The 60,948-nt window shown below is 43.9% G+C and overlaps 1 protein-coding gene across 1 annotated transcript; it reads right to left on the bottom strand.

Moving 5' to 3' along the window:
- Positions 1-200: 200 nt before the first annotated feature.
- On the bottom strand, positions 201-23,511 carry tm4sf18 (transmembrane 4 L six family member 18). The gene is made up of 6 exons (XM_072254501.1): positions 23,312-23,511; positions 12,378-12,467; positions 11,454-11,596; positions 8,508-8,688; positions 4,719-4,771; positions 201-2,379 (listed from the first exon to the last, which is right to left on the bottom strand). The coding sequence occupies exons 1-5, from the start codon at positions 23,486-23,488 to the stop codon at positions 4,721-4,723; spliced, it is 642 nt and encodes a 213-aa protein (XP_072110602.1). The 5' UTR covers positions 23,489-23,511; the 3' UTR covers positions 201-2,379; positions 4,719-4,720.
- Positions 23,512-60,948: the final 37,437 nt, after the last annotated feature.

Genomic DNA, 60,948 nt, shown 5'->3' with positions numbered 1-60,948 from the left:
TCAACCAAGTGATATGGGGACATGCTCCAGTGGTGGGAGAAGGAGCATAGTTAGAAAATCAGCCATGATCTCAATGAATGGTGGAGCAGACTTGAAGGGTTGAGTGGCCGTCTCTTGCTCCTACTTTGTCATGCTCATTCAGTCATCATAAAATACAAATAACAATTGAAATTGGAACAAAAAAACAGCAAGTGCACATGTAATATTATGTCAGTTTATTGTACCAGCATCTACCATCATTGTGCCAATGGCCAGCACATCTGGCAAACTGGTGGGATCACTCAAGAGTCCACATAAACAATTTGAAAGCCACATGCATCATTCTTACTCCCTTATTATTAAACAAAAGGCCATTCAGCTCACCAGGTTCATATTAGCTCCTAGCACAGCAATCCCCATCTCTCCTCTCCCGGTAGCCTGCAGCTTAGAGTCTTAGGGAGATTCATAGATGTACACAACATGGGATCAAGCACTTTGGTCCAACTTTTCCATGCCGACCAAGTTGCCTACCTGTGCTTAGCCCTTCTACCCAGAGATTCACAGTATTATACAACATCTGCTTCTTCTCCCTCACATGCCCATCAACTGCCTGTTTATTCTTATGTCATTGGCCGACTCCAGAGTTAATCTGAAGTAACCCATTAACCTAGCAGTGTATCCCTGGGCTAAGGAGCGCCCAGAGGAAACCATCATGGTCACTGGGAGAAAGTGCAAAGTTTGCATAGCGAGAATCCAAGAATGACCCTCGGCTGCTGGAGCTGTGAAGATGCAAACTGCTCTGCCACACTGTACAGTTCACGAAATATACGTTAACATTCATTGGCAGCACAGAATCTGGGATGAATCCACAAGAATCTCTCAATGCTCATTGATTTTGTGTGGAATATGAGAGGCCAGATATCTTTTCCCTTTATTGATTATTAGTGGTACAGGAGATTCCACAGATGCTGGGAATATTGAGCACCCCACACAAGATGCTAGAGGAACTCGGCAGGACAGGCAGCGTCTACAGAGGGGAATAAATAGTGGACATTTCAGACTGAGACACTTCATCAGGTGTCACACTGTCAATGTTTCAGACCAAGACCCGGAATGTTTATTCCCCTTCATACATGCAGCATTTTGTGTGAGTTGCACAGAGTTTAAATGCTGGATAAAACTGATGCTTCCAGGCTGCTTTTTATTGCCTGATTTCTCCATTATTCAACAGCTAGGTTTGCAGAATTCAAACTCTGGTTTACGTCTCTACAGCATCAAGCACCATATAAATCGGGACAGCCCTCACTGATTGGTTTTTAAATCAGCCTCAACTCCCATCAGCCAAATGTAATGTCGGAAAGAAAAGTTCTTCTTTAGACGAAACTAGGTCCCAAAATATAGTAGTGAGTGTTTTGGGGAAAATAGATGACGGGGACTTTTTTGTGAAAAACAAGGTGCTGGATGAGCTCAACAGGTCAAGCAGCACCCATGGAAGTGAAAGGATAGTCAACGTTTTCCGGTGCAGGGTCTGAGCCTGAAACATTGACTGCCCCTTTGCCTCCATGCCGCCTAACCCATTGAGCTCTTCCAGCAGCGTTTTTTTTTGTCTGATGACCAACTCCATGAAAGCTGTTGAGTTTGCAGTCAATTTAACATCCTCAAACCGAGATTAACAGGGTTTAGTTAGGCAAGAATATTAAAGGTAGTGGAACTGAGGCAGATAGATATAGATCGACCTTGATCTAATAATGATTCAAAACTCCAGAGATTATGGCATCGACGTAAATGGCAGGTGGCCTTTCAAATTCTTCCAACCCAGCAATTCAGCTGATGACCAAGCAACAGCCTATGGAACATAAGCATCATCAAAGTATCCATGGCAACTATAAATAGCAATTAATAAAATGGAACGAAACAAACCACAACATATAGACATATAGAAAAATGCCACATAGTGATTATGAGGCAGGCATTTCCAACCCTCAGGTAATGGTTGGGGTCCATGGCGTAGGAAAGGTTGGGAACTCCTGCTATATATGTACAAATGACTGTTGTGAATTGAAAAATGTTCTACTCATTGACCTATCCAATTAAAAGCCCTGAAAAGGCTAGGCGTTCATTATTATAATTATTTTTAGCTTTGACACCAGTGTGCAGCACTATTTTGTGTACAGATAGAAAATCTTATACACAGCACTATCAAATGTTTAAGAATAAATTAAAGTATCTGAAGTTCCTTGGACTTTAACCAGAAACTTGGTGGAACCCTATTTGACATAAAGTGGGAGGAGAGTCTGAGGAAATTTGGGGACTTGATTTCGGACAAGAAGACAGCAGCAGCAAGAACTTCCAGTGTAGAGCGGCTCACACCCTCTTCCATTCCGACACCGAGTGGTTACACTGGAAGGAGAGAGCAGACCATCATTTTTCAGCAGATTCGAGTACTGTTCATGTAACTAGTCCTAACCAGATCGCTCCTCTATTGAGCAGTGACCTTTGCAATGGGCAGCATTGTGAAAACTTCCGACGTTGCCCAAATTCCCCACTGAAGGCAAATACAACTTAACAAGGAGAAGCTCTTGATCAGATTCTCAACAGATGACAGAGCAGGTCATTACAGCAGGCCGACAGTCCTATAACTTTATCTCCAACTCAAACCCTTTCCCAACCAAATTCCACCACCCTTCTAACTCCATGGGTCTTGCCAGATCTTTGTGTCTAACCACTCTCCACCCCAGGCTTATTCATCTTCCAGTTGTAAACCAAACTTCAGAATTTGGGGTCACTTCTCCTTTCAAATTGAGGTTTGGCCACAATCATGTGTCTAAGGTGTGATCTTTGCTTTCGGGATGGTACAACTTTAAGAAACAATATAAACATTATAACATTGTGTGCGTTACTCGTCAGGGCCTGTCCATGAGTCGGTTGTCAGGTGTGTTCATGATGTTTCTGGTCAAAGTGAGTTTATGCAATACTCCACATAGCAAAGGCACAAATACTCTACACAAAAATAATCCATTATTATTCTCCCAATGTTGTGATCTCCCAAATCTCTGACCATCAACTCTCTCCTAGTAGAACAAAGGACCAGGCCTTCAGCCCGTGATGTTGTCCCAAACCATTCAACTGATGACATCTAGTCCCTTCTGCCTGCACATATCCCTCCACTCTCTGCTTACGTCCATCTAAAAGCCTCTTGAATGCTTCTTGGGATACACGAGTGTTACTCTGGCTGGCAATCAGTGGTGAGAGGTGTGCTGCAGGGGTCAGTGTTGGGCCCACAAGTGTTCACAATATACATTAACGATCTAGAAGAGGGGATCGAGAGTAGTATATCTAAGTTTGTTGATAATAATAAATCAAGTGGAAAAGCAAATTGTGCAGGAGATACAGAGAGTCTGCAGAGAGATATAGATAGGTTAAATGAGTGGGCAAGGGTCTGGCAGATGGAGTACAATGTTGGTAAATGTGAGGTCATCCACTTTGGAAGGAAAAAGGGAAGAGCAGATTATTACTTAAATGGTAAAAAATTGCAGCGTGCTGCTGTGCAGAGGGATTTGGGAGAGCTTGTGCATGAATCACAAAAGGTTGGTTTGCAGGTGCAGCAGGCTATCAAGAAGGTAAATGGAATGTTGGCCTTCATTGTTAGAGGGATTGAACTTAAGAGCAAGGAGGTTATGTTGCAACTGTACAGGGTGTTGTGAGACCGCATCTGCAGTGCTGTGTGCAGTTCTGGTCTCCTTACTTGAAAAAGGATATACTGCCTTTGGAGGTGGTGTAGAGGAGGTTCACCAGGTTGATTCCGGAGATGAGGGGGTTAGACTATGAGGAGAGATTGAGTCACCTGGGACTGTACTCACTGGAATTCAGAAGAATGAGAGGAGATCTTATAGAAACATATAAAATTATGAAAGGGATAGATAAGATAGAGGCAGAAAAGCTGTTTCCACTGGTAGGTGAGACTAGAACTAGGGGACACGGTCTCAAGATTTGGGGTAGTAGATTTAGGACAGAGATGAGGAAGAACTGCTTTTCCCAGAGTGTGGTGAGTGTGTGGAATTCTCTGCCCAATGAAGCAGTGGAGGCTACCTCAGTAAATATATTTAAGACAAGGTAAGATAGATGTTTGCATAGTAGGGGAATTAGGGGTTATGGAGAAAAGGCAGGTAGGTGGAAATGAGTCCATGGCCAGATCAGCCATGATCTTATTTATGCCCTACTCCTGGTCCTCTTTCTTATGTTCTTGTGTTCTTTCATATCTGCCTCTTCCTCCAGTCCTGGCAGCACATTCCAGACACCCAACATCCACTGTGCAAACAAACACACCTTTGAACTTTCTCCTTCTCACCTTAAATTCATGTCATCTAGTATGACCATAAGGAAAAATATCAGCTGTCTACTTATGCCTCTCATAATTTTATCTATTTCTATCAGGTTTCCCCTCACTCTTCACCATTACAGGGAGAATAAACGCTGTTTGTCCAGCCTCTTCTTGCATATGAACTATAATCCAGATAGCTTCCTGGTAAACTTCTTCTGCATCCAGTGTATCGAGTGCACTGAGACACTACTCAGAGCAATCAACCCACCCAGTTCTCATGTTCCATTCATGGCTGTTCCACCTTCCCGTCAGTTTCAACTCATGCCCACTCCCCTCACCCTCATCCCCCTCCTCCCCGCGTAGTTTTCTTGCTCAGCCCCTCCCAGAAAGCCCTCTCCTGCCCGATCTTGGCACTCACCTCTAACCTGTAAACTCGTACATATCGACTTCGGCGTTGTTGCATCTCCCGCCCTTTCAAGTAAAAAGTCAGAATTAGAAGTTGGGATCAAAGGACTGGAACACAACAGTAAGATCCACCCAGGGGCACGCAGACAGGAGATTTGGCCAAAGAGGGCAAAGGAGCCTGAGACAAGCAGGATGGTAAACAAATTAGAATGCTCAAAGGATAAGATAGCATTAAATAGGAGTAAGGTCAATCTACCTTTCCATGGATGAGGTATCAGAGGATTGAAAGGAAATAAGGGGATATGCCCAAAGTTTTCTTTCAGAGAACTCACTGTATTGCAGTTTGACTTGTCCACCACTAGGTGGTGCATTTGCAGCCACAGTCTAACAACTCTCAGTATCAAACTCTGATTGCAATGCTGAATCCCAAGTAAGAGAGAATCTGCAGATGCTGGAAATCCAATCAACACACACAAAATGCTGGAGGAACTCAGCAAGCCAGGCAGCATCTATGGAGAAGAGTAAACAGTTGATTTATACTACTTAAATGCTGGCCAGCTGAGTTCCTCCAGCATTTTGGTGCGTTTTCTGGTCGGAATACATTCAGTGCTCAGCACAGATCCTCGCTATTGACCTTCATCTTTTTACCTGGTAACACAGCCAATGGGCAAAGGAACTATAAGTTCCAGATGACTACACTGAAGGAGTTCATTCCACCATTCCCAATCGGTCTCACACCCCAAGGGAGAATAGGGTTAGCAGTGGGAATGTGCCGTAACTCCTGTTCTCAGACTAAGATACCCAAGGAACCAGCTGCCTACAGGAACCATAAAGATGGTGGCTGCTTCAACCTCTTCAAGGAAGAGATGAAAATACGTTATTAGTTTCCTTCCACACTAAGTATGTCGCCCCACACTTTACATAAGGTCACTTTCAGCCCTTCTCTACCACTTGCAGGGTATTCTATAGGGGTCACAGCATAATGAGATGAAGGGGGATGGGAACGAAGATGTAGGGTGAAGATGGAGGGTTTTCAACCGTGGGGTGGAGGAGGTGTATTGTACTTACCTGAGGACCGCAGGTCTGATTGATAGAACAAAGGAATAGGTAAATAGGGGGAAAAACAGAGGGCAATGATTAACTTGTAATCGGTCACCTTGCAAGAGCCTTAGCTAACTGCTTTGGACAAGTTTGGACAAGTCAGAAAGAAGCTTTACCCAGTAGCCTGTGACGTACTAGTCATTGTTCTCTAAAGATAGGCAAAGCCCCAAATAAGGAACTATCTGATCTTGCAGAAGCAGCTCAAGGTTTAGTGAAATATGGGAAGAATAGTGTAGGGGCTAGAACGTTCGAGAAAAGAGGAAGGGTCCGAATGAGGAACTGATGGGCTAACTTCGGCTTAAAATAATTATAACTAACTGACCAATGATTATCTTACATCTAATTGTATCTTAGTGTGTGATTGAAATGATTCTAATATTGTCTAAACTAAACTAAATCGTAAGATTTCCTGCTACCTGATCAATGTTATGAATTGTGGAGAATTGTGTAATTCGGGGGGCAGTTTCTGGACTGGCTCTTTTGGGAGATCAGTCTGTGACTTCCCCCATAGCATGCTATGAGTAGAGAATAAAGGTTTGAAAGGAATTTCGTGTGTCAGTGTATTCGTGGTACAATTGCTATTGCATCGGGTCCGATCGAGTACCACATGATGCCCACAGCCCTTTTGCGCCCAGTGATCCCCAGTGAAGACTTTGAGCACATCCTGGGCTCAATAGTGAAACTAAAACCCCAGCAAAGTCCTACCACAGCTTTGCCCAGCACTTGAGTCTATAACCAGCAATCTGTCACTCGCTTTTTGTTTCTTACCTCATAAGGATGTGGATGCTCATTTCAAAACTTGGTGCCGATACCAAGCAAAAAATAAAAGAACACAAGAAACCCAATTAAAATATCTCCTGTTTTGAGCTAACTACTGTTCAGGATTGCCCTCCAAGTGAAGGTGATTAATTCTTTGGACAATGTTGTGAGCAGGACAGGAAGTGAGGTAGTAGGGAATTAATTCATTGCAACTTCCCCGCACACAAAAATGCCAGAGAGTACAGAGGCGATTGATTGATGGAATCGGAATTGGAATTGGAGTTAGTTCATTATTACCAAGATAGAGCACAAAGCTCATCTTGCATACTATTCATATTTATTTATTTACTTATTGACTGGTTAACATATAGCACAGAATGGGTCCTTCTGGCCCATCAAGCTATGCGAGCCAGCAATCTCAAATTTTATCCTAGCCTAATCACAGGACAATTTACAATAACCAATTAACATACCAACCGGTACATCTTAGGACTGTGGTAGGATGAAACCCATGTACTGGTTGGGCACAGGAGTACATCCAGCCAGAGACTCATTCCACCGAGATGCAACACAGAGCGTCATAGGAAGTCATTCCTGCCTGTGGCCATCAAACTTTACAACTCCTCCCTTGGAGGGTCAGACACCCTGAGCCAATGGGCTGGTCCTGGACTTATTTCCTGGCATAATTTACATATTACTATTTAATTATTTATGGTTTTATATTGCTTTATTTATGCTCTATTCTTGGTTGGTGCAACTGTAATGAAAACCATTTCCTTCAGGATCAATAAAGTATGATTATGACTATGACTATGACTATGTGATCACGGGGAGAACGTACAAAAACCTTACAGGCAGCAGCGGGAATTGAACCTATGTCACTGGTACCATACAGCATTGAGCTAACCACTAGGCAACCACTGCCTCAGTACTGTTCATATAGATCAAAATCATGACGCAGTTCTTGGGGTAGTACAAGGTAAAATAATAACGTAATTCAGAATAAAGTACAGCAGATACGGAGAGAGTGCAGTGCAGGTGAACAATAAGGTGCAAGATCGTAACAAGGTAGATCGTTAGGTCAAGAGGGTGAGTAATCATTAATCATTGTTGAAGTCTGTATCATGATGCGACCAGTAGAGCGGCTGCCTCCCAGTGTCAAAGACCCAGGTTCAGTCCTGATCCCTGGTGCTGTCTGTGTGGGGTTTGCACATGACCAGGTGGGTTTTCTCCAGGTGCTCTGGTTTCCTCACACATTCCCAAGATGCCCACCAACTTCTCAAGGACAGCTAGGGATGAACAATTAAAGGCTGGCTCAGCCTGCAAAGCCCACATCCCTTGAATGAACGTGAAAGGAAAGGCTGGTAGGTTCATTAGTTACTGTAACTTGGTCTTAGTGTGTAAGTGACTGGTAGAATCTTGAGATGTGGGGAAAATAAACATAAAAGTGAATTGGACTTTTATTCCGCAGATCGTAAGAGAATGAGAGGAGATTTGATAGAGGTGTACAGAATTATGAGGGGTATATATAGGGTAATTGCAAGCAGGCTTTTTCCACTGAAGTTGGGTGAAACTAGAACTAAAGGTCATAGGTTAAATGTGAGTGGTGAAAAACTTAAGGGGACCATGAGGGGGAACCTTTCATTCAGAGGGTGGCAAGGCAGTGGAATGTGTTGCCAGAGTAAGTGGTGGATGTTGGTTTGATAGCGATATTTAAGAGGTTTGGATGGAGGGGTATGGAGAACGATGGGACTAGGCTGAATTATAGTTCGGCATGGACCAGATTTGCCAAAGAGTCTGTTTCAGTGCTGTAGTGCACTTTGACTTTGTGACTCACACTGATTGACTTCAGGAGAAATGCTCTATGAAAAAGAACCACACATTTGAGTGAAAATTCCACCTGGCAGAAATCAGAACAGGGGACTTAAATGTGTGTAATTACCTCTCGGCAATGGCAACAGCTTCCAAAAATCCCTCCAACCAAGCCATTTATTAACTGGACAAAACACAGGATGAATTCGACTCCACTGAGTACCAGAAGGATGGAAAATAAAGTCACGTTCCATGTTACAACATGTTTTGGATCAGTGCACTGACTCCAGGTGGTGTAGTTGGTGAGGTACCTGGGAATGGAAAGAAGGCAGAGGGTCAATTTCTCAAGTGTGGTTCCCATCTGCAAACACCCTCACTGAGTGAACTCTAAAGTCTACATCAAAATGGTCCCATGGAAATCAATAGCTGACACACCATCCTCTTTCCACAGGACAGAATCAGCTGACATGTTCTGCTGGTTAGGCTTCTTCCTGTATTCCTATATTTAACCCTTTCAACACATCCTACTCCTCCACTCTACCCCATTGTTCATTCTGACATTGGAGAGGGTTCAAAGGAAGTTCACAAAAGTGATTCCGGGATTGAAAGGCTTATCATATGAGGAGCGTTCGATGGCCATGAACCTGTACTCACTGGAATGCAGAAGAATAAGGAGGGATCTTATTGAAACCCAGCAGAAGTTGAATGGCCTAGATAGAGTGAATGTGGAGAGGATGTTTCCTATGGTGGGGGAATCTAAGCCCAGAGGACACATCTTCAGAATAGAGGGATGTCCATTTAGAATGAAGGTAAAGAGTGATTTCTTTAGCTAGAGAGTGTGAATCTGTGGAATTCATTGCCACAGGCAGCTGTGGAGGCCAGGTCATTGGGTATACTTAAAACAGAGATTAATAGATTCTTGATTAGTCAGGACATGAAGGAATATGAGGAGAAGGCAGGAGATCTGGGGCTGAGAGGGAAAATGGATCAGCCGTGATGAAATGGCGGTGCAGATTTAGTGGGCCAAGTGGCCTAATTCTGCTCCTATGCCTTGTGGTCTTCTATAATCCACATGCCTTTGATATGCGCACCCAGGGTTAGGGAGCCACTACCACAGGCACTAACATAACCATTGCAGTGGGAATCACAGAGTTATAGAGAGAGACAACAAAGAAATAGGTCTGCACATTTCTACAGTACCAGTGGCATGGGTCCAATTCCTACTGCTGCCAGTTCTACGTTCTCCCCGTGACTGCGTAGGTTCTCTCCAGGAGATCTGGTTTCCTCCCACAGTCCAAAGATCTACTGGTTGGTAGGGTAATTGGATGTTGTAAATTGTCCTGTGATTAGGCTGGAGTTAAATCGGGGGGTTGACGGATGGCGCGATTTGAAGGGACAGAAGGACTTAATCCGTGCTGTACAAAGACAGACAGGTAGATTTTACATGTACTAATTAATCCCATTTTTCATACTCTCCCATTCTCTCATTGCATCTACTTGAAGAGCAGCCTACCGCGGCAAATTAACCTACTAACTACATGCCTTCAGGGTAGGGGAGGAAACCGAAGCATTCAGAGGAAGCTCGCGCAGGTAGAAGCAGAGGTCATGATTGAACATGAGTCTCCGAGCTCTACAAGCTGCTCCACTGTGTCACTTTGGTTGCTCTCGAGTGCACCTACCTATCTCCCTCGAAGCCTATCAAAAGTACACCTCAGCGGTCGTTGCTTGAAAGTGTCATCACGAGTGGATAGGGTCATAAAGAGTGCTTTTGGCTCATTGGCCTTCATAAATCAGGGCACTCAGTACAGGAGCTAGGGTGTTATGCTGAAGATGTACAATACAGAGGTGAAATTTGGAGAATTGTGCACGCTTCTGTTCACCTACAAGAAAGGTATCAATAACCTTTAAAGAGTTAAGTGAAAATCCATAAGCACATTTCCAGTACTTAAGTAGATGAACTATAGGAAGAGGTTGAATTTATTCCCTGGAGCGTAGGAGAATGAGGGCTTATCTTATGGAGGAATATAAATTATGAATATATAGATAGGGTGACTGCACGAAGGCTTTTCCCCTCAGGTTGGGTGAGACTAATATTAGAGGTAATCGGTTTAGGGTGAAAGGCGAAATATGTAAAGGGAATCTTAGGCCAAGCTTCTTCGCCAAGAGGGTGGTGCGAGTATGGAATGAGCTGCCAGAAGAAATGGTAGATGTGGGTTGAATTGTACCATTTTAGAGAAGTTTAGATAGGTACCTGGATGGGAGGGGTTTGGAGTTATATAGTTTGGATGCAGGTAGATGGGACTAGGCAGCACATTGGACTGGCATGAACCAGGTGGGCCAAAGGGTCTACTTCTGTGCTGTAATGCTCTATGACTGTAATCCAAGCACCAAAGATTACAGGAAGAAGGGCATTGCGATGAATCTCCGAACCCTTTTTCCAAGCCCTGACACCATCCTACAGGAGTCAGGCAACTGAAGCATAAAGAGGCTGTTCACTCTCCAGTTGGTGAGGGGCGACTACAGCTCCTGAGGATGATTACATTGAGAGTGGGACAGCGTGACATTCTGCCATGAAAGCTTCATTAGACATAGGAGCAAAATTAGTCCATTCAGTCCATCGAGTCTGCTCTGCCATTCCATCATGGCTGATCTATTATCCCACTCAACCCCATTCTCCTGCCTTCTCCCCATACCCTTTGATGCCCCGATTGACCAAGAACCTGTCAACTTCCAATTTAAATATCTCCAATAACTTGGGTTCCACAGCCATCTGTGGCAATGAATTCCGCAGATTCATTCTGGTCCTAGACTTCCCCACTATAGGAAACATCCACTCTTTCTAAGCCTTTCAATATTTGACAGGAACACACCCAGACAATTTTGTTAATTAATTATTCCAACAGCTAGTCTTCATATCCAAAGCCTTATACATTACAATATGGATCATGAAGACTTTCCTTTACTGCCCCCACTTTTGATATCACCCCACTTTATCTTCATAACCACCCCCATCAATGTTCCTTCTCAAACACAGCACTCTGCAGTGGAAACAATGAAGTCATCTGGTTTTGCTGACCTTCCATAGGTGTCGTTGAAGGGGTATCTCCATCCCAAGTCAGTGAGACAGTATGGGCCTTGCGCCAAACCCAGAGCGGAAACAATGAAGCAGTATCCAGCACCGGCGATCCCAGTCAGAGCCACCAGAACGGAAGCCAACATCTGAGTCAAAGAGAAGGGCAATATCAGTGGCCCAATGTCTAAGCTCTCTCACCATGACCACAGATTATTATATATTAATAATATATAATATGGTGGAGAAGAGAGCTTTTGGTATGCTGGCCTTTATTAATCAGAGCATTGAGTATAGGAGTTGGGATGTAATGTTGAAATTGTATAAGGCATTGTTGAGGCTAAATTTGGAGTATTGTGTACAGTTCTGGTCACCAAATTATAAGAAAGATGTCAATAAAATTGAGAGAGTACAGAGGAGGATTACTAAAATGTTGCCTGGGTTTCATCTCCTAAGTTACAGAGAAAGGTTGAACAAGCAAGGTCTTTATTCTTTGGAGCGTAGAAGGTTGAGGGGGGACTTGATAGATGTGTTTAAAATTATGAGGGGGATTGATAGGGTTGACGTAGATAGGCTTTTTCCATTGAGAGTAGGGGAGATTCAAACAAGAGGACATGAGTTGAGAGTTAAAGGACAAAAGTTTAGGGGTAACATGAGGGGGAACTTCTTTACTCAGAGTGGTAGCTGTGTGGAATGAGCTTCCAGCAGAAGTGGCTGAGACAGGTTCGATGTTGTCATTTAAAGTTAAATTGGATAGATATATGGACAGGAAAGGAATGGAGGATTAAGGGCTGAGTGCAGGTCGGTGGGACTAGGAGAGAGTAAGAGTTTGGCATGGACTAGAAGGGCCGAGACAGCCTGTTTCCATGCTGTAATTGTTATATGGTTATATGGTTATATTAGTATTGCAGCATTTTGGTGGTTTCTTACTGCACAGCTCTTGCCACAGTCCTGGTTCCCACAGCAACCGCAGCAATCATCATGCTCAAGGCTAATAAATACCACGATCGGCAAAATCATCTGCAATTTAAAAAGAGATCATTAAGTGGCTGGACCTTTACAAAAAGGTAGTTACAACTGCCCAACACATTACCGGAACCAGCCTGCCTGCCATCAAGGACAGACAGTTTATAGAGAAAGCCACATAAAACCACTACAGTAGTGTAGTGGTCAACACAACGCTTTATAGTACCAGTGACCTGGGTTCAATTCCCGCAGCTGTCTGTCAGGAGTTTGTACGTTCTCCTCGTGACTGTGTGGGTTTCCTCCAGGTGCTCTGGTTTCCTCCTACCGCCCAGAGACGTACTGGCTGGTGGGTTAATTGGTCATCGTAAATTGTCACGTTATCAGGCTAGCATAGTTGGGGGGGTTGCTGGGCAGTATAGATCGAAGGGCAGGAAGGGCTTACTCTGCACTGTATCTTAATAAATAAATTTTGAAAAATAAGCATATCATAAAGAATCCCACCCACCCTGCTTATGGTCTGTTTGTCCCACCCCTATCAGGGAAGATCCACACCAGGACTACCCCACTGAAAGTCACTTCCCTCAAGCCATCATGTTGATCAACACCTCCACTCACACACCAACGCCAGGTTTCATCTGTCCTGCTGCTACCTAGAAGAGCTCCTCTTGCCAAGAGTCACTTTATCACTTTATCAGTTCCTGCCAGAGTCACTGTACGTTCAGAAACTCCTGTACCTAGCGCTGATTTATGTACATACAATCAGTCTATGTATATAAGCTAATCTCGTGTATAAATGGCCACACTTAACAGTAACTTGCACATTGTGTTTTATAGGATTGCTTTAATACTTATCTTTATTGTGTTTTGTTAAGCTGCATAGGATCCATAGTAACAATCATTTTGTTCTCCGTTACGCTTGGTTACTGAAGAAAGCCCTCCTGTCCATCGAACACAGCTATGTGAATCACTGTCGCAGGATCTCCATCATCAGAGATCAGGCTCTCTGTTCACTGCTGCCGTCAGGTAGGAGGTACAGGAGCCTCAGGACTCACACCTCCAGGTTCAAGCACAGTTGCTATCCCTCAACCATCAAGCTCCTGAATAGAAGGGGATAATTACACTCACTTGCCCCATCGTTGAAATGCTCTGACAACCAGTGATCTCATTTTAAGGACTCTTTATCACATTATTTCACGGTCTCCTTATTTATTGCTATTTATTTATATTTGCATTTGCACAGTTTGTCTAGTTGATTTTTCATTGATAATGTTATAGTTACTTTTCTAAAGATTTGCTGAGTATGCCCACAGGAAAATGAATGTCAGGGTTGTATATAGTCATATATAGGTACTTTGATAATAAAATTTACTTTGAACTTTAAAATAATGTAGCGGTTACTGTGATGCTATTGCAGCTTGAGGAGTCAGAGCTTGGAGTTCAGTTCTGGCGTTCTTCGTAAGCAAGTTTGTAAATTCCTTCTCGTGTGCACGTGGGTTTCCACCAGGTGTTCCGGGTTCCTCTCACAGTCCAAAAACGTACTGGTTAGTCATAGTCATAGTCATAGTCATACTTTATTGATCCCGTGGGAAATTGGTTTTCGTTACAGTTGCACCATAAATAATTAAATAGTAATAAAACCATAAATAGTTAAATAGTAATATGCAAATATGTAAATTATGCCAGGAAATAAGTCCAGGACCAGCCTATTGGCTCAGGGTATCTAACCATCCAAGGGAGGAGTTGTAAAGTTTGATGGCCACAGGCAGGAATGACTTCCTATGACGCTCAGTGCTGCATCTCAGTGGAATGAGTCTCTGGCTGAATGTACTCCTGTGCCCAACCAGTACATTATGTAGTGGCCGGGAGACATTGTCCAAGATGGCATGCAACTTGGACAGCACCCTCTTTTCAGACACCACCCTCAGAGAGTCCAGTTCCATCCCCACAACAGCACTGGCCTTACGAATGAGTTTGTTGATTCTGTTGGTGTCTGCTACCCTCAGCCTGCTGCCCCAGCACACAACAGCAAACATGATCGCGCTGGCCACCACAGACTCGTAGAACATCCTTAGCATCGTCCAGCGGATGTTAAAGGATCTCAGTCTCCTCAGGAAATAGAGACGGCTCTGATCTTTCTTGTAGACAGCCTCAGTGTTCTTAGACCAGTCCAGTTTATTGTCAATTCGTATCCCCAGGTATTTGTAATCCTCCACCATGTCCATACTGACCCCCTGGATGGAAACAGGGGTCACCGGTGCCTTAGCTCTCCTCAGGTCTACCACCAGCTCCTTAGTCTTTTTCACATTAATCTGCAGATAATTCTGCTCACACCATGTGACAAAGTTTCCTACCGTAGCCCTGTACTCAGCCTCATCTCCCTTGCTGATGCATCCAACTATGGCAGAGTCATCTGAAAACTTCTGATGATGACAAGACTCTGTGCAGTAGTTAAAGTCCGAGGTGTAAATGGTGAAGAGAAAGGGAGACAAGACAGTCCCCTGTGGAGCCCCAGTGCTGCTGATCACTCTGTCGGACACACAGTGTTGCAAGCACACGTACTGTGGTCTGCCAGTCAGGTGATCAAGAATTCATGACACCAGGAAACGATCCACCTGCATTGCTGTCAGCTTCTCCCCCAGCAGAGCAGGGCGGATGGTGTTGAACGCACTGGAGAAGTCAAAAAACATGACCCTCACAGTGCTCGCTGACTTGTCCAGGTGGGCGTAGACGCGGTTCAGCAGGTAGGCGATGGCATCCTCAACTCCTAGTCGGGGCTGATAGGCAAACTGGTGGGGATCTAAGTATGGCCTGACCATAGGCCAGAGCAGCTCCAGAACAAGTCTCTCCAGGGTCTTCATGATGTGGGAGGTCAATGCCACCGGTCTGTAGTCATTGAGGCCGCTGGGGCGCAGCGTCTTCGGCACAGGGACGAGGCAGGACGTCTTCCACAGCACAGGAACCCTCCAGAGCCTTAGGCTCAGGTTGAAGACATGGCGAAGTACTCCATATAGCTGAGGGGCACAGGCTTTGAGCACCCTGGTGCTGACACCATCCAGTCCTGCAGCCTTGCTTGGGTTGAGATGTTTCAGCTGTCTTCTCACCCGTTCAGCTGTGAAGCCCACCGTGGTGGTTTTGTGTGGGGGAGGGGCATAGTCATGAGAGTAGGGTGGGGGACTGTGAGGAGGGGTAGGAGGGGAGAGTGAAACATGTGTTGGTTGGGGGCCGACAACAGATGACTCATGTGGGGGATGGGCAGGGGCCACAATATCAAATCTGTTAAAGAACAGATTAAGTTCGTTGGCCCTGTCCACACTGCCTTCAGCTAGGTTAATTGGTCCTTGTAAATTATCCTATGATTAGGCAAGGGTTAAATCAGTGGGTTGCTTGGTGACACAACTCGAGTGGACTGTTCCACACTGTATCTCAATAAAATAAAACAAATGAATCTTAACCAATCCTGAATCTTTGAATGTAAGATGTCATATTCAGTCATGAAACACTGCCCTCTGCTGGTCTCTAGCTGCAACTACACAGCCTCACACCAAGCTCACTCATGCTACATATAATTCCAATTCACAGCCATACATGCACAGGTGTAATGCAAAACTTAGCTGCTGCAGCATCACAGGCACATAGCATTTTATAAACAGCACACAAGAAAAATATAAATCAAACATAAATTATACACAATTTTTATGAGAAAGAAAGCGAAGTGATCATAGTGATTATCGTGTTGCTAAACTGTAGTGATTAGGGTTGTGGGAGTTGGCTCAAGAAGCAAATGGTTGAAGGGAAGTAGCTATTGGTGAACGTGGTGGTGTGGGACTTCAGGCTTCTGTTCCTCCTGCCTGATGGTATCTATAAGAAGGTATGGCTCAGTCGGTGGGATGTTTGATGTTACATGTTTCCTCTTGAGACAGGAATTCATGTATATATCCAGCCCAGATTTAATTTCCGGAGACATAAAACAACACTACTCTCAGACACCGGTCCAACCCAGACTCAGACATTCACCTAACCCCCATTTCTAGACAGTGCCCAACAAATGCAGAAGCTGCCCAACCCATACACAGATAGCCCAACACAGTCCCCAGACATTGCCCAACCTTGTCTCCAAACACTGGTCTAACCCTGTTCCTGGACATTGCACAATCGAATCTGTCCAGCTTAGCTGCTTGACAAACCCAGCCCCTAGACGCTGCCCCATTGCAGACACAAGGCAGTACTCAACCCAGCTCCTAGACACACCCTCAACTAAGCCCCCAGCTCCAACTCAATCCTCAGCTACTGCTCCACTGCACACCCTGAACATTAGTCCAGCTCTGCCATAATGTAGACCCCAGTCACTACTGCAGCTCCTGGATACTGTCCCAGACTCAGATCCTCTCTTCACCCACTCACAGTCCCAACACTGTTCTCAGGGACTAGTTCCTCCCAGACACTGTTTCAAACAAGGCACCAGCACAGCTCTACACAGTAACCCATTTGAGGCATCATCCTAACCCATCCTGACTCCATTACTATCCAGGCATCATACAGTCCAAGCCAGTGTAATGGAATGGCACAGACCCTGGATACCGCCCCAGCCCAGGCTATCAGTTCAACTCCTAGACCACTAATCCCAGACACTGACCTAACCCATTCCCCAGACACAGTTCACCCCTAGACTTGGATGCCATCCACTGTTACTGTCCCTCTAGACCCCAGGAGACCTGCCCCAGACACTGTTACAGCCCAAAATCCCCATAAAAGTGCCTTCCTAACCCAGAACAGGTATTACATGGCTCAATCGCTGGATTATCCCAGACGAGAAGCTCTGCTCCAGTTCGTACCCCAAGCCTTGCTCTACCGCAACTCTAATACACCAATCCAACCCAGCTTTGTCTCTAAACCACCGTCCCACCCCACCCAGCAGCATCCCCATACCCCCAGCTGAAGACAGTACCCCTCACTTACAACTACATAGAAGACTACCATTTGGCCCATCAATTCCATACCAGCTTGCAACTGAACAATACCATTCATCCCACCCCCTTTTTAGTTCCCTGTAATCTGTATCTCGTTTTGATTCTTGGTGACGTGCACCAGTGCTGTGAGGTAGAGGTAGTGGGAGGGTGCCCCTGTGCTCACAGGGAGAACGTGCAAACTCCACTTAGGCAGTATTAGATATCGGATCGAACCCAGGCTGTGAGGAAGTGGCACTACCTGCTGCGCCTGTGCGCCACTCATCTCTGAGGTTTCATTGCTTTGGTTGTCATCTGCACGAATAAAAACTTCTGGTACTGTAAATGGGTTGCAAACCTGCAGCAAAGAGCTCAGGAAACATTACACCTCAATTATCAATGTCAAAAGTCACAGAGAACTCCGGTCAAAATTCTCAGGCAGCAGACACTGGTTCCATGTAGGGCCATCGTATCCATTTATAAACAGTGCTACAATATCTTTGCAAGTCAGTGACATAAACACACAAAAAAGGTTTAATATTGTCACGTACTTAGTATTTCAACAATATTTGAGTTATCGTATATATATTGTTTGATTAAGCATTCCAATATGTTTAAATAATTTGTTACGGGTTATTCAAAGATTCAAAGTATGCAAGCAGTATACAGCCATGAGATTTGTGTTCCAACAGACACATGAAGCAAAGAAAAAACATGGAACCCATACAAAGAAAAACATCGAGCCCCCAATGCACAAAGAAAATAACAAACTGTACAAACAGCAAAAAATCAGAACATAAAACACCAAACCAGAAATTCAACAAAGCAGTTCAGGAATGTTCGGTTTCAGCTCAGTTCAGTTCAACTCAGTTCAGTTGTTCATTGGCTGCAGGACGAAGAGCTGGTCTGTGGCGATCAAAACCACACAAAATATCAACAGGAAAAGGAGTAACGGAAACGTACCAGAGCATGAACTACAGAGTCCAATCCACAAACCATGCTGATTAAACCTTGCCAAAGACCCAAGGCTCCTGCACCATGTATAAATACGTCATCACGCTACCACGTGATACACACATGCCTCGCTTAACGGATACATGAGGTTAGGCTAACAAGTCTTCCTTTGAATTGTTTTAATGTTTTGAAGTTACAAAACATAATGCAATGGGGAATGGCTGGCTCATACTGATCCATGAAGCTGGGTCATAATAGAATTCTAACATCACGAATGCTGCTGTTCTGCCTCAGCAAACTATTTGTGATCGTGAAACTGATATCCCATACTTAGACATCTCACCTCTCCCGGAACTTCCGGGAGTCTCCCGCATATTAATAGTGGCTCCCTGATGCCCGCAAATTATATACAATATCACGGAAATCAATTTTTTTTGAGAGCGAGTGAGGGAGAGAAAGCAAGCGAGAGTGCATGAGCAAGAGAGAGAGAAAGCAAGTGAGAAAGAGAGAGAGAGAGAGAGAGAGAGAGAGTGAGAAAGAGAGAGAGAGAGAGACCGCGCCATGGCAGTGTTCCAAAAAAAGAAAATATAAAATGTACGTCACCCCAGACTACCCTAAAGTGTACCCCTGCCTAACAGGGGTCAAAATAATGACAGTGTTGCTGTCTGCACCATTTGCAACATTGACTTTTCTATTGCCCATGGTGGGTTAAGACTGTAAAAGACATGTTGAGGTGAGGTTAACAGGTGTCATTCGTTCATTAGCATAGCTACCGTTATTTAAACTAGCTGGCCAGCTGCTAAGGAGCTACTCTATTGCACACATCCCACCTCTCCCGGAAGTTCTGGGAGTCTCCCACAAATTGATGGTGCTACCTCCCTGAAATGAGTTTTTGCAGGGTGGGATGTCTGCATGCTGAAGTTAGGGTCTCCAGGAAGTCAAAGGATATCATTACTTGCATGGAAAAGAGCATCACAGCACACCATTCCCAGGGGTGCAAGTGATTTCAGTCCATTGTTATGCTGGATACGTTCCTGAACTGCAAACAAGCTCAAAGGAACAAACTGAACGAGGCATCTGACCCAGAATGAGGTTTAATATCACCGGCATATGTTGTGAAATTTGTTAACTTCACAGAGCAGTAAAACACAATACATAATAATAGGAAAAAATGGACTTACAGTAATTATATGTATATTAAATAGTTGATTAAATAAATACTGCAAAAAATAGAAATAAAGTAAGTAGTGAGGCAGTGTTGATGGGTTCAATGTCCATTCAGAAACCTGATGGCAGAGGGGAGGAAGCTGTTCCTGAATCATTGAGTGTGTGCTTTTAGGCTCCTACTTTTAGGTTTGTACCTCCTTCCTGATAGTAGCAACGAGAAGAGGGCATGTCCTGGTTGGTGGTGGTCCTTAATGATGGACATCGCCTTTCTGAGGCCTCACTACTTGAAGATGTCCTGGGTATTACAGAGGCTAGTGCCCATGATGGAACTAAGCTTACAACTCTCTATAACTTATTTTGATCCTGTGCGGTAGCAACCCCACCCACCCACACCAGGCGGTGATGCAGCCAGTTAGAGTGCTCTCCACAGTACATTGGTAGAAATTTGCGAGTGTTTTAGGTGACATACCAAATCCCCTCAAACTCCTAATGAAATATACCCACTGTCATGCCTTTGTAGTGGCTGCATCGATATAATGGGCTCAGGATAGGTCCTCGGAGATATTGACACCGAGGAACTTGAAAGTGCTCACTCTTTCTACCTTTGATCCCTCTATGACAATTGGTGTGTGTTCCCTCATCTTGCCCTTTCTGAAGCCCACAATCAACTCTTTGGTCTTACTGATGTTGAGTGCCAGGTTGTTGCTGCAACACTGCTCAACTAGCTGATATATCTCTCTCCTTTATGCCCTCTTGTCACCATCTGAAATTCTGACAACAATGGATGGATCATCAACAAAGTTATGGCATTTGATCTGTGTCTAGCCACAGCGAGCGAATAGAGCACTGGAAACACCATCTGAAGGTTGTGTTTCATTTCCTTCACCAATACTTCCAGAAGATGACAAATGATAACATTTTAAAATTAAGTTCCTCGAGGAAGACATTTCTTGCAGCTGGGTATTTTGGAAGCTACAAACATGGAGAAACAGGATACCTAAACAGTCCCTGATGCTGGAGTTTCCTATTGTTGCAATCCTCAGTCTTTCCAAATTCAAAAAAAGATTACCCTCAAGGCTGTATGTTGTATACGTATTTTGATAATAAATTTGAACTTCGAACTTTGAAGTACAGAAGAAATACAAATTCTTACAGTGCAGACGCCAATCATCACATCATCCTCAAGACAGCAATGGAGTTAATCCCTGTCTCCTGCTCTCTCCCCCCCCCAATAGAACTACAAAATACCTCCTAAGTACTGTATCTGGTGTTCCCGGTGGGGCCTCCTGTATATTGGTAAGACCTGACGCAGATTGGAAGACCACTTTGCCAAACACTTGCGCTCCGTCCGTCAGAAAAGGCGGGATCTCCCAGTGGCCACCCATTTTAATTCTACTTCCCATCTTGATTCTGACATGTCAGTCCATGGCCTCCTCTACTGTTTCAATGTGGTCATACTCAGGTAGGAAGAGCAATACCTTATAGTCTGTCTGTGTAGCCTCCAACCTGATGGCATGAACATCGATTTCTCCATCTTCCAGTAATGCCCCACCTCCCCCTTCACCATGCCCCATTCCCATTTCCCTCTCTCACCTTATCTCCTTACATGTCCATCACCTCCCTCTGGTACTCCTTCCCCTTTTCATTCTTCCATGGCCTTCTGTCCTCTCCTAACAGATTCCCCCTTCTCCAACACCGTATCTCTTTCACCAATCAACTTCCCGGCTCTTTACTTCACCCCTCCCACCCTACCTGGTTTCACCCATCACCTTGTAGTTCTTCCTCCCCCACCCACACTTCCTTACTCTGACTCCTCATCTTTTTTCCTGTCCTGATGAAGGGTCTCGGCTCGAAGCATCAACTATACACATTTCCCTAGATGCTGTCTGGCCTATTGCATTCCTCCAGCATTCTGTATGTTTTGCTTGGATTTCCAGCATCTGCAAAATTTCTCTTGTTTGTGGTTGAAATACCTATCCAATTCTCCTTTGAATATCACTCCTGAGACTGTTTCCGAAGCTGATCTCCAGTTCAGAAAAGCTACATTACAGTTTTTAAAAACTCAGATCTCCTGTCGGCTTCTTGTGTTGTCACCGATTAACTCAACTCTGAAAGCTTACTTTCCTCAATCACGCCTTATTTACTTGCACACAAAGACAACAGCAAGGCCCCTGTCACCACACTGTTCAAAACTATTGACAAAGAAGTGCCACATTAATTCAGAAATTGGTGAGTTGGATACAGGTGTTGACCTACTGATAACCTTGAGGATGTCCAAATTCTTTATTCGCATAATCAATCACACTAAGATAATACAGCTGTCAATAAGCAATCGAATCTACATGTTTAAGGCCATTCATACTTCAGAATTAGTAAATTGGTAAAGTAACTGACCAATAGTAAGTAGCAATGTTAAGAATCCTTCATTTGCATCCTTATCTTGTCTTGTTATGCCAAATGGCTCCAGTCCCCTGTTGTGGAAAGGGAAACTAGACCTCCCTTGCCTGGGCTGACTGTACACTGTCTGTAAACTATTCTATACCATACCTTCATCTTGCTGCAACTTCCATACTGGTTCCACTTAATTTTCATCACTTTAATCATTTATATATATATATATATATATATATAAAGTTAAATTAAATAATCAGCGCAAAAAGAGAAAAGTAAAAGTATTGAGGAAGTGTGCATGTGTTCTTTGTCCATCCAGGAATCTGATGGCAGAGGGGAAGAAGCTGTTCCTGAATTGTTGAGTGTGTGCCTTCAGCCTCCTGTACCTCCTTCCCAATGGTAGCAATGAGAAGAGGGCATGTCCTGGTTGATGGGGGTCCTTAATGATGGATGCCGCCTTTTTGAGGTATTATTTTCATCAATGATGAGATGTTTCCAGCCCTAGCACCAGGTTTCTTTCCCTCATCATCACCGCCTCTTTTCTCTAAGAGACTACTTAAAAGCCACCTTGACCCAGCCCCTCGCTCTTCTGTCCTGATATCCCCGTAGCTTTGTGGTTGATAACTCTCCTATTATGTTCGAGCACAGAAACAGCCCCTTCAGCCAAATGAGTCTGCATTGGCCATCAAACACCCATCTACATAACAGATTCTGCAGATGCTGATAATCTTGTGCAATACAGCCAAACTGCTGGAGGAACTCAGCACTCAATTAGCATCTTTGGCGAGGATTTAAACAATCAGTGCTTTGGGATGAAACCCTCTTACTTCAGTCCACAGATGCTGCCCGGCTTGCTGAGTTCCTCCAGCATTTTGTATGCATTATCCACCTACACATCTTAGATCACATCTTAGATTAATCCCAGTTTTCCTCTTGCAAGTACCTCCTCCGCTTTTTCCTGATTCTCTTGCCACCCATTAATACAAATGACAATTTATAGTGGCCAATTACTGTATCCTACCAACCTGTGTGTCTTTAGGATTGGGGAAAAAAACCTGAACACCCAGAAGAAAAGCACATTCGTCATTGGGAAAAGAGCCGAACTCAACACAGACTCTTTATTACAGGAAAGGCTCTACACAAACCAAAATTGCAATTAAATTTCTATCCGTTCCTATGTTCCTATTAAACAGCAAAACCAAAACCTCTTGGATATGGACTGGAGGCTTGGCCAGCAGTTTCTTACATTCTAAACAATAAAAAGTTACATCCAGGACACAGAGATAGTCATCTAGCAATTATTGTCTCTGCATAAGAAAGTCTAACATATTAGAAAGATAATCAGATGAAATATTCAAGGCCCTTCTCAGCATTAAATTTTACTTCTAGTATTATTTTTCATCTTGGCTTTAACTATGAAAGCCTTTGACAGAACATACCCACCAATATGCCTGCTCCAATGATTCCCTCAAAGAGCCACACCAAATTGGTGAGCTGGTTTCTCTCCGCATACTTTGTCTCGCCATTTGGGAAATAGAGCAAAATGTTAGCCACTACAGCCAGAACAGCCAAAGGTATCAATGTAGCACCGATGCACCGTGCACATTTTTCGAAACACATCGTGCTATCCTCCCGACAAAGTCTTCTTTCTTAGCCCTCGCCCTGCTCTAGTGAAGAGAGTCAGAGTGGGCAGGCGACCTTTCTGAGATGTGGAACTGCGTTTGACTCAGCTTACTGCTGAGCACTTAAGGGTGTTTGGCTGCGAAGGCGTGTCACCGCTAGAATAAACCTTTCAGCAGTGTTATTGAAAACAGCTCTCCTGATAATGTCGCAACTGGTGTCAATACCCTGTGGGGCTGAAAGGTTTGGGTGTTCAGTGAATCAGGCAAGCTGGATAAGGATATTATTTCCATGATCGAAATAAAGTGCTCAAGAACTTCTGGGTGTTACGCAATTTCCAGTTTGTGCCTGAAAACACCTATAGCTTTTATGCGCAGCAGTTGACAGGCCTGGAGTGTCCTCCCTGGCACTCAGACAAGGAACTGCCCTTGATGTTTGCAACTACTTCACCACTGCAGAATAAATTGGGCCCCCAAAGAATGCCAGCAACAAAAGGACCCCTGAGGCAGCACAGCGGTGAAGCTGAGCTTGTAGGGGGCTACTTCACAGCTATAGAATCCCAGGTTCAGTCCTGATTCCAGCCGCTGTCTGTCTGAAGCTTGCATGTTCATCCTAAGACCACATGGTTTCCCACTTTAAGTTAGCTGGCCTCTCTAAGTTGCCTGTGGGAGCTGTAAAATCCGGTGGGGGGGGTGTGGGGGGGGGGTGGTCGATGGTGGTGGAGTGGATGGGAATATGGGGAGAACAGTCTAGCTGCGAACTGGAATTGCTTAGTGAGTCAGGTTTGACTCTCAATGGACTAAAATAGCTTCCGACATAGACACAGACACACAAGTGAACACAAACCCGCCTCAACCTACGTCATCTGTTGCTCTTTTAAGGTCTTAAACCATCAATGATTCACATTTCACATTGACAATGTGTCACAAAAAAGGATCAGCCATGAGTAAATGACAGAGCAGACTCGATGGGCAAAGTGGCCCAATTCTGCTCCAAAGAGGGTTTAAACTACTTTAGCAGGGGGATGGGAACCAGAGTGGAAGGGGAAAACAGAAATAAATCAAAGATAGCGTGCAACGGAGATGATAGAAAGGACAGGCAGGAGATGAGGCATAATCACAGCCAGTGGGATGAGTTACAGAGCAATAGAGACGTGGTACAGTTAAAACAGAAAGCAACAAACACTGGACTGAACGTGTCGATTTGAACGCACACAGCATAAGAAATTAAATGGATGATCTGAAATTCAGCTACAGATTGGCAAGTGTGACATTGTGGCCATCTCTGAAACTTGGCTAAAGGATGGTTGCCATGGGAACTGAATGTCCAAGGATATACAGCGTATCAGAAAGATGGGTTAGTAGGCAGAGGGGGTGGTGTGGCCCTGTGTATAAGAAATAATATTAAATCATTAGAAAGGGATGGCATGGGATCGGAAGGTGTAGAGTCTCTATGGGTTGAATTAAGAAATGGCAAGGGTAAAAGGTCCCTAATGGCAGTTGTATACAGGCCTCCAACAGCAGCCGGGACGTGGATTACAAATTACAGCCGGAGATAGAAAAGGCGTGTCAGAATGGCAATGTCATGATAATCCTTGGAGATGTTAACACGAAAGTGGATTGGGAAAACCAGGCTAATACTGGACCTCAAGAGAGAGAATTTGTAGAATGTCTGTGAGATGGCTTTTTAGAACAGCTTGTTGTTGAGCCCACTAGGGGATCAGCTGTGCTGGATTGGGTGTTGTGCAATGATCTGGATGTGATAAGAGAGCTTAAGGTTAAGGAACCCTTAGGGAACAGTGATCACAATATGTTCGAGTTCACTTTGAAATTTGAGAAGGAGAAACTAAATTCCAATGGGTCTGTATTTCAGTGGAATAAAAGAAATTACAATGGCATGAGAGGGGAACTGGTCAAGGTTGGCTGGAAAGAGACACTAGCAGGAAGGACAGCAGAGCAGTAATGGCTGGAGTTTCTGCGAAAAATGAGGAAAGTGCAAGACAAATATATTCCAAATAAGAAAAAAAAAATTTTGAATGGAAGAAAGACACTACCATGGCTGACAAGTGAAGTCAGAGCCAAAGTAAAAGCAAAAGAGAGGGCATACAAGAAATCCAAAGCTAGTGGGAAGATAGAGGATTGAATGCTTTTATAAACTAGCAGAAGGAAACTAAGAAGGTCATTAGGAAGGAAAAGGTGAATTATGTAAGGACTATTGGCGACTAATATCAAAGAAGATATTAAAAGCTTTTTTAAGTATATAAAGGGTAAAAGAGAGTTGAGGGTAGATATAGGACCAACAGAAAATGATGCTGGAGATATTGTAATGAGGGATGCAGAGATGGCAGAGGAACTGAATGCGTATTTTGCAACCGTCTTCACAGTGGAAGACACCTGCAGTATACCGGACATTCAAGAATGTCAGGGAAGTGAAGTATATGCAGTGAAAATTATGACTGAGAAGGTGCTCAGGAAGCTTAATGGTCTGAGGGTGGATAAACCTCCTGGACCTGACGGAATGCACCCTCGGGTTCTGAAGGAAGTAGCTGGAGAGAATGCGGAGGCATTAACAATGATCTTTCAAGGATCGATAGACTGGAAAATTGCAAATGTTACTCCACTATTTAAGAAGGGTGGGAGGCAGCAGAAAGGAAACTATAGACCTGTTAGCCTGACATCAGTGGTTGGGAGGTTGTTGGAATCGATTGTTAGGGACAAGATTACAGAGTTCCTGGAGGCACATGACAAGATAGGTCAAAGCCAGCATGGTTTCTTGAAAGGAAAATCCTGCCTGACTAACCTACTGCAATTTTTTGAGGGAATTACAAGCAGGGTAGACAAAGGAGATGCAGTAGACGCAGCAGATGTGGTGTACTTGGATTTTCAGAAGGTCTTTGACAAGTTGTCGCACATGAGGCTGCTGAGCAAGATAAGAGCACATAGAGTTACTAGCATGGGTGGAGCATTGGCTGATCTGCAGAAAACAGAGAGTGGGAATAAGGGGATCTTATTCTGGCTGGCTGCCGATTACCAGTGGAGTTCCACAAGGGTTGGTGTTGGGACCGCTACTTTTTACAATGTATGTCAATGATTTGGACTACGAGATTAATTGATTTGTGACTAAATTTGCCAATGATACAAAGACAGGTGGAGGAGCAGATAGTGTTCAGGAAACAGAATGCCTGCAGAGAGACTTAGATAGTTTGGGGGAATGGGCAAAGAAGTGGCAAATGAAATTCAATGTTGGAACGTATGTGGTCATGCACTTTGGTGGAAGAAATAAATGGGCAGACTATTATTTAAATGGGGAGAGAATTCAAAATGCAGATATGCAAAGGGACATGGGAGTCCTTGTGTAGGATACCCTAAAGGTTTACGTCTATGTTGAGTCGGTGGTGAAGAAGGCAAATGAAATGTTAGCATTTATTTCTAGAGGTATAGAATATAGGAGCAGGGATGTGATGTTGAGGCTCTATAAGGTACTTGTGAGACCACACTTGGAGTATTGTGTGCAGTTTTGGACTCCTTATTTTAGAAAGGATATACTGACATTGGAGAGGGTTCAGAGCAGATCCATGAGAATGATTCCAGGAATGAAAGGGTTACTGTATAAGGAACGTCTGGGAGCTCTTGGGCTGTATTCTCTGGAGTTCAGGAGAATGAGGGGGGATCTCATAGAAACATTCCAAACGTTAAAAGGCCTGAACAGATTAGATATGGCAAAGTTATTTCTCATGGTAGGAGAGTCTAGGACAAGAGGGCACGACTTCAGGATTGAAGGACATCCATCTAGAACTGAGATGCTGAGAAATTACTTTAGTCAGAGGGTGGTAAATCTGTGGAATTTGTTGCCGCGAGCGGCTGTGGAGGCCAAGTCATTGGGTGTATTTAAGGCAGAGACAGATAGGTTCCTGATTAGCCAGGGCATCAAGGGGTATGGGGAGAAGGTAGGGGAGTGGGGATGACTAGAAGGATTGGATCAGCCCATGATTGAATGGCCGAGCATATTCGACGGGCAAATGGCTCCTATATCTTATGGTCTTGTAGTATAGTCATAGTCATAGTCCTACTTTATTGATCCCAGGGGAAATTGGTTTTCATTACAGTTGCACCATAAATAATAAATAGTAATAAAACCATAAATAGTTAAATAGTAATATGTAAATTATGCCAGGAAATAAGTCCAGGACCAGCCTATTGGCTCAGGGTGTCTGACCCTCCAAGGGAGGAGTTGTAAAGTTTGATGGCCACAGGCAGGAATGACTTCCTATGACGCTCTGTGCTGCATCTCGGTGGAATGAGTCTCTGGCTGAATGTACTCCTGTGCCCAGCCAGAGACTCATTCCACCGAGATGCAACACAGAGCGTGATGCAACCAAAAACTCCGGATGGCATGCAACTTGGACAGTATCCAAGTTATGGTCTTTTGTCTTATGGTCTTATGGGCATAAGCAAAGGTTATCCATTGATAATATTGCTTATAAGATGCAGATCTCAGTGAGCATAATTACAGTATTTTAAAATGCCTAGTATATTAGAATTAAAAGTAATGATGACTTTCTGCCTCATCTGCAAAATCGGTTGCTCCATTGAATAAAAGACTCGTATTTACTTTGTGTTTCCCATGTCGGAGTGAAGTAGTTTTGAAGTCCTGCTCTAAGGTTGGTGTGGTGTGCCAAACTGCTTGTCAGAAAGGAAGCTCCCACAAGCAGCAACACTCACCACTCAGACAATGTGAAAAGGGTAGTGTGGGGCGGGGGGGGTGAATATTTATACTTTATACTTTATTGTCACCAAACAATTGGTACTAGAATGTACAATCATCACAGCAATATTTGATTCTGCGCTTCACACACCCTGGATTACAAATATTAAATATTAAAAATAGTTAATATTAGTAAATATTAAAAATTTAAATTATAAATCATAAATAGAAAATAGAAAAATGGGAAGTAAGATAGTGCAAAAAACTAAGAGGCAGGTCCGGATATTTGGAGGGTATGGCCCAGATCCGGGTCAGGATCCGTTCAGCAGTCTTATCACAGTTGGAAAGAAGCTGTTCCCAAATCCGGCCGTACGAGTCTTCAAGCTCCTGAACCTTCTCCCGGAGGGAAGAGGGACGAAAAGTCTGTTGGCTGGGTGGGTCGTGTCCTTGATTATCCTGGCAGCACTGCTCCGACAGCATGCGGTGTACAGTGAGGCCATGGACGGAAGATTGGTTTGTGTGATGTGCTGCGCCGTGTTCACGATCTTCTGCAGCTTCTTTCGGTCTTGGGCAGGACAACTTCCATACCAGGTTGTGATGCACCCTAGAAAAATGTTTTCTACGGTGCATCTATAAAAATTAGTGAGAGTTTTAGGGGACAGGCCAAATTTCTTTAGTTCTCTCAGGAAGTAAAGGCGCTGGTGGGCCTTCTTGGCAGTGAACTCTGCTTGGTTGGACCAAGTCAGGTCATTTGTGATATTGACTCTGAGGAACTTAAAGCTTTTGACCTGTTCCACTTGCACACCACCGATGTAAATTGGGTAGTGAGGTCCGCTGCTCTTTCTGAAGTCAACAACCAATTCCTTCATCTTGCTGACGTTGAGGGATAGGTTATTGTCTTTGCACCATGCCACCAGGTTCTTAATTTCCTCTCTGTACTCAAACTCATCATTACCCGAGATACGGCCTACAATTGTTGTGTCATCAGCAAACTTATATATTGAGTTTGATGGAAACTTGGCTACACAATCATGGGTGTACAGTGAGTACAGCAGGGGGCTGAGTACACAGCCTTGTGGGGCACCAGTGCTCAGAGTGATTGTAGAGGAGAGCTTGTCCCCTATTTTTACAGCCTGGGTCCTGTCTGTGAGGAAGTTGAAGATCCAGCTGCAGATCTGAGTGCTAAGGCCCAGGTTCTGGAGCTTAGGAATCAGTTTATTTGGAATGATGGTATTAAAGGCAGAGCTGTAGTCAATGAAAAGGAGCCTTACGTATGCATCTTTATTCTCCAGGTGTTCTAAGGAGGAATATAGGGCCAGAGAGATGGCATCTGCCGTTGACCTGTTGCTCTGGTAGGCAAATTGCAAAGTGTCGAGATTGACTGGTAGGCTGTGGTTGATGTGTGCCATAACCAATCTCTCGAGGCACTTCATAGCAATTGATGACAGAGACACAGATCGATAGTCATTCAGGCATGCCACCTTGCTCTTCTTTGCCACTGGGATTATCGTTGCCTTCTTAAAACACGAAGGGATCTTAGACTGAAGCAAGGGGCAGTTGAAGATGTCAGCAAACACTCTAGCTAGCTCGCTTGCACAGGCCTGGAGAACCAGTCCCGGGACGCCACCTGGGCCCGTCGCCTTCCTTGGATTTATCTTCAGGAAGGCCCTTCTAACGTCCTCCTCGGTGACAATGAATCTCGATGCCACCAGGTCCAGTTCATCCGGAGGGAGCGGGACGCTCCTCTTCTGTTCGAATTTTGCGTAGAATACGTTAAGTTCGTCAGGAAGAGAAGCGCCACAGTTATTGATATTCCCAGACTTTTCTTTGGACCCAGTGATCTCATTTAGACCCTGCCATAGTCTACTGGCATCCCTTTGGTTAGCCTGGGCTTCCAACTTGGCTCGATATTGCCTCTTGGCACCCTTAATGGCTTTCTGGAGTTGACGCCTAGATTCTGTGTAGTGACTGGTATCCCCGGACCTAAAAGCCGCAGCTGTGGCCTTTAAAAGGGACTTGGACCTTATAATTCATCCAAGGTTTCTGGTTAGGGAATATTGGGATTGTCTTGCGAGACACACAGTCCTCTGTGCATTTCCAAATTTGGCAGAGTGGCCTAGCTGCTGTCTAGTGTGGCAAGCAGAGTAAAGTTAATTTATTATCAAGGCACACACAAGTCATCATACACAACCCTGAGACTCATTTTCTTGCTGGCATACTCAATAAATCTATAATAGAATAATGACCATAACGGAGTCAATGAAAGACCACACCGGGAGCATTCAACCAACGTGCAAAAGACAACAAATTGCAAATACAAAAAGAAAGAAATAATAATAATAAATAAATAAGCAATAAATATTGAGAACATGAGATGAAGAGTCCTTAAACATGAGTCCATAGGTTGTGGGAACATTTTAATGATGAGACAAATGAAGTTATCTCCTTTGGTTCAAAAGCCTGATGGTTGAGGGGTAATAACTGTTCCTGAACCTGGTGGTGTGAGTCCTGAGGCTCCTGTACCTTCTTCCTGATGATAGCAGTGAGAAGAGAGCATGACCTTAGAGGTGAGGCTCCCCAGTGATGGATGCTGCTTTCCTGTGACACTGTTTCATGTAGATGTGCTCAATGGCAGGAGAACTGTAATTAGTGACCTTTCTTTTTCACTAGGACAGAGTATATCAACTCATGTTTTAATAGAGGTGTTTAAGATTAAGGTAGGCTTAAACCTAGTGGACAGATCGCAGCTGTCTCCTGTGCTTGAGACTTCTAGAAGGTGGAGAGTGGTGCAGAGAGAAGAGGGGAGGCATTGTCTCCAAGAGAAATGAGAATGAAGAGAAATCAGAAGGAGGTGGTCAGATAGGATCAGGAGCATCTCTCGTGTGATAATCAAACATCAATTGGTACTCTGAGGGGCAAATAATTGACTGCCATGTGGGATTGCTATATGATTTCACGATAATCACGCTACCTTTTTGCCAATAAAACAAACAACAGGGATGGTAGCATGTTACAAGTATTCCTATACATTGTGTGAGTAAGGAGTGGTTCCTCAAAAAGGCAGCGTGGCATCATTAAGGACCCCCATCACTCAGGCAATCCCCCCTTCTCATCACAATGCCCCCTTCTCATTGCTGCCATCAGGAAGGAGGTACAGAAACCTAAAGGCACACACTCAGTGATTCAGCAACGGCTTCTTCCCATTGTACCCCTACCACAAAGTTAACAAATTTCACAACATATGCAGGTGGTATTAAACTGGTTTCTGATTCTGGTACTTTGAGAGTTAAATAATGAATGAACTGCCTCAGAGCTGTATGCTGAATACTTTGTTCCTTTTACTTCACCTTATCAGCAGTGGATAAACACAGGGAAATCTGAATCACACATCAACCACTCATGTAGAGCAGCTCCTCAGCGGTAACACTCAGATCATGTGAGAGTCACAACAATTAGCTCAGAGTAGTCACCCTCCAAACGTTTCAGATGAGTAACTCCAACAGGCTGAGTCAGTGGAACATACCTTCTGCCAGGTAACACTACCCAATTAACACATTTCCTAAACTGTTCACACCAATCCTGAAACGTCGACTGCACCTCTTCCTACAGATGCTGCCTGGCCTGTTGCGTTCACCAGCAACTTTGATGTGTGTTGGTTGAATGTATTTAATAGCTATTTAAAGATTGCAGTACGTAGAATATTTACCAGGCCACTGATAACAGGTGGTACTAGGTTTCACAAATCCTTGTTAAAACATTAATGGCCCCGCCAGCAAGGAACCTGGAGGTCATCAGACTGAAAGTTCATGTGCTTTTATATTCTTGCTCACAGTTAGGTAATTGTCTCCTATGAGGATTCAATCAATGGGTGCTGTCAGACAATATCTGCTTGGGAAGGTTGGTGGGGTGGAGTCAGGAGTCATTCAAGAGTCTAAGAGTCACTGAATGGAAAAAAGGCCTTTCAGCCCATTGAGACCATGTCAGCCATCATAATTACTAAACTCATTTCCCAGCTCCTGACTATTATTGTCAATATCACAGCATCCCACGTGCTCATCTAAATCCCTATTAAGTGTTGTGTGAGGCACACGAGGCAGCCGATGCTATAATCTGGAGCAGCACGTAATCTGCTGGAGAGTCATAGCAAGCTGAGCAATTCTAATACAGGGCTTTGGCATGAAATGTTGACAATTCCTTCCCAACAGACAGATGCTGCTCAACCTGCTGAGTTCCTCCAGCAGATCATCTGTTGCTCCAACTATTGTGACTGTTCTCCATCACCCACTCCAGCAGTATGTTCCAGGTTTCAACTAATTGTTGGATGAAGCATTCTTCCTCAGGTTCTCTCTACACCTCCTTTCCCTGAGTGTAAACCTACTCTATGGTCATAGATATTGCTCCCTATCTACCTTGTCTGTACCAGTCATAACTTTCTGCACCTTCATCAATACAACGGAAATAAATCCCAGCACATCCAGTCGCTTATAGGGTTAACATATGAGGAAAGTTTGTCCGCTCTTGAACTGTATTCCTTGGAGTTTAGAAGAATGAGGGGAGACCTCATAGAAACATTTTGAATGTTAAAAGGCATGGACAGAGTGGATGTGGCAAAGTTGTTTCCCATGATGGGGGAGTCTAGTACAAGAGGGCATGACTTAGGGATTGAAGGGCGCCCTTTCAAAACAGAAATGCAAAGAAATTTTTTTAGTCAGAGGGTGGTGAATCTATGGAATTTGTTGCCACGGGCAGCAGTGGAGGCCAAGTCATTGGGTGTATTTAAGGCAGAGATTGATAGGTATCTGAGTAGCCAGGGCACCAAAGGTTATGGTGAGAAGGCAGGGGAGTGGGACTAAATAGGAGAAAATGGATCAGCTCATGATAAAATGGCGGAGCAGACTCGATGGGCCAAATGGCCTACTTCTGCTCCTTTGTTTTATGGTCTTATAGCCAGGATGCACTATGCCAGAAAACATCCTGGTGAATATCCTCCATATCTCCCTCCAGAACCAGAATCAAGTTTATTACCAGTGACACATGCCATGAAATTTGTTGTTTTGCAGCAACAAGGCATAAAAATTAGTTGGTTACAGAATAAATAAAGCAATTGAAAGAGCATTAGTGAGGTAGTGATCATGGGTTCATGGGCTCATCATAAATCTGAGGGTGGAATGAGACAGCCTACAGGGGAGAGGTTGACACCTTGACACAGTGTTTGCCAAGATAACAACTTCTCGCTCAGTGTCGGAAAAATGAAAGAGCTGATTGTGGACTACAGGAGGAGGCCTAATTGGGAGCATTGTGTGCAGCTTTGGTCAGCTACACTCAGGAAAGATTTTAATAAGATTGAAGGAATACAGAGAAACTTTACAAGGATGGTGCCTAGTCTGGAGGACCTGAATTATAAGGGAAGATTGAATCGGTTAGGATTTTATTCCCTGGAATGTAGAATATTGAGGGGAGATTTGATAGAAGTATAAAAATTATGAGGGGTATAGATACAGTAAATGCAAGCAGGCTTTTTCCACTGAGGTTGCATGGGACTGCAACTAGAGGTCATGGCTTAAAGTGAAAGGTGAAAAGTTTAAAGGGAACATAAGGGAAACTTCTTCACTCAGAGTGCCGTGAGAGGGTGGAATGAGCTGCCAGTGCAACTGATGCATGTGAGATCAATTTCAATGCTTAAGAGAAGTTTTGATAGGTACAAAGATAGTAGGGGTGTGGAGAGTGATGTTCTTGGTGCAAGTCGATGGGAGTAGGCAGTTTAAATAGTTTGGCATGGACTAGATGGGCTGAAGGGCTGTCTCTGTGCTGTACTTTCCCGTGACTCTTTCACTTGAGGCCCAAATAATGATTTCTGTAGTCTTGCCATAAACATCCTGCTCTTCTTAAAAAAAATTATTTTTTCAAGATGAAGGATCACTGGTGGACCAACATCCATTGTCCACCCCTAGCTGCTCTTGACAAAATAATGGTGAATTGCCGTCAGACGAAGGAGTGCAGTGGCCATGATATAACTGAGCAGAATAATGACCAGACCATTCCAGAGGGGAGCGAAGAGAGTAAAAACAGCCACATTGCTACAGGTGAGGAGTCACAAAAAGACCAGGCCTCAGTTTCTTTACCTGAAGAAGCATAAGAGGAATTTTTTTACAGCAGTCTGAAAGTTTCCTGGGGCCCATTACTAGTTTTCTATAAACAATTCCAGATTAGCCAAATGGAATTTCCACAAGGACCCGAACCCACATCATGTCGTGTGGCTGCCTGGAAGGAGATGTACCTATACTATATACATATGTAATGCCTCTAGTTGACAGGAAATGTCACAAGGAGTGGCTGAAGCTGGAGAAGCTGAAGATGAGATAAGGAGATCTCGGAGCGTCAGGAAACCCCTTGATAGGCTGGCAAAGGATGCGCCTGGGAAACAGAATGCTATGTCCATTCCCATGGTGAGATATGCTACTTCCATTTACAAATGGGTTGGAGGTCCTGAAACCATGAAATTCATTTGAATACTGTGTTATTAATAATGGTTTGATAAGCTCCACAGTCATGAGGACTTGACTACTGTTGATGGGGGAAGAATGCAACACGCTAGTCAAGATCTCTACTGCTGTGCTGAAGGCAGTTCATTTTAGCAATTTTCTGCAAGGGCAGTGTGTCCTGCTGGTAGAATGTTTTGGTTTCGGCTAAAGATAAAGAAGCCCTGCTGCTTGACTTAGGAATGTTGTGTCAGCCTATCAGCATGAGGGGATCTGGAGAAAGTTCTAGAGAGAGTGGGGAGGAGAGAGATTTGAGATGGGCAGTGGTCTGGTTAGGGGTCTCTTTGGTGGGAGCTGCACAGCGGGACGGAAGGGAGGATGCCGCAGAACATGGTGGGAAGGAGAGTCCCCATTGCAAGAAGTGCTCTGTGCAGGTGAATGGCTCGAAGAAGGGGGGCCAATATCCTTGAGAGAGAGCCACTTTGTTCGAGATGGACTTCAAGGGAAGTTTGATCTGTGGCTGGTGCTTTCATGCAGACTGTGGGTTTGGTGCTGCGAGTAACGGTTATACCAGCTTTAGAAGAGAGAGCTCTAATAGTTATGTACGAATTTAGACTGGTTTAACTGTAATGGGCCCGTTGTTTTTTTTTTCTTTTCTTTGTCTTGATGAAGCTGAAATTAGTAAATATACTTACTTTATAACTTCATGCAGTGTGCAATCTGTTATTTCTTGCTGACCGATAACTGTGTATGGGCAGTACTTACACAGCATTTGCTTGAATTGATGTTTCTTTAATCAGAACATCACAGTGTTCCTACTTGGTTGAACCCCAAATCATACCGACCCTAGACGTATATTGTTTATAAAAGATGGCGTTCTCACCGCTGAATCACGTAGCTGTAAGCAGAGTTAACTATCAAGCCAAGTTTGCATACGAGCCTGGTGAGAGGGCTGCACTTACTTTGGTAATAAATGTACTTTGAACTTTGAATCATTGAAAATCTGCAAAGTGGCACATCTCCATTCACCCTCACCAAATTTTAAAGATGCAGCATAGAATGCATCTCCCCTTCAGGGAACTGACCACACCCTTCTCCTTCAGCTTCATCAAGAGGACATAATCAATATGAGGACACATTGGAAATGGATTGGACATGGGATGAGTAGAGACGTCAACTCTATCATTCGGGCTGAACTTCATTGGAGCCCTGAAAGGCAGAGGGAATGTGGGAGACCAAAGACAACTTGGCACCTTGGCATGAGGACTTTGAACCATTCCTGGGACACAATAGAGAAGATGGCCAAGTACATGCAGAGGTAGAGGAGCTTCATTGCTGCCCTAAGACCAATGGCATAATGGGCAGTAAGAAACTAAGTATAGAACGTCAGCTCGATGGATGCATCACAGCTTGGTATGCAACGGCTCTGCCAATGACCGCTTGTAACTGCAGAGTTGTGGGTACTGCTCAGTGGTTTCCCAACATTTCCTGCTGCCTCACTGAAGCAGCCAGCATAATCAGGGACCTATCCTACCCTAGACATTCTGTCTTCTCCCCTCCCATCAGGCAAAGATAGAAGCCCCAAACCGTGTACCACCAGGTTCAAGGACCACTTCTATCCTGCTGTTATAAGACAACTGAATCAACCTTTGTACAATAAGGTGGACCTTTGATTTCACAACAATCCAACTCAAGACAACCATACTGTCTATCTTCACTTTCTCTGTGATTGTAACACTGCACTCTGCATTCCGTCGCTGCTTGCTCCTTGTATGGCCCTCAATGTACTGACGTCATTAAATGGTCTGTATGCAAAACAAAATTATTCACTGAACATAGAACATAGAATATTACCACACAGTACAGGGCCATCGGCTCATAATGCTGTGCCAACCTTTTAATGTACTGTAAAATCAATCCTACATAGCACTCCATTTTTCTATCATCCATGTGCCTAAGAGTTTCTTCAATCTCCCTAATGTAAACACAAGAGACTCTGCAGGTCTTGGAAATCTGGAGCAGCGCACACAAAGTGCTTGAGGGACTCAGCAGGAATAAGCATTTGATGTTTCGGGCTGAGACCTCGAAATGTTGACTGTGTACTCTTTTCCATAGATGCTGCCTGACCTGGTGAGTTCCTTCAGCGTTTTGAGTGAGTTCTCCCTAATGTATATGCCTCTACCACCAATGCAGCCCACACTCTTTGTGTAAAAACTTACCTCTGACATTCCTCCTATACATAGTCATAGTCATACTTTATTGATCCTGGGGGAAATTGGTTTTCGTTACAGTTGCACCATAAATAGTACATAGTAATAGAACCATAAATAGTTAAATAATAATATGCAGATTATGCCAGTATATTATGAAATAAGTCCAGGACCAGCCTATCGGCTCAGGGTGTCTGACCGTCCAAGGGAGGAGTTGTAAAGTTTGATGGCCACAGGCAGGAATGATTTCCTACGACGCTCTGTGTTGCATCTCGGTGGAATGAGTCTCTGGCTGAATGTACTCCTGTGCCCACCCAGTACATTATGTAGTGGATGGGAGACATTGACCAAGATGGCATACAACTTGGACAGCATCCTCTTTTCAGACACCACCGTGAGAGAGTCCAGTTCCATCCCCACAACATCACTGGCCTTACGAATGAATTTGTTGATTCTGTTGGTGTCTGCTACCCTCAGCCTGCTGCCCCAGCGCACAACAGCAAACATGATAGCACTGGCCACCACAGACTCGTAGAACATCCTCAGCATCGTCCTCCAGTCACCTTAAAATTACATTTTATGTAATTAACTCAATCTATGCCTCTCATCATCTTTTACATCTTGATCAAGTCACTTCTCATCTTCTCCAAAGAGTAAGCTCGCTCAACCGATCCTAATAAGGCATGCACTCTAATACAGGCAGCATTCCTGTAAACCTTGTCTCTGAAGCTTCCACATCCTTCCTGTAATGAAGTGACTAGAACGGAACACAAAATTAAAGCGTGGTCTAACCAGGGTTTTTATAGAGGTGCAACAATACCTTATGGATCTTGTCCCCTGACTAATGAACCTTTGAGGGAAATGTACCTCAGTGGAACTTAAACTCACTTATTCAAGATTGTTATTCCTGGTTTCTGGGTTACCAGTAATTTAACTACATGCATCACCACCAAGGTGGAAAGATTACAGAAGCTGATGGCAGGACCAATGTTATTCAGTTGATTTAACTGGAGTTGGTAGTTTTGCAACAGAGAGAATTGGGGAAATTTAATCAAGATGGTATCACAAAGGACTTCTTTCCCTAAACAGAGGGGTTTGTAACTGAGGATACAAAGGAAATTGAATGATGAGTAGAAAACACTTCACACAATAACAAATAAACCAGACATGAGTCTGAAAATCACTATTTGAAACGTGGTCAAGCCTTCCACCCTCAGTCACGTATGAAAAAGTCAGGAAAGCACATAGGAAGCAAAGCTTAAAAGGCCATAGTTCAAGAGTTCAAAATTAGCCTGTTTTTCTCTCTGTTTGTGTTCTTCTCTTTATAATTCAATGAATTATCTGTAAAACAACCTCACAGCCAAAACCAAGTTTATAAATAGAAACTAAACAGTATCTCTATTGTTGAAGGAACTGTTTGGTTTCCATTGAATAGAGATTAAAGGCAGAGATTTGTGTATAAAGTTAATAATTCTTTAATCTTAGATCCTTTGTTGGTTAGGGAATGCTAGCTGTGACTGAAGTGGTTTGTGGAACGTATCTCGGCCACACCATTCCAGAGCATTATTTTATAAATGTTATTGAAGTGCATTCCATGTAAATGTTCACCACACTTTGTAATCAGCAGCTGCCTAGCACGGAATCCACTCTAGAATCTCCTAAAAGCCTTCATTCTTGGACCTGTGGGAATACTTCCCTGAGTCTTGAACACAAGAAAGTCTGCAATGCTGGAATTCCAAAGCAACACACACAAAATGCAGGAGGACATCAGCATCTATGAAAATGAATAAACAGTCCCTGTTTCAGGCTGAGACCCTTCTTCAGGACTGAAATGGAAGGGGGAAGATGCCAGATTAAAAAAGTGGGCGGCAGAGAAGGAGGCTAGCTAGAAGATGATAGGTGAAGCCAAGTGGGTGGGAAAGGTAAAGGAGTGGAGAAGAAGGAATCTGATAGGAGAGATGAATGGACCACAGGAGAAAAGGAAGGAGAAGGGGACCCAGGGGGAAGTGATAGACAGGTTGGGAGAAGTAAAAGGCTAGAATGGGGAATAAGGGAAATGGGGGCAGAGGGAAAAACATTTTATCAGAAGGAGAAATTGATATGTGCCTTAATCAGTTTCTCTGGTGTGCAGTTGAAAATTTGTGGTTCCATAATGCAAGTTGTGAATATATGGATGCAAAACTGAATAGCCTTGAAGCCTTCAACATTTGAAGTACACACAGATCCAATATTCCCTATCCGCACTGATGACTCAGTGAGTAAAATCCACCGTTTGTCGCTGCACTGAGTTCAACAAACCAACAAAATCCAAATTCTACTTCATCCCAAGTTGACTTCAGCCATGGAAACAGATAGTCTTGGATTTTTAAGGCAGTGGAATAGATTGCCAGTGTTCCCATTTCAGAGTGATCCATCACCATGAGGAATCTGCTCCGTAATGCCCTCGCCCCTCGATGACTGCTCCTCATGGAGCTGTCCTTCCCCTTCCTATCACCATCCCATCCTCAGGAAAGGGCAGAATTCAGAGCATAACAATTGTGCTAACATAATGACAGAATGTTGAGGAAAGAATAAAATGATTGAGCAGTGTCAGTGTGGCTTTAAGAAGAGAAGATAATGTTTGATTAATCTGTTGCAGTTCTTTGAGGAGTAGATAAGGAGTAGCAAATAGATGTACTACATTTGGATATTCAGAAGATTTTCAATAAGGCCCCATGGAAACAAATAGTTAAGACCATAAGACATTGGAGCAGACTTAGGCCATTGAGTCCATCAAGTCTGCTCCCCCATTCCATCATGTCCAACAACTTGGCCTCCAGAGCCGTCTGTGGCAATGAATTCCACAGATTCAATACCCTCTGGCTGAAGAAATTCTTCCTTGTCTGTTCTACATGGTTGTCCCTCTATTTTGAGTGTGCTCTCTGGTCCTCGACTCCCCCAATATTAGAAACATCCTCTCCACGTCCATTCTATCCAGGCCTTCCAATAATTGATAGGTTTCAAAATGATCCCACATTATTTTTCTAAACGCACGCGAATACTGGCTCAGAGCTATCAAACGTTCCTCGTACACTAACTCTTTCATTACCAGAATAATTCTTGTATACCTCATCTGGACATTCTCCAATGCCAGCTTATCTTTTCGTAGATGAGGAGCACAAAACCGCTCACCATACTCCAAGTACAGACTGACTACTGCCTTATAAAGTCTCAGCATTACATCCTCATGTTTATATTTTAGGCCACTCAATTTGTCCCTCCCCACTGATCTCTCTCCTGGTACTAATCCTTGCAAGTGGAACAAGTGCTACACCTGCCCCTGCACCTCCTCCCTCACTACCATTGAGGGACCCAAACAGTCCTTCCAGCTGAGGCAACACTTCACCTTTGAGACTGTTGAGGTCACCTAGTGTATCTGATGCTCCTGGTGTAGCTTCTTGTTTATTGGTGAGACCAACGTAGATTGAGAGAATGCCTGCCGAGCACCTACGCTCCACCCACCGGAAAAGGTGGGATCTCCCAGTGGCCACCCATTATAATTCCACTTCCCATTCCCATACTGACAGGTGAATCTATGGCCTCCTCTATTGTTGCGATGAGGCCACATTCAGGTTGAAGAAGCAACATCTTATATTCCATCAGGGTAGGTTCCAACTTGATGGCACGAACATTGATTTTTCAAACTTCTGATAGTGCCCCCCCTTCACATTCCCCCATTCCAATTTCCTTCTCACACCTTTCCTCCTTGTCTGCCCATTGCTTCCCCCGTTGCTCCTCTCTCTTTTCTTTCTTGCATGGCCTTCTGTCCTCCCCTATCAGGTTCTCCCTTCTCCAACCCTGTAACTCTTTCACCAATCAACTTCCCACCTACGCTCTGTCCTCCAGAGAAAGCAGGATCTCCCAGTGGCCACACATTTTAATTTCACGTCTCATTCCCATTCTGATATGTCTTTCCACGGCCTCCTCTACTGTAAAGATGAAACCACACTCAGGTTGGAGGAACAACACCTTATATTCCGTCTGGGTAGACTCCAACCTGATGGCATAAACATCGACTTCTCTAACTTCCGCTAATGCCCCACCTCCCCCTCGTACCCCATCCGTTATTTATTTATATACACACATTCTTTTTCTCTCTCCTTTTTCTCCCTCTGTCCCTCTAACTATACCCCTTGCCCATCCTCTGGTTTATCCCCCCCTCCTCCTTGTCTTTCTCCCTGGGCCTTCTGTCCCATGATCCTCTCATATCCCTTTTGCCAATCACCTGTCCAGCTCTTGGCTCCATCCCTCCCCCTCCTGTCTTCTCCTATCATTTCGGATCTCCCCCTCCCCCTCCCACTTTCAAATCTCTTACTAGCTCTTCTTTCAGTTAGTCTTGACGAAGGGTCTCGGCCCGAAACATCGACTGTACCTCTTCCTAGAGATGCTGCCTGGCCAGCAGCGTTCACCAGCAACTTTTATGTGTGTTCCCAGCTCTTTACTTCACCCTTCCCCCCACCTTGTGTTTCTCCCTCCTCTCCCCTCACCTCACCTCACCTTCTAACTCTAATTCCTCATCTTTTTTTCTCCAGTCCTACTGAAGGGTCTCGACTTGAAACGTCAGCTGTACCCTTTTCCATAGATGCTGCCTGGCCTGCTGAGTTCATCCAGCATTTTGTCAGTGTTGCTAACATTGCATTTGCCTTTCTTACTACCAGCTCAACTGCAAGTTAATCTTCAGGGAATACCACATGAGGACTCCCAAATCCCTTTGCCCTCTGATTTTTGAATTTTCTCCCTATTTAAAATATAACCTATGCCTTTATTCTTTTTACCAAAGTAAATGACCACACACTTCCCTACGTCATATTCCATCTCTCATTTCTTTGCCCATTCCTCCAATCTAAGTCCTTCTGCAGACTCACTGCTTCCTCAACACTATGTGCCCCTCCACATATCATAGAGTCGTAGTCACAGAACACTACCACACAGAAACAGGCCCCTTGGCTCACCTAGTCCGTGTCAAACCAACAACTTCCCTAGACCCATCAACCTGCACCTGGACCATAGCCCTCCACACCTCTTCCATTCTTTACTTATCCAAATTTCTCTTTAAAATTGAAATCAACTCTTCATTCACAACTTGAGCTGGTAGGTCATTCCTCACTCACAATACCCTCCGAGTGAAGAAGTTCCTCCTCAAGTTCCCCTTCAATATTTCACCTTTCACCTTTAACCATGACCGCTAGTTCTCGTCTCACCCAGCCTCACTGGAAGCAACCTACCTGCATTTATCCTATTGTAACACCTGGTTAAGATGTTTACTGCTATGCTGTAAGTATTTCATTTTAGCAGTTCTGTAAGAGCAGTCTGCTTTACTTTCAGCATGTTTGGGTTTCAGCTAAAGATAAGAGGTTGTGATGTTCATGCTTACGTAACATGCTGTAGGGTTTCACTGCTGTTGAACATGCTGTAAGAACTGGGATCCCAGCACTGAGCCTTGCGGTACCCCACTAGTCACTGCCTGCCATTCTGAAAAGGTCCCGTTTATTCCCACTCTTCGCTTCCTGTCTGCCAACCAATTCTCTATCCACATCAATACCATAACCCCAATACCGTGTGCTTTAAGTTTGCACACTAATCTCCTGTGTATTGTATTGAAAAGATGTTTCCAATATGTGGGGCACTCTATAGACATCCTGCAGTATCTTGCAGACTGGATGCACAAAATCATGGTAGTCTGATGCACACTGCAGTTACTCACTGACGTCAGATTAGCCGGGAGGATGTGGAATTGATATGGGTAGAGCTGCATATCACTAAGGGGCAGAAAACACTGGTGGGAGTTGTGTACAGGCCACCTAACAGTAGTAGTGAGGTTGGGGATGGCATTAAACAGGAAATTAGAAATGTGTGCAATAAAGGAACAGCAGTTATAATGGGTGATTTCAATCTACATATAGATTGGGTGAACCAAATTGGTAAGGGTGCTGAGGGAGAGGACTTCTTGGAATGTATGCGGGATGGTTTTCTGAACCAACATGTCGAGGAACCAACTAGAGAGCAGGCCATTCTAGACTGGGTATTGAGCAATGAGGAAGGGTTAATTAGCAATCTTGTCATGAGAGGCCCCTTGGGTAAGAGTGACCATAATATGGTGGAATTCTTTATTAAGATGGAGAGTGACATAGTTAATTCAGAAACAAATGTTCTGAACTTAAAGAAGGGTAACTTTGAAGGTATGAGACATGAATTAGCTAAGATAGACTGGCAAATGATACTTAAAGGATTGACGGTGGATAGGCAATGGCAAGCATTTAAAGATCGCATGGATGAACTACAACAATTATTCATCCCAGTTTGGCAAAAGAATAGTGCACCCGTGGCTGACAAAGGAAATTAGGGATAGTATCAATTCCAAAGAAGAAACGTACAAATTAGCCAGAAAAAGCGGCTCATCTAAGGACTGGGAGAAATTCAGAGTCCAGCAGAGGAGAACAAAGGGCTTAATTTGGAAAGGGAAAAAAGATTATGAGAGAAAACTGGCAGGGAACATAAAAACTGACTGTAAAAGCTTTTATAGATATGTGAAAAGAAAAAGATCGGTTAAGACAAATGTAGGTCCCTTACAGTCAGAAACAGGTGAATTGATTATGGGGAACAAGGACATGGCAGACCCATTGAATAACTACTTTGGTTCTGTCTTCACTAAGGAGAACATAAATAATCTTCCGGAAATAGTAGGGGACAGAGGGTCTAGTGAGATGGAGGAACTGAGGGAAATACATGTTAGTAGGGAAGTGATGTTAGGTAAATTGAAGGGATTAAAGGCAGATAAATCCCCAGGGCCAGATGGTCTGCATCTCAGAGTGCTTAAGGAAGTAGCCCAAGAAACAGTGGATGCGTTAGTGAAAATTTTTCAAAACTCTTTAGATTCTAGACTAGTTCCTGAGGATTGGAGGGTGGCTAATGTAACCCCGCTTTTTAAAAAAGGAGGGAGAGAGAAACTGGGGAATTATAGACCGGTTAGCCTAACATTGGCAGTGGGGAAAATGCTAGAGTCAGTTATCAAAGATGTGATAACAGCACATTTGGAAAGTGGTGAAATCATCGGACAAAGTCAGCATGGATTTGTGAAAGGAAAATCATGTCTGACGAATCTCATAGAATTTGAGGATGTAACTAGTAGAGTGGATAGGGGAGAACCAGTGGATGTGGTATATTTGGATTTTCAAAAGGCTTTTGACAAAGTCCCAGACAGGAAAATAGTGTGCAAACTTAAAGCACATGCTATTGGGGTTATTGTATTGATGTGGTTAGAGAATTGGTTGGCAGACAGGAAGCAAAGAGTGGGAATAAACGGGACCTTTTCAGAATGGCAGGCAGTGACTAGTGGGTTGTTTACAATGTATATTAATGACTTAGATGAGGGAATTAAATGCAGCATCTCCAAGTTTGCGGATGACATGAAGCTGGGCGGCAGTGTTAGCTGTGAGGAGGATGCTAAGAGGATGCAGGGTGACTTGGATAGGTTAGGTGAGTGGGCAAATTCATGGCAGATGCAATTTAATGTGGATAAATGTGAGGTTATCCACTTCGGTGGCAAGAACAGGAAAACAGATTATTATCTGAATGGTGGCTGATTAGGAAAAGGGGAGGTGCAACGAGACCTGGGTGTCATTATACACCAGTCATTGAAAGTGGGCATGCAGGTACAGCAGGCGGTGAAAAAGGCGAATGGTATGTTGGCATTCATAGCAAGAGGATTCAATTACAGGAGCAGGGAGGTACTACTGCAGTTGTACAAGGCCTTGGTGAGACCACAGCTGGAGTATTGTGTGCAGTTTTGGTCCCCTAATCCGAGGAAAGACATCCTTGCCATAGAGGGAGTACAAAGAAGGTTCACCAGGTTGATTCCTGGGATGGCAGGACTTTCATATGATGAAAGACTGGATCAACTAGGCTTATACTCATTGGAATTTAGAAGATTGAGGGGGGCTCTTATTGAAACATATAAAATCCTAAAGGGATTGGACAGGCTAGATGCAGGAAGATTGTTCCCGATGTTTGGGAAGTCCAGAACGAGGGGTCACAGTTTGAGGATAAAGGGGAAGCCTTTTAGGAGTGAGATGAGGAAAAACTTCTTCACACCGAGAGTGGTGAATCTGTGGAATTCTCTGCCACAGGAAACAGTTGAGGCCAGTTCATTGGCTATATTTAAGAGAGTGTTAGATATGGCCCTTGTGGCTAAAGGGATCAGGGGGTATGGAGAGAAGGCAGGTACAGGGTTCTGAGTTAGATGATCAGCCATGATCATACTGAATGGCGGTGCAGGCTCGAAGGGCTGAATGGCCTACTCCTGCACCTATTTTCTATGTTTCTATGTTTCCCTGATAATGTAATGGTTTCTCTGTAGCAGCAATGTTTGGGTTATGACTAGAGATAATGGGGTTTGGAATGTTGCTGCTCTTTGTTGTGAGTCTGAAAGAGAGATTTTCGCAGTCTTTTGCTAGGGAGAGATGAGAAGAAAATACACAAATGGAGAGAGTTGGTGGACTGCCGGACGGGGGTGGACTTGGAGCGAGAGTCGGAAGGGCAACGACGATCGGAGGAGGTCAATGGTGGACAATCGGTTTACCAGTGAGCTCTAACATTGCGCAACAGACTGCTTAATAAGATTGGGCCCTTTTTTTCGTTTCTTTACTAACCATATAGTCAAAGTTAGAATTATAAAGCCTAATCGTTTAATCACATATTGTGTACTGTTTGTTATTTCGGGGTACTGGTTTGTAACAAAGGACACATCGCACAGCATCCATCCAAACAAGATTTCTTAAGTTTGGCCGGGCCAGGGGCTGTCACCCCCTATATTAAGCCACTAGCCGAAGCGAGAGTTACACTTAGGAACATAGTGTCATCCAATCAGGCTGGTTGAATTGCAGGAGGTTCTAGAGAATGCTAGGCAGAGAGGTTTTTTGTGACGGACACTGGTGTGGGTCGAGGTCTTTTTGGCGGGAGTTGGGAGAAGACAGGAGGAAAGATGGCTGAGGATGCCATCCCTATTGCACAAGGTGCTTTGTGCTGAAGAATGACTTCAAGGAGGAAGGACCAGGTCTCCCATGGGTGAGCCCGTTTGTAAGAGATGGATTTTGAATGACATTCGGCTTTCATGCAGACCGTGGATCCAGTGCGTGGGTTAAAGACAGCTTCAAGGTGAGCTCCAACTTATGTGCACATTTGGACTGGGTTAACTGTAATGGGCCTTTTTATTTTTTTCTTTTCTTCTTCCTAATAATGTTTAAACCTGACATTGAGAAATAAACTTTCTTTGTAAATATACGCAATGTACAATCTGTCATTTCTTGCCAACGGCTAATTGCATGGGGGCAGTACTTAGTATTCACACAGATCGGGGTTTAGGCAGTCGAGACATCCCAACTTTGCAGTTTTGGTGGGACCCAAGTCATATCGACCCTTGATGTATGGAATCTGAAAAACGTGGTTTTCTCAACGCCGAGTCCTCTGGCTGTTAGTGAGGGGCTGAGGAACTGTGTTTCTAGAAATGCCCGGTAAAAGGGGTTTCACTATCTATATATCTCGTAATTCTATCAAATATCCCTTCATTCCCCTACTCTCTAGGTGATAATGTCCTAACTTATTCAACCTTCCCCTATAACTCAGGTCTTCATGTCCAGGTAAGATCTTTGTAAGTTTTTTTCTGAACCATTTCATTCCTACTTAATCTTTCCTGTATCAGGTGACCAAACCTGGACACAATACTCCAAATTAGGCCTTATGCAATTTCAACATAACATCCCAACTCCTGTACTCAATTCATTGACTTATGAAGGCCAATGTGCCAAAAGCTTTCTTTACAACCCAATCTACCTGTGACACCACTTTGAAGGAGTTACAGATCTGTGTTCCCAGATCTCGCTGTTCTACAACACTCCTCAGTACCCTACAGCAGCGGTCCCCAACCACCGGGCCGCGGACCGGTACTGGGCCGCAAAGCATGCGCTACTAGGCCACGAGGAAGCGATATGATTTGGCGATATGAGTCAGCTGCACCTTTCCTCATTCCCAGTCACGGCCACTGTTGAGCTATTACGCATGCGAGGTCATTACCCGCGCATCATCCATTTCAGCGCGGAAAGGAGATCAACTCCTCGAGCTTGCAAATGATGACGGGCTGGAAAGTATGTTTGACATAACATCTCTGCCGGCATTCTGGATCAAAGTCAAGGCTGAGTATCCTGAGATAGCCACAAAAGCACTGAAAACGTTGCTTCCGTTTCCAACATATCTCTGCAATGAATGCAACAAAAACTAAATTGCGGAATAAGGAACATATTGGACATAAGGAACCCCGTTCGACTATCACTGTCTCCCATCACCCTTCGATGGGACCGTCTTGTTGCAGGGAAGCAAGCCCAGGGCTCCCAACTGATTCAGTGATATTGGTGTGTTGCAATGATTTTATATGTTCATACGGGGAAAATATGTGCAGTGTGTTTAATATCCAAACGTTACTTAAAATGTTATGATGCTATTGACTTATATAACAATATAACAATTTCAGCATGGAAATAGGCCATCTCTGCCCTACTAGTCCGTGCCGAACGCTACTCTCACCTAGTCCCACCAACCTACACTCAGCCCATAACCCTCTATTTCTTTCCTGTCCATATACCTGTCCAATTTTTCTTTAAATGATAATATCGAACCTGCCTCTACCACTTCTACTGGAAGTTCGTTCAACACTTACTTCAAGCTCCCCTGATAATTGACTTATCACTATATTCACGCGAGGAAAATATGCGCTGTGTGTTTAATATTAAATTCGTTAGATAAATCCTTTCAGAAAGGAAATTGAGTGTATTAGCCACTTATCACCGATATTCCGGTCGTGATTAACACCCCCCCCCCCCGAACAGAATCGCTAAAAACGATTTGTAGAAAAAAATTGTACACGCATGCGCAAGTTACGCACGTGCACTGGTGCCAGCGCAAGGCTTCATGGTCATTGTAGTCTATCTCGGGGTAAACCCAGCGTATTTGACTGCTGCTCTTGTCCGTTGGCAACCCTACCACCACCACCACTGCCACACCGTGCCCCCCCGCCCCCCCGGTCGGCCGGTCTGCAAGAATATTGTTAATATGAAACCGGTCCACAGTGCAAAAAAGGTTGGGAACCCCTGCCCTACAGCTCACCGTGTATTACCTACTCTGGTAGCTCCACTCAAAGTGCAATACCTCACACTTGTATTCATTAAATTCCATCTGCCATTTTTCAGCCCATTTTTCCAGCTGGCCCAGTTCCTGTTGCAAGCTCTGGTGTCCCCATCCTTCAAAGAAAGGGGCTTTCCTTCCTCAACCATAAACACAACCCTCACCCCCATCTCGTCCTTTTCCCACAAAGCCCTCATCCCATCCATCCGCCACCCCACCAGAGATAAGTTTCCTCTTGTCCTCACCTACTACCCCTCCAGCCTCCGCGTCCACCGTAACTTCCACCAGTACCAATGGGATCTCACCACCAAGCATAGCTTTGCCTCCCTCCCCACTTTCCACTTACCATAGGGATCACACCCTAAGCAACCCCCTTGTCCATTCATCTCTCCCCACTGATCTCTCTCCTGGTACTTATCTTTGCAAGCAGAACAAGTGCCACACCTGCTCCTACAGCTTCTCCCTCAGTACCATTCATTGCCACAAGCAGTCTTTCCAGTTATGGCAACACATCACCTGTGAGTCTGTTGGAGTCATGTATTGTATCCAATGCTCCAGGTGTGGCCTCCTGTATATTGGTGAGACCTAACGTAGATTAGGAGACCGCATCGCTGAGCACCTATGCTTCATCCACCAGAAGAAAAAAGGGAACTCCTGGCAGCCACGCATTTCAATTCTACTTCCCATTCCCATTCCAACATGTCAGTCCACGGCCCCCTCTACTGCTGCGATGAGGCCACACTCAGGTTGGAGGAGCAACATCTTATATTCCGCTTGGGTAGCCTCCAACCTGATGGCATAAACAACAAATTCTCGAACTTCCGGTAACTGTCCCTCCTTTCACCATTCCCCAAGCTCACATCTCTCTTTCACCTTTTACCTGCCCATCACCTCTCTCTGGTGCTCCTCCCTCTTCCCTTTCTTCCATGGCCTTCTGTCCTCTCCTATCAGATTCCCCCTTCTCCAGCCCTTTATCTCTTTCACCAATCGACTTCCCAGCTCTTTATTTCACCCTTCCCCCCTCCCTGTTTCTCCTATCACTTACTACCTTATATTTCTTCCTTCCCTCCTCCTACCTTCTTACTCTGACCTCAACTTTTTTTTTTCCCAGTCCTGATGAAGGTGTCTCGGTCCAAAGCATCGACTGTTTACTCTTTTCCACAGATGCTGCCCGACCTGCTGAGTTCCTCCAGCATATTCAGAATCAGAATCAGGTTTATTATCACCGGCAGGTGACGTGAAATTTGGTAACTTAGCAGCAGCAGTTCAATGCAATACATAATCTAGCAGAGGAAAAAAATAATGTAATAATAAATAAACAAGTAAATCAATTATGTGTATTGAATAGATTTTAAAAGTGTGCAAAAACAGAAATACTGTATATTAAAAAAAAGTGAGGTAGTGTCCAAAGATTCAATGTCCATTTAAGAATCGGATGGCAGAGGGGAAGAAGCTGTTCCTGAATCACTGAGTGTTTGCCTTCAGGCTTCTGTACCTCCTACCTGATGGTAACAGTAAGAAGAGGGCATGCCCTGGGTGCTGGAGGTCCTTAGCAATGGACCTTGCCTTTCTGAGACACTGCTCCCTAAAGATGTCCTGGGTACTTTGTATCCAAGATGGAGCTGACTAGACTTACAACCTCTGCAGCCTCTTTCGGTCCTGTGCAGTAGCCCCTCCATACCAGACAGTGATGCAGCCTGTCAGAATGCTCTCCACGGTACAACTATAGAAGTTCTTGAGTGTATTTGTTGACCTGCCAAATCTCTTCAAACTCCTAATAAAGTTTAGCCACTGTCTTGCCTTCTTCATAACTACACCGATATGTTGGGACCAGGTTAGATCCTCAAAGATCTTGACACTGAGGAACTTGAAGCTGCTCACTCTCTCCACTTCTGATCCCTCTATGAGGATTATGTGTTGCTTAATTTTCCTCACTTTCCCAATCTTGGCGTCATCTACAAATTTGCTGATCCAGTTTACCACATTATCATCCAGATCATTGCTGTAGATGGCAAACAACAACAGACCCAGCGCGGATCTCTGCGCCACACCAATAGTAACAGAGGCAACCATCTACAGCCACTCCCTGGCTTCTTCCATAAAACCAATGTTTAATCCAGTTTTCCTACCCCATCTTGAATGGCAAGAGACTAACTTTCTTGACCAACCTCCTAGGCGGGTCCTTGTAAAAAGGCCTTGCTAAAATCCAAGTAGGAAACATCGACTGCCTTGCCTTCAACAACTTCCATGGTAACTTCCTTGAAAAGCTCTAAGATTGGTTAGACATGAATTACCACACACAAAGCCATGTTGACTATCTCAAACATTCCATGTCTATCCAAATATCTGGTCCTTCAGAGTACCTACCAATAGTTTTCTCACAACTGATGTCAGACTCAGCAGTTTATAATTTCCTGATTTCTGTTTAGAGCCTTTTTTAAACAGCATAACGACATGTCGCTAAGGATGTTTTAAATATCTCAGCTAGGGCCCCGGCAATTTCGGCACTTGCCTCCCATAGGGTCTGAGGGTACACCTTGTCAGGCCCTGGCAATTTATCTACCATGATTTGCCTCAGAGAAGCAAACACCTCCTCCTCTGTAATCTGTACAGGGTCCATGAGTTGATGCCATTCTTTATCCATCTCCTTCACCATGTCTGCTAGAGCAACTTCACGCCTTTTTTAGCCTTCCTGATTTCTTTCTTAAGTGTTCTATTGTATCTCTGGTACTCCATAAGCACCTCACTTGTTCCTACTTGCCTATAACTGCTATACATCTCCTTTTCTTTTCTCTTAACCAGATTAGATTAGATTATGAGGACACACAGTCCTCTTTTATTGTCACTTAGTAATGCATGCATTAAGAAATGATACAATGTTCCTCCAGTGTGATATCACAGAAACACAAGACAGACCAAGACTGAAAAACTGACAAAAACCACATAATTATAACATATAGTTACAACAGTGCAAACAATACTGTAATTTGATAGAAGAACAGACCATGGGCACGGTAAAAAAAAGTCTCAAAGTCTCTCGAAAGTCCCAACATCTCACACAGACAGCAGAAGGAAGAAAACTCTCCCTGCCATGAGCTTCCAGCGCCGCAAACTTGCCAATGCAGCATCCTGGAAGCCACCCGACCACAGTCCGACTCTCAGTCCGTCCGAAAACTTCGAGCCTCCGACCAGCCTTCCGACACCGAGCACCATCTCTGCCGAGCGCTTCAACCCCAACCCTGGCTGCCAGCAACAGGCAAAGCCGAGGATTTGAGGCCTTCCCCTCTGGAGATTCTCGATCGCACAGTAGCAGCGGTAGCGAAGCAGGCATTTCAGAAGTTTTCCAGATGTTCCTCCGTGCTTCTCACGTCCATCTCCATCAAATCAGGATTGTGCAGGGCCCCTATTTAACAAATATGATATCATTTCACCGGAGAGGCCGCGCGTGCTGCGTCGCGCCGCCATCTTCTCCTCCCTCCACGACCCCAATATCTCATGAAAACCAAGGTTCCCTATGCTTACTATCTTTACCTATTACTCTAACAGGCACATACCTGTACAAGCTTAAGAGAACTAGTTTTTAAGAAACCTCTCCTGATCCTCAAGATAAAAACTCCTCTCAGCTGGCCTCATCTTTTGATTGGCTTTGGAGATCCATTACTGAAGCCAAACTTCTCAGCTATTCTTGTGACTTCAGTTAGAAACTTGTCCTATGCTGTCAGACTTTAAGGAGCAATTCTGATCAGACAGATTTACAAGTTTATGTTCCTCAATATCTGCTGGTTACAAAACCTCTGCTGTTTTCACAAAGAAAGTGTGCTTTCTCAATTACTTCAGAAGTCACTATCTGATAAGCATTCAATGAAACAAAGGAACTGCCTTATCAGTGTTTCTCTCAATCTACCTGGAGCTCATATTCATGTTACTCAGACCCAAGGACACAAAATAGTACTGAATGAGAGAAGCCTAAAACTTGGTAGGCAAACAATTCAGTGCAAGTCCTCCCTTTCTCCTTAATCATAAGAATTTTATGGGAGTTAGCTACCAAATACTGAAAGGCCTAGATAGAGTGAGGGTAGTGAGGGTGGTGAGGATGTTTCCAATGGTGGGAGAGTCTTTAGAATAGTGATGAGAAGGAATTTCTTTAGCCAGAGGGTGAATCTGTGGAATTCATTGCCACAGACAGATGTGAGGGCCAAACCAATGGGCATATTTAAAGTGGAGGCTAACAGGTTCTTGATTACTAAGAACATCAAAGGTTACACAGAGAAGGCAGGAAAATGGGGATGAGAGGGAAAATAAATTATCTATAATTAAATGGCAGTGCAGACTTATTGGGCCAAATGGCCTAATTCTGTTCCTATGACTTGTGGAAAAGGGTATTTCATATATAAGGGGCAATCCTTAAGGCTGGGTTGTTTCCTTTGGAGCAGTGAAGGCTGAGGGGGCACTTCGCTGAGATTTATAAAGTGACAAAAGGCATAATTGGAGGAGTTACTGAGAAACTTTTCTCCCCAGCAGAGATATCCAAATTCCCCAGTCATGCTGAACCTTAAAGGCTCATCAATAGATGATAGGAAATCAATTAATTGATTGATCTAAAATTGATTTTTATTGAAAGGAAATTTTTATTTTATTTTAAATTCTAATTATGTTCAGTTCCTTGAACTGAAATCAGAATAAGTGGGAACCAGCTCAAAATATCGACTGTTCATTTCTCTCCAAAGATGCTAACTGGCCTGCTGAGTTACTGCAGTATTTTGAGCACATTACTCAAGATTTCTAACACTGCAAAACCTCCTGTGTTATCAATAATGAACATATGGAAGAGATATCCTAGCAGGGAGACTTGTTTCTGCTGTTCGGTGGGGTTTAAATTAGAGTTGCATAGGGATGGGAACCAGTGTGCCAGAACAGTTAGTGGAGAAGTTGTGGAGGCAGATATTGGTAAGACCTCAGACAAAGTTCTTTTCTTTTCAAATCTTTTTGTTGCTATGTTATACAAAAGAAATAACATGAGTACATTGAAGTAACAACACTTACAATGTCTCAAAAAAGACTATCTCAAAGATTGAAAAAAATTTTTGTGATAACAAAAAAACCTACTAAGCAGAAGAAGTGAGAAAAAAAAGAACCCATTAGGTGTACAAACCCAGAGTCATGCGTCATACAAAAAGCTTCTAAAAATAAACATCAAATCACCAGCAAGAAAAGAAAATATACTAAAAAATTTACAGTTAGATCATGGAAAAAATCTATCAATTAGCTCAAATGATAATAATAAGCAAATGAGCCTCATCTTTTCTCAAAATCAAATAAAGGTTCAAAGGTTCGACTTCTAATTTTCTCCAAACTAAGACATAGCATCACTTGAGAGAACCATTGTGACAAAGTAGGAGCTGATGTATCCTTCCACTTCAACAAAATGGCCCTCCTAGCTATCAATGTAACAAATGCTTTCCAAATTTTTTATAAAATTCTACAGGATAGCCATCAAGTCCCAGGGACTTACCAGATTACGTTGAAAAAATAGCTTTTTGAATTTTGGCTTCAGTCATTTGAGCATCAAGACTCTTCTGATCCTCAGCCAAGATTTTAGGAAAAACAATCTTTCGTAAAAAAGCATTCATTTCAGTGAAATCTAACGGACATTGAGATTTATAAAGTTCAGCATAAAACTCTTGAAACATCTTATTAATTTCTTCATATTCCTGAGCCAAGGTACCATCTTTCCTACGAATTTTCATGATTTGCCTTTTGGCTGCAGCCATTTTTAATCGAGATGCAAGCAGTTTATTATTTTTATCTCCAGACATATAATATTGGCTCTTTAACTTAAGCAAATTTCTTTCAATGGGATGTGTTAATAACAGGTTATATTGTGATTGAAGTTCCACCCTTTGTTTAAATAAATCAGTATTGGGGGAAATTGCATAGATATTATCTAAATCTTTAATTTGTTTTGAAATTCTATCTAATTCTGCTTTAGTCTGTTTTTTAAGTTTAGCTGAAAAAGAAATAACCTGACCACGTAAAAATGTTTTAAATGTATCCCACATAATTAATTTAGCATACCCCGTATATCATTAAAAAGAAAAAATTCTTTTATCTGGGTTTCAATGAAACTGTCAAAGTCAGAGTTTTGCAATAATGTCTGAGACATGCGCCAAGGTGGGCGGACAAGAATGACATCATCAAATTCCAAAGACAAACTCAGAGGCGCATGATCAAATATAGCAATGGCGTCATATTCGCAAGTTTTAACACTAGGCAAGAAGCGGGGATCGATTATAATATAAACAATCCTCAAATTTTTTTATAAACATGTGGGAAGAAAGAATATTCTCTATTATCGGGACGGAGATACCTCCACAAATCGATCAACCCAAAATCAATCAAAAAGGAATTAATAAATGACGCAGATCAATTTGGAAGTCGCTGATTGGTTGAGCTCTTATCAATCATAGGATTCAAGCAGCAGTTAAAATCCCCGCCCATTATCAGCATATATTCATTTAAATCAGGCAGTAAAGCAAATACCGTTTTAAAAAAAGAAGGATCATCTAAGTTAGGACCATACAAATTAACCAAAACAATTTTTCTGTTACAGATCGTTCCCTTAATAATTAAAAATCTACCATTAGAATCTGATTCAATATCCTCTTGAATAAATATATTAGATTTAATAAAAATAGACATACCTTTTGTTTTACTCTGAGAAGTGGAGCGGAATTGCAAACCATTCCACCATCCAAAAAAATCTATTTTGATCTCCCGCCCTGGTATGTGTCTCTTGAGCAAAAATTATATCAGGATGGAATCAGTTAATAATTTTAAAAGTCTTTTTTCGTTTAATAGGATGATTCCAACTACGTACATTCCAACTTATTATATTAATCCGTTTAAATACCATACCATAATATTATTCTACTTTATACATGCACAGAGCACATACCAAAACAGGATGATCAAAAATGGCGGTGGTGAAGAATACAACCACATAAAAAACACGCATGTTCTGGAACCACCCAATGGGAAAAAACTCCTAACTCTAAACCCACCCACCCACACCCAGAAGCCCGAAAAAGGCAAGTGATCTACAATGGAGTTCAAAGCTACTGACCGCTCTGTCTGTGTTTTCTTTCCCTCCCCCCAGTTAGTAAAAAAGTAGAGTGACCTTGTAAAAAAGACAATAAAGTCTCAGCAAAAAAAGGTATTTACATTCCATCAACTGAGAGTTGATGGTGGAGGAAGGGAAGCCCCTTTCTTTAAAAAAGGAGGACATCTATATATTGCCTTCTATATATTGGTGAGACCCAACACAGACTGGGAGATCGTTTTGCTGAACACCCACGCTCTGTCCACCAGAGAAAGCAGGATCTCCCAGTGGCCACACACTTTAATTCCATATCCCATTCCCATTCTGACATGTCTATCCACGGCCTCCTCTACTGTAAAGATGAAGCCACACTCAGGTTGGAGGAACAACACCTTATATTCCATCTGGGTAGCCTCCAACCTGATGGCATTAACATTGACTTCTCTAACTTCCGCTAATGCCCCACCTCCCCCTCGTACCCCATCCGTTATTTATTTATATACACACATTCTTTCTCTCTCCTTTTTCTCCCTCTGTCCCTCTGAATATACCTCTTGCCCATCCTCTGGGTCCCCCCCGCTGTCTTTCTTCCCGGACCTCCTGTCCCATGATCCTCTCATATCCCTTTTGCCAATCACCTGTCCAGCTCTTGGCTCCATCCCTCCCCCTCCTGTCTTCTCCTATCATTTCGGATCTCCCCCTCCCCCTTCCACTTTCAAACCTCTTACTAGCTCTTCCTTCAGTTAGTCCTGATGAAGGGTCTCGGCCCGAAACGTCGACTGTACCTCTTCCTAGAGATGCTGCCCGGCCTGCTGCATTCACCAGCAACTTTGATGTGTGTTGTCCGTTAAGTTCTTTGTTACTTGATATAGCTTTGGAACCCTTGGCAATTGCCTTCCGTGATCCACCCAATATACTTGGAATTACTCGTGGGAATGAGACGCATAACGTACCATTATATGCTGTTCCTATATCGTATGGGCTTATGGTCATCTAGAGAACTTTTGACACATTGACCTTCCTTAAATCAAAGTATTAAGTACAAGAGTTGGGATGTATGTTGAAGTTGTATAAGATCCTGTTAAGACCTAACTTGGAGTAATGTGTGCACTTCTGGTAACCTACCTACAGGAAAGATATCGATAAGATTGAAAGTATTCAGAGAAAATTGACAAGGATGTTGCCAGGGCCTCAGTTATAGGGAAAAGTTGACTAGGTTAAGACTTTATCGCCTAGCGTATAGGAGAATGAGGTGAGATTTGATAGTTATACAAAATTATGAGGGGTATAGATACGGTAAAAGTAAGCAGGTTCTTTCCACTGAGATTGGGTGAGATTAGATCAAGAGGTCATGGGTTAAGGGTGAAAGGTGAAACGTCTGAGGGGAACTTCATTTTGTGAGTGGTGAGAATGTGGAAAGAGCTGCCAGCAGAAGTGGTAGATACAGGTTTGAGTTCAGCATTTTACTTGGATAGGTAAATAGATGGGAGGAGTATGGAAAGCTATGGGTCTGGGTGCAGGTCAATGAGACTAGGCAGATTAATGGTTCAACATGGACTAAATGAGTTTACGGGCCTGTTTCCATACTGTAGTGTTCTATGACTCTAAGATTCCATGACGCTGTGGACTCATCACAAATTCCATTATGTTGAGCAACACCTTTCAGATAGAGAAGTTTGATTAAAATGAGTCAGGTCAATCAACACTTCTTATCTGTGTTGCAAACAGTAACAGCATTTGAGCCAATCCTTTGAGTACTTATGGCTCCACAGTCTGACACGGTGAGTTTAAAAGTAATAGAATTCAAAATTTGCAAAGTGCTGGAGCATGCTTGAAGACCGAGCTGAAAGCTTGAAGCAACACACATAAAAGTTGCTGGTGAACGCAGCAGGCCAGGCAGCATCTCTAGGAAGAGGTGCAGTCGACGTTTCAAGCCGAGACCCTTCGTGAGGACTCTTTTATGTGTGTTGCTTGAATTTCCAGCATCTGCAGAATTCCTGTTGTTTGCGCTGAAAGCTTGAAGCCTGTTTTACATGGTCTCTGTACTCCTTCAAATGCTGATTAATTCCCGGGATGGCGGGATTGTCATATATCGAAAGATTGGAGAGACTGGGCTTGTATACTCTGGAATTTAGAAGGCTGAGAGGGGATCTTATTGAAACATATAAGATTATTAAGGGATTGGACACGCTGGAGGCAGGAAGCATGTTCCCGCTGATGGGTGAGTCCAGAACCAGAGGCCACAGTTTAAGAATAAGGGGTAGGCCATTTAGAACGGAGTTGAGGAAAAACTTTTTCACCCAGAGAGTGGTGGATATATGGAATGCTCTGCCCCAGAAGGCTGTGGAGGCCAAGTCTCTGGAGGCTTTCAAGAAAGAGATGGATAGAGCTCTTAAAGATAGAGGAATCAAAGGTTATGGGGATAAGGCAGGAACTGGATACTGATCGTGGATGATCAGCCATGATCACAGTGAATGGCGGTGCTGGCTCGAAGGGCCGAATGACCTACTCCTGCACCTATTGTCTATTGTCTATTGACTTCTTGTTCCTCCAGCATAGAGGTTAGAGTAACTCTTTATAGTGCCAGCTACAAGATTGGAGCTCAATTCCCGCCGCAGTCTGTAACGAGTTCGTATTTCCTCCCTGTGACTGCTGGATTTCCTCTGGGTCCTCCAGTTCCCTCCCATATACAGTATGGTAAGGATTAGTTAATTGTGGGCATGCCTTGATGGAGGCAGAAGTGTGGCAACATCTGTGGGCTGCCCCCAGCACGTTGTTAGGAATGCTGGTCATGATGCAAAACAAACGATTTCATTGTATGTTTCAATGTATATATGACAATTACTCTTCAATCTTTAAATCTATTCACCATTGACAGCTATGCTTTGACACCAAGGTCCAAAGCTCTCGAATTTTCTTCCTGCAAAACACATACAAAATGCTGGGAGATCTCAGCAGGTCAGGCAGCATCTATGGAAGGAAAATGAACAGTTCACAGCATTTAGCAGAATCTCATTAACAGCGGAGTCTCTTTGAGGTATGTCTACCCTGAAAAACTTTTCCTCTCACAGGAATTCTGTGAACTGGCTTCTGCCCGCTTCCACTCCAGTACTGAAGAAGTCTCTCAGCCCAAAACATCAACTGTTTATTTTCCTCCTGATGCTGCCTGCTCTGCTGAGTTCCCTCAGCAGTTTGTGTGTGTGTTGCTCAAGTTTTCCACCATTGGCAGAATCTCTTGTGTCTTCAAATTACTTCATTAGGAGTTTGAGACGATTTGGTTTGCCTCTAAAGACTTGAGCAAATTTTCACAGATGTACGCGGAGAGCATTCTGGTTGGCTGCATCACTGCCTGGTAGGGAGGCTCCGATGCAGAGGATCGCGAGAGGCGCCGGGAGTTGTAGACCAAACCAGCTCCATCACGGGCACAAGCCTCCCCAAAATCAAAGGCGTCTTCAAAAGGCGATGCCTCAAAAAGGCAGCATCCATCATTATGGACCCTTCCCATCTGGGACATGCCCTCTTTTCATTACTACCATCAGTGAGGCGGTATATGATCCTGAAGAAGCACACTCAATGTTTGAAGAACAACTTCTCCTTCTCCATCATCAGATTCTTCAACTGCCCAAGAAAACTACCTCTCTATTCCCTTTTTGCACTATTTACTTATATTGCAATTTATAGGAACTTTTTAGATTAGATTAGATTATGAGGACATGCAGTCCTCTTTTTTTGTCATTTAGTAATGCATGCATTAAGAAATGATACAATGTTCCTCCAGAATGATATCACAGAAACACAGGACAAACTAAGACTAAAACTGACAAAAACCACATAATTATAACATATAGTTACAACAATGCAAAGCAATACCGTAATTTGATAAAGACCAGACCATGGGCACAGTAAAAAAAAGTCTCAAAGTCTCTTAAAAGTCCCATCATCTCACGCAGATGGTAGAAGGGAGAAAAACTCTCCGCCATGAACCTCCAGCGCCGCAAACTTGCCGATGCAGCACCCTGGAAGCACCCGACCACAGCTGACTCTTGAGTCTGTCCGAAAACTTCGAGCCTCTGACCAGCCCTCCGACACCGAGCACTGAGCACCATCCCTGCCAAGCGCTTCAACCCCGGCCCCAGCAACAGGCAATAGGCAAAGCCGAGGATTTGGGGCCTTCCCCTCCGGAGATTCTCGATCGCACAGTAGCAGTGGCAGCGAAGCGGGCATTTCAGAAGTTTCTCCAGATGTTCCTCCGTGCTTCTCATGTCTGTCTCCATCAAATCAGGATTATGTATGGCCCCTACTTAACAAATACAATATGCCTTGCACTTTACTGTTGCCAAACACAAAAAAACTAATTTCATAACATATGCCACTGATTATAAGCCAGATTCTGATTGTATAAGGGACAAGAGGCCTAGACGAGGATGGTGAGGACCCAAGTGCCGGAGTATCTGAGACTTAGAATTAAGATAAGTTTTTGAGACTAAGACAAGAACAGGGTTCTTGACTAGATGCTAGACAAGAATCTGACAAGACAAGAAGAGAATACAAATGAGGCAAAAATCCTAAACGCAATCTAAACTAACTAAACTAAATTTAAACTGATGATTGAGCCCCAAACCCGAGTTCAGGTGCTCTTTAAATGTCTGAACCTTGGCGCCAAAACATGGCCGCCAATTAGTGGTGCAGCCAGAATCTTTAAAGGGACTGCCACCAGCTATCCATACTCCAGAGAATCGGAGCATCTCAACTGGGGAGGCTGGTGTGGTCGGGCGTGTACCATAACAGTATGCACAAGCATTTCAAGGTAACCAGCTCAAAGACTATTAACCATTTGATCCCCTAACTCTTACAGTGACATAGTTACCGTTCAAGAACAATTAGTACTGCTTCTATATCTCCTCTGCACTCTATACAACTGCCATTATTCATGTTATGGACTTACTGGTTCTTGCAGGAGGTCCAGACTCACCCTGCAAACTCTTTATTCCAAACAATGATAGATTTGGTGACTTTGTTCTTATATCCATTCAAGGTTTTGTCTGTGGGAACACACAAGTTCCTTCCCTTGACCTGACCAATTAGTCTCACGAGACCATAGATCTGTGCCTGGAAAGTCTTGCTTCAGTCTGTGTTAGAGCAGCGTCTGTTGTGGCTGTAGAGGCCCACACGGGAGTGACAGTCTCGGCTGCAGCGACTGCACTTGAAGGCGCTGTCCTCCAGTGTTGTCTTGGTGCTGTTTTTCCGACGAGTGCGCTTTTCTTCAGCAGCAAACCTCAGCTCCTCTTTCCTCTTTTTAGACCTCTGCATAGTTCCAGCCTCCAGTGAGAGCGATCGCTTGCGATGTCCTCCCACCTCTCAACGTTCATTTTCATTGACTTCATGTCTCTCTTGCAAACGTCTTTGAAAGGAAGATGGGGCCGCCCTTGTGCTCTCTTGCCGGAGGCCAGTCCCCCATACAGCAGGTCTTTTGGGATCCTCCCATTTGACATGCAGTGTATGTGGCCCAGCCAGCGGAGATGGCGTTGTTGGAGCAGGGTGAAGAGGCTGGGTATCTGGGCGTAGGCCAGGACCTCATTGTTGGTGACTCGGTCAGTCCACGTGATGCCCAGGATGCGTCTCAGGCTGAGAAGGTGGAAGGCGTTGAGACGCCGCTCTTGTCTGTAGTAGAGGCTCCAGGTCTCGCTGCCGTAAAGCAGTGTGCTGAGGACGCAGGCCCTGTAGACTGCAACTTTGGTGTGCGTCGTCAGCTTTCTG

Source organism: Mobula birostris, chromosome 4, assembly GCF_030028105.1.
Source record: "Mobula birostris isolate sMobBir1 chromosome 4, sMobBir1.hap1, whole genome shotgun sequence".
In the NCBI taxonomy this organism is placed as follows: domain Eukaryota; kingdom Metazoa; phylum Chordata; class Chondrichthyes; order Myliobatiformes; family Myliobatidae; genus Mobula; species Mobula birostris.
Note: the sequence above shows the minus strand (reverse complement) of the source record. Positions and strands in the feature narration are given on the sequence as shown.

Coding starts and splice junctions, on each gene's coding strand:
- tm4sf18 (XM_072254501.1), bottom strand. CDS start 23,488: ATGTGTTTCGAAAAATGTGCACGGTGCATCGGTGCTACATTGATACCT. Junction 12,468..23,311: donor TCATTGGAGCAGGCATATTG/GTGGGTATGTTC, acceptor TTTAAATTGCAG/ATGATTTTGCCGATCGTGGT. Junction 4,772..8,507: donor GCTGTTGCCATTGCCGAGAG/GTAATTACACAC, acceptor TTTACTTGAAAG/GGCGGGAGATGCAACAACGC.